The 69,474-nt window shown below is 40.8% G+C and overlaps 3 protein-coding genes across 6 annotated transcripts; 1 reads left to right on the top strand and 2 right to left on the bottom strand.

Moving 5' to 3' along the window:
- The first annotated feature begins 16,402 nt into the window (after positions 1-16,402).
- Positions 16,403-33,944, top strand: ada (adenosine deaminase). Of its 4 annotated transcripts, none has more exons than XM_054780573.1 (11): positions 16,403-16,670; positions 20,802-20,863; positions 21,636-21,758; positions 23,145-23,288; positions 23,382-23,497; positions 25,857-25,981; positions 27,979-28,050; positions 28,325-28,426; positions 28,553-28,620; positions 30,005-30,134; positions 33,080-33,944. In XM_054780573.1, exons 1-11 carry the CDS (start codon positions 16,665-16,667, stop codon positions 33,182-33,184), a joined length of 1,053 nt encoding a protein of 350 aa, XP_054636548.1. In that variant the 5' UTR covers positions 16,403-16,664; the 3' UTR covers positions 33,185-33,944. The 4 variants fall into 4 exon arrangements, with proteins under 4 accessions (XP_054636548.1, XP_054636549.1, XP_054636547.1 ...); XM_054780572.1 differs by lacking the exons at positions 16,403-16,670; positions 33,080-33,944 and adding exons at positions 19,331-19,661; positions 31,682-33,055; XM_054780571.1 differs by lacking the exon at positions 16,403-16,670 and adding an exon at positions 19,333-19,661.
- A 509-nt stretch (positions 33,945-34,453) lies between these two features.
- pkig (protein kinase (cAMP-dependent, catalytic) inhibitor gamma) lies at positions 34,454-59,373 on the bottom strand. Its single transcript, XM_054780575.1, has 3 exons — positions 58,996-59,373; positions 37,317-37,498; positions 34,454-34,912 (listed from the first exon to the last, which is right to left on the bottom strand). Exons 2-3 carry the CDS (start codon positions 37,468-37,470, stop codon positions 34,833-34,835), a joined length of 234 nt encoding a protein of 77 aa, XP_054636550.1. The 5' UTR covers positions 37,471-37,498; positions 58,996-59,373; the 3' UTR covers positions 34,454-34,832.
- A 2,838-nt stretch (positions 59,374-62,211) lies between these two features.
- Positions 62,212-68,699, bottom strand: ttpal (tocopherol (alpha) transfer protein-like). Its single transcript, XM_054797785.1, has 7 exons — positions 68,655-68,699; positions 68,391-68,519; positions 68,094-68,313; positions 66,575-66,818; positions 66,216-66,409; positions 63,851-63,961; positions 62,212-63,626 (listed from the first exon to the last, which is right to left on the bottom strand). Exons 3-7 carry the CDS (start codon positions 68,292-68,294, stop codon positions 63,348-63,350), a joined length of 1,029 nt encoding a protein of 342 aa, XP_054653760.1. The 5' UTR covers positions 68,295-68,313; positions 68,391-68,519; positions 68,655-68,699; the 3' UTR covers positions 62,212-63,347.
- Between the last annotated feature and the right edge of the window lie 775 nt (positions 68,700-69,474).

Raw genomic sequence — 69,474 nt, forward strand, 5'->3', positions numbered from 1 at the left:
TAGCTTCTTGTCGTGGCTCCCTTCGCAGAGCTGGAATCTATTTTTAACACCCAAGTGAGGAAAGTAGGCATTTTTGAAAAGAGTTAAAAATATCTGACTTTCTGTAAGACCGTGAATGCATCATGGCTGAGTCACTGGATGAGTGCAAGGAAGGAAGGGGAAGCCGGTGTTTGCCTGCTTTCATTCGTGGAGACGTGACAGAAACAACTTTCCCCCCCACGGTAAGCTAACCAATAATTTATCCCCCTAAAAGAACCATCTCAGAAGAAAATAGAGGTTTTAATTCTGTCAACGATGCTGGTTTACGTACATGCTTCATATGTGGCGAGACACAACAAAACACACTGAAGCACATTTTGGAAACAAGCACCTATTTTCTCAAAAGTACAAATTTATTTTAAAGTAGACCTACACATGTAAGTGGTCATTCCCTGCAGGACAGCCCTGCATAAGCCGGGCTCGAACCGGCGACCACATAAGTCCACTGATGTCCACAGGCTGTCAATCACCATGCTGCACATTTTTAGAGGCGTCTGGTAGTGAGGTTTAACCACAGTATTATCACAACCCACTGTACTTATGTTTGTTGTATTCTGGTGCCAAAAATTTAAACTTTTAAAAGTTTATAAGCTACCGTATTATGTTTTGCAGCTCCACACATTTTTTCTTTAGTGGACAAGGGGACAAAATGGCTGTTTTGATAGTAAATGCTGCCGACCCTTGTACGTAGAGGAATGAGGTAGCTCTGTCAGTGTGACCATGGGGTTCTTCGTTACCTCCCTAACTGCGACTTTTTTCCCCCGATCACCCTGTTTGGGGGGCCGGCCAAGTCTACGAAGAGTCCTGGGGTCTCATCTATAAAGCTGGCATATGCACAAAACAGGGGCAAAAGTTGCGTATGCTGTTTTCCACGCAAAGTATGTGATCGATAAAAACACCACCTGAGAATGTGCGCACTGGTACGGGCACCTTTGTAGTGGCGTCAGCACTTTTTGGAGACATGGCAAAAAGGCCACGCACATTTTAAGTGGTGAGGTGAAATCATATGTTATAAATAAACATGCAATGGAAGGCAATCAAGATTTATCCATCATTGAACAAAAACAGGGCCGCACTGTGGCCGAGTGGTTAGCATGTTAGCCACACAGTCAGGAGATTGGGAGACCCGGGCTCCAATCTCTGCTTGGGCATCTCTGTGTGGAGTTTGCATGTTCTCCCCGGGTTTTCTCCAGGTACTCCGGGTTTCATCCCACATTCCAAAAGGTTAGGTTAATTGGAAACTCTAAACTGTCCATAGGTATAAATGTAAGTGAGAATGGTTATTTGTCTATACTGTATGTGCCCTGCGATTGGAGGCGACCAGGGGGTACCCCGCCTCGCGCCCGAAGTCACCAGGGATAGGCTCCAGCATAATCCACGACCCTAATTAGGATAAAGGGTATAATGAATGAATGCATGAAAACATCACGCCGTTATTGACTTAAAAACATTTGTTTTTATAACATATAACATAAGACATTTTTTTTGTTGCATATGTCAAGTATGTCATCAAGAGCATCATTCATTTACTACGGCCTACATTTATTTGTGTGGATAATGTCAGGGCTGTGTGCGTAAACTTTCTTTCATTTTCCACAAATGATGGGCTTTTCTTTTGTTGTGCTTTCAAATAACACACATTAGTTCCTCATTAAGTCATTATATTATACCTAATATTTTGATGGTGTTAATGTCATCGTCACGTAAAATATATATCCGTCTGGAATTACAGCAATTCATTTTCGACATAACTTTATCCCCCTTTTGAGTCTTTGCATCCACCTTTAAATTAAACAGATTTTGCTGAGCTTGTGTTCATCTAAAATGTGGTATCAATTAGGGAAAAATGTAGAAACATGCTCACTAAAAAGGGAAATGCATTTCTTGATATCAGAGCACTTTTTCAGTCTTTTTTTTTTTATTTTTATTTTTTAGTTTTGCCTCGGTTTGCCTTGTCATTCACGTCTATAACAACGGACATGCTGTTACTCAATCTTTGTTTTATTGGTTTTGCCACTGCTGTGTTTTCCAAATATGACACTTTTCCCAGTATTTCCACCTCCTTTTCCATGAAAGTCTGCTTCTTCATCCTCGTTGTCTTCCCACCAGCCGTGATTACAATGCAATCAAGACTCAATATGGGCGCCGCATTCATAAGTCCCTTTGCAGTGACCTTCTATGGTGAAATGGAGGGATAGAAAGAGCATAACTTGAGGCGGAGTTGCGTGCGCACACTTCTATTCAAGGTGGAATCCAGAAACAACAAATTGCATGAATGTGTGCGTACGCCACTTTTTATCTGAATGTTTCTGTCCATATGTTTCCAATGTTTCATGTCCAATCATCTTTACAACAGGTGGACTCCAGCTAAGGATGATAGGATGATCAGTGGAAACATGATGCGCCTGAGTTTGATCTTCATCGTGAGAATACTACTATTATGTCAATGTTATTTGTTAAGATTTTTAGTTTTTAATATATACGCAAAACACCTATTTGTTGTTGTCATGGTGAGGTGCTGTGTGTCAAGTTTTGAGGCAAAAAATGAATTTATTTCATTTTGGAACAAGGCTGTAATATACCAAATGTGGAAACAGTGAAGTGCTGTGAATACTTTCCAGATGCACTGAATACATACATTACTGTGCAAAAGGCACCACTAATTGGATTGGTTTTATAAACTTTTTTCACAACACTTGTCTTGACACAGTAAAACAGTAAATAGAAGCAGACGCATTTAGCAGGATTACACTAAAAATAGAAAATTTAGTAGAGGGGTGAAGGGGAGGCTCTTGATAAAGGGGCTAATGCAGGAATTTTTATCACTTTTTTGGCCGCTATGGCTTCAAAAAGAACCCATCAGAATAACGAAGGCAATTGTCTTCCTCCAGAAATCAGGAAATACACTGTAAACTAACTAAAAGATGGACAAACAATAGAGTTTGTCATGTTTTTTTTTATTTTTGTGAACAAATCAAAGAGAGGTCTGAACACTACAAAGTGACATTGTAGTTCCAGTCGATCCCTGCACATTTGTGGCTCTTTGGTCAACATTTTTTTCTCCAAAACTGTATTTTTTTTGTTGCAGAAAACACCTCATTCACAGTAAGTCAGTAATAATTTATAAAGATATGATAATACTGGTAAAATGTACTGCATACATGCCCACTCTTACTGTATTTAAGGCCTAAGCTACCAGCACTTATTAGTTCGCTGACGAAGCTCTTCGGATGAGGAGCGAAACGTCCGACACCTTCTTCACAGAAGTACAGATGACGTCTCAAGAAGCCTTTTCCTCGATGGACAACTCCTGTACGACTGAGAGCCTACACAGATGTACTACTGTTAAAAAAAAAACGTTTTTTAAAAATGTTTTTATGATCAAGTTTTGCAATTTGTCATTTTCCTTGTCTTTGAACAGAGCATAGTTGTGTGCTGTAAGACGCATTAGTTTTTTTGGGCTGTGGAAGCACGAGCTTCGGCAGTCATTCCGGTCCTCAAAACCTGCAGCGACGTGAACACAAGTTCATATATCATCGTAGGTCATAATTCATAACGCGATCTGTGTGTAAAAAATAGACATTGTAGACATAATTATTTGCGGTTTGAGTTAGTCTTTGTGGGGATATGTAGTCATTAAAGTATTGCTTAAACAACATTACCTAATGGTGGCATAAGACTTTTGCACATTACTGCATATATGGTTACTATAGCGTTGCTAAAACAACAATTCCAAGGGTGGCCCAACACTTTTGCATGGTACTGCACCTTGTTCTGGTGTTAAAAATAATTAACTCCAGTATGTTTTTATACTTTTTGACATAACTGGTGAAATGAAATCTGTCTGAAATCACTCATTGCATCGAAGCAACCCATTTTTCATTAAAATGTCATACACTGTATACTGTATGGGAAAAATATTGGTGTGTCATTCTGCTGTCACTTTTGGCCGATGATGTTGATTGGATGGCTCAATAGCACCCTTTACTCAAGGAACCACAAGGCTTTTAATACTGAGCCAACACAATGGGCCAGGTCAGGCCCAATTACACTGAATACAAACCAGACTCAAGTGGTGGAAGTGACCCAAGTGTGAGCTGTCTTGTTTTGTTGGCTGGGCAGCCTTCTGAGCTGAGTGAAAACTCTCCAAGAAGTGACAGTGTTTTCTGCTGGCCTCAACATCATCTGTCCGAACAAACATGATAACTAATGCAACTGAAATTAGTTCCCATGAGACACTCTCAAATCGCTAGACTGCATTTTAATATCTCACACATCATCCATTTTTAGTGTTTTAAAGTATTAAATGTTGAAAAAGAAATATCATAACTAAAAGTTCAGACAGAATTAAGTCATAGAATTACGAGAATAAAGTCAGAACTGCGAGAAAAAAAGTTGCTATACTGTACTGCTATATTCTTGTATTACTAGAATTCACATAACAATGAGAAAAGACATCAGAGCACAAAAGTTGAGAATACACATCAGCTACAGATAATTAGGGAAATCACATTTTCATTTGACTATCGATCAAATACAAAGTCAGTCCAAAATGATATTCCATTTTTCCCAACATATTTATTTATTTAAAACTTAGAGAGAACCAGATTTGTCTGACGAAAACCAGGTCACCCCGGCGCACGCCCTTGACTGCCATCCAACACACAACACACCCGACAGTACGTTCACCCCCGCAGGTGGTGTGTCTATAAAGGGAAAACCCCATATGGCTTTTTTGGGCTGGGCCTGGCCAGGCCTTACAGGTGAAGGGCCAACCACCAGGTGCTCGCCTGTGAGCCTCTCCCTCCAAAGTTAGGCCACAGTGTCCCACATTTGCGCAAAGTATGGCCTCTCCTTTTTTTGTTTTCCCATTGGTCTTCTGAATGGCTTGCCCGTCACCAAGGACCTGTTTGCCCCCGCTAGGGGCATATAGTGAAGGAAGGCTGGAGCGTGACATCGACAGGCTAATAGGCGCTGTGTCTGCAGCAATGTGGTCACCGTACCAGACAGTCGTGGTGAAGAGAGAGCTGAGCCGGAAGGCAAAGCACTTGATTTACAGATCGATCTATGTTCCTACCCTCACCTATGGTCACAAGCTTTGGGTAGTGACCGAAAGAGCAAGATCGTGGATACAAGTGAAAGAAACAAGTTTCCTCCGTAGAGTGGCTGATCTCACACTAAGAGATAGGGTGAATAGCTTGGTCATCTGGGAGCAGCTCAGAGTAGAGCTGCTGCTCCTGCACATGTAGAGAAGTCAGCTGAGGTGACTCGGGCATGTAGTCCAGATGCCTCCTGGACGCCTAGTGAGGTGTTCTGGGCATGGTGGAACCCCCAGGGTAGACGTAGGACTATGCTGAGCTCAAGTATCTGTGGAACTTGTTCACAATTGAGAGAAGGCGCATGAGATTGACAGGCAAATCAGCGTGTTTGCAGTAATACCAGAATGTACCAGACTGTTGTGGTGAAGAAAGAGCTGAGCTAGAAGCCAAAGCTCTTGATCCCAGTTGAGCTATGTTCCTGCCCTCATCTGTGGTCAGAAGCTTTGGTTAGTGACCGAAAGAGCAACATCGAGAGGCCCAGGGCAGACTTTGTACACGCTGAAGGGATTATGTCTCGCAGCTGGCCCGGGGACACCGCAGTGTCCCCCCCGAGGAACTGGAAGAGGTGACCGGAGGACAGGAAGTGTGGTCCCTACTGAGACTGCTTCCCCTTTGACCCGGACCTGGATAAGGGGAAGGAAATGGATGGATTTCGTCCTGTACCACTGCTTGATGGATGTATTTCCAGAAACTGGCAGTAAGTTTGACAGTTTTTTGGTCCATCTTCAATACCAGAATGTCCAACTAGCTCATCCTTGACTGTACCCGCCCTGACTCTTAGTGGTATGTCCACAAACAATCTCCACACGGGCCAATTCATCTGGCCCGTCAAGAGTCACTCACATTTCACTGGTCAATAAAAACTTAGAGAAGTACGTCTTCAGGAATTTTCTTAATTCACTGCTGGATGTGTTTCAGCCGTCTTTAACTTGGTCATGTCTCTAACACCTTGACATCTGCTACTTGTGGACACTTCAGGTCGTTTTATGCTTCATGTTTAAGTCTTCTCAAGCCTTTTGTGGTCAATTTGTGGGGTTTCTTACAACCCTGTGGAATAGTTGCAATATACAAGCTGATTCACTGGTGTTCACGTCTCAATAGTTTTGTTTTTTTTTACTCTTCTGCCATGGTCATGAGCTTTGGGTACTGACCAAAAGGACAGGATCACAGGGACAAGCAGCCGAAATGAGTTTTCTCCAGAGGGTGGCTGGGCTCTCCCTTAGAGATAAGGTGAGAAGCGCTCTCATCCGGTAGAAACTCAGAGTAGAACCTCCGCTCCCCCGCATTCAGAGGAGCCAGATGAGATGGCTTGGGCATCTGCTCAGGATGCCTCCCAGACAGGGCACGTCCGACCAGTAGGAGGTTGGAGAGGCCAATTGGAGAGGCTGTGTCTCTCAACTGGCCAGGGAACGCCTTGGGATCCGCCAGAGGAGCTGGTAGGGTGAGGGAAGTCTGAGCAGCTGCCTCTGCGACCCGACCTCAGATAAGCAGAAGAAGATGGATGTATGGATACTCTTCTACTTCTACTGATCTGATGGACCCTTTTTCGAACAGGTTCTATTGCCAATTTCCAAGAGAATTTAAGATACAAACTCTTGTGAAGGCAACCATAGTATAATGGATCAGCTGTATCTTAATTCATAAAGTCTACTGGTAGTTGTTGATGTCTATAACTTCACCATAAAGAGTCATAAATCAAATACCGAAGATTAGTCCTAATAAATGTCGCCTGAATGTCTGATGTCTGTCTGTCCAATCCTCATTAATTTGGACCTTACTTGTTGTGAAGCTCAAAGACTGGTATCGGACATTTCTATTATTCATTTTAGATTTTACATTATTTTATTTTCATTTAGAATGCCGACATTTATGAATCACATAACTAGCTAACTACACTTCTAATGAATTTACAACCATGGCAGATATGGTCCGAACATTTAATGTATAACGGTAATCTTGCCAATAAACACTGCCATTTTTCCGTCTGAACCTGAGAGCTGAGCTGATCCAGGCCAGAAAATAAATACTTTTTTTTTTTTGCCTGTGTGAATGTAGTGTTTGACCCTTAGACTTTTACAAGTAGCCACCAATATTTTCAGGTTATGTTTACGCTGCACCCCTCAAAAAACCTTTCAGGCCTCAGAAAGCCAGGCAATATTCTTGTCAGGTCAGTTTGTGGTTTTGGGTGATGCCAAAAAGCTGTAATGATTTGAGAGTGACTCAGAATAAACAGGCCATGAACAGCAAGAGCCACAATTAATGGACAATATTTGACACATAACACACACAAGGAGCCGCTCCAAGAGGACTTGGTGATGGCAGAGGTTTCGGCACGTTGTTTTGCCGCAATTTTTCCAGAGTTTAGCAGGTTGGCTGCACAAGTAAGGAAGATACTAGTTAGTTGTGGCCATCAGAACTGTTGCAAATGGCCAAAAAAATATTTTCTGAAGTTTGAAGTGCAGATGTTGCATCTATTTAGGATGTTGCAGTGACTCATGATTCCAGTAAGGATTTGGAAGCAGATGGTCATCGCTACATCAACAAGTCACACCGGGAGAGGTCATGCACTGGACTATCCAAATCTTTCAAAACCCCCAAACAGCTCAGTTTTTGGTTCTGTCTGTTTCTCCTTTAACACCTACCATGTCAAATAGTTTCCACTTACAATAACAAACTCCTATTTTCTCTGATTAACATCCTGTCTGAAAGGGCAGGGCTTCATGAATGGACTTATTCAATGACGACATGAGGAAACCTCAAAAGTGCCTCATCAAACAAAAATGTACTGTTACTCTGAGTAATGTTTGTCAAAGGAACACACTCTTTTTGCTTTGTCCCATTAGTCACATGTGAAAGCCACCTGAGAACTTTGTGGTCAAATTTAAGATTAGAATTTGCGGATGGCCAGCTTAGTGTTGTGTGGTGTGTATTGTCATCCTACAGCAAGGAGACTACTGGTTCAACTCTGAATTAGGGACAAGGACACAGTGCCCCACCAGATTTATTTATTCATTCCCTGCTTCTTACCCTGTTCAGGATCATGGGTGAGCTGGAGTCTATCCCAGTCAGCCAAACCAGCCCGAGGTAGGAGAGAAAAAAAATGAGAGGAGTAATCTGATATCGCATCATTGTCACAATGATTGACAACACGCAGCAGAATAAGATAATGAAATGGCAAAATTCACACACTCACCTGTCAGTCCCTGGTGGTGTAATGGTACAGCTGCTGCCTTTTAAGGCATTTCCAGCCCTGAACAGTTTTTTTTTATTGTGTTGAATTGTTATGGTGCACTAAAAATTATTTATTGAACAACATGTATTCGTATTCCTCCAGTGAGTCTAACTAAATTGAGGTTCAAGTCAAATAGTATAAAAATAGCTTTTAATAGGTTAGTTAGCTTCTAGAGATGTCGGGGGACCAATGTGATTTTTTTTTCATGGGGCCCCTGCTATGTTCAAGCAAACAAAACAACTCTTTTTGGCACCACATGCCACACTGTTGTGACTCCATGACACCATAGCATATGGTCATATGCTACAGCCCCTGTTTGTGATACAGTCATTTTGTAATAGGAGGGGGAGGGGGACTGAGGGACTGGGTGAAGTAATATAATTGGCAAAATATTTGTTGCACAAGATATGGAAACATTTTAGAGGGAATAAAAAAAAGATTTTTGATAAACAAGACATCCACTGTATAGTCATGTGACTGCACTGGCATGAGAAACAGTACTGTTTTATGCAATAAATATGGTAATAAGACCTTTAGTTGAAAAAGACAAAGGGATAAATGCTTGAGCAGATGGAAAACAAGGTACTTTACATAACAAACACCAAAAAGCTTTCCACGTGGTCCCTTTGGAATCTTTTCATGCAGAAATGCAGCTGCTGGTGTCAGTCACAGTCGAAATTGTCAAAAGGCTGCAGCCAGTACTGACAATGAATATAACCTTGGACCTCAAGGATCATCATTCATGATTTGTCATCATTCATGACAAAGACAAACCAGTTCCTGGATGCTTGACCAAACCTAACTGGTAAAGACCTCTGATCAGATGCATTCAAAATCAGATCAATCATTTAAAAATGTGTTGTCAACTCAGCAGCCTGAGAATGTTCCTTCACTTCAACTACATGAACTATAATAAATCCAAATCAAGGAAGTGGGACAAAGAACTGAAAACATAATATCTAAAGACTAAATTTTCTTGTTTTTTTTAAACTGTCGTGTGCAGCAGTAACTTTTTAATTTAACTTTAACAGTTTAACTTTTTCCACAGTGAGACGCAGACTGAAAAATCTAAGGATGTGGGAGGGCACTTTGATATTTTTTGTATATTTTTTAAATGTTGTAAAAAGAAAAAAAAGTGCAGTCGTCCCTTGTTTATCGCGGTTAATTGGTTTCAGCCCAGACCGGGATAGGTAAACTTCTGCAGAGTAGGATTCAATATTAATAAATGGAAGTTGTTTTTTTTTCATTATTAGAGCCTTGTAAACATGAAATAACACCCCTATAGTCCCCTTCATACTTGTATTACCTAAAATAGTAGACATGATAATCAATATAACATATAATAACTCGCAGTTAGCACTGGGAAACTTCCTTGTTGTAGTATCTCAAATGTAATGTGGGTCAATCGCACATGGTATTAAAAACATAAGATCGACATCAGCCTATCATCCAGCCTATCATCAGGGAGCAATATTTGAACCACGATGTAGAGAGGGACAACTGCATATACATTTTATTTCTACAATGCAAAAAATGACTTCGGACACCCCTAGGGCAGTACACAGACACATGAAAAAATGAGGACACCCCATGTTTTCATCTGTGTACGTTTTGGACAAATACACAACCTGGTGGCGCTGTTATTAAACACCAAACTTGGACCCCATCAAACGGGCTGACTTGACAGTTCACAAAGCGCTCAATCCACTCTACACAACACCCACTGTAAGTTTGGGCTGTTTAGACGTTAAGGGGAAAGACAAGCACATGTCCGTGAAATGTGAGCCAGACTGGTTGAAAAACATGGCCGCCATCAACCAAAATATCATATTGACCATTTACTGACCATTCTGTCCATCTATTTGATGACAAATCTTTGAGCAAATCTATATTACATGTATTGTAGCATGTCTTCTTAATATGAAATGATGTTCCTAAAAAAGCCGGACCAACATACAGTACAACAGGACTCCTCCGCTACAAAAAACGTCCAACTCAGCTATAATGTTTTTCCTAATATTGCGCCTGAAGTTCCAGTCATTCCAGTTGGACGTGTGAAAATCCCACCACGTTGCCACAGGAACGCCCAAAGAAGGACATGGTCCCGGCCAAGGGTTGCCTCCTGACGTACACGTGGGTCGAGGTCAAGGCCGCACGGATGGCCCAGACGCTCGTTCACACCTTTTGCCCCATGACAGCATTACTGACACATTCATCACCCAGGTAGAAACATCATGAACATCACATGTTGTATCAAACTGTTTGGAATGTGATGAGTCCCAACTTTACAGCTTCCCAGGTGACGTAACACAAATAGAGGGCAGATTTAGGCCAAATCTCCTAAACTCTTAAAAGAAATTGTAATATGTTTCCCATTTTTGTCACTGATGTTCAACCACAAATCTCTTACAAGGCTGAGATGTGGAGTCAGGCCAACGTGAGATAACATTATATTGTTCACTTGTTTTGTGCGAGACAGCTACACAGTGGAAATAGCTCCTGTTTTCATGGACACTCCCTAACCAACAACATTTTCAGGTTTGCATCCTAAAAATAAACTAAAACACACACGCATCAGGAACACAGACTCACTTCATGTTTGCAACCACTTCCTGCAACAGGGTCAATAATATTTTTTGCAGCTCTTGTCTGCAGGTGAAGGTAAAATACTTAAAACACTGCACAAAACATGCATCGTCATTGTGGAGAACTTAATGTTGTGATGTCATCATAGCCTTGTTTGTTTGGAAAAGATCAGATTTTGACTATATACAGTGGTGTGAAAAAGTGTTTGCCCCCTTCCTGATTTCTTATTTTTTTTTGCATGTTTGTCACTTAAATGTTTCAGATCATTTTTCACACCACGGTATATTGGAACTATAGGCATCAGTTAACTGTCGGATTTAACATGATAATGCGATGGGTTTGTGTTTTTAATCATTCCAACAACACACCCCCACATGTGTGTGCCTGTGTAAACACTATTTCAAACAATGTGACGCTATTCTGGATCTTACAACTGGTGCTTATGACTGCGATTGATAGCTGTATATATGTCTGTGTATAATTGTCTATTGTTCATTAACTGTTGATCAAGTTGTGTTTTTGTTTTGAAGCTGGACTGTTCGCCATTTCCCCTGCACTGTATTTAGATAGGTAGGAGAGCCCTCTGGTGGTCATTTCTATCACTGCTGCCTGACCTCGACTGGAACGTGTACCTCCAATTATATTTTCTCTAAAATTGGTGGTCTCAAATTCCTTTTAGTGTGTAACTATAACATAGAAAAATCCTTATTCATCTCTCCAGCTTTCATAAACAAGTACTGCTTGCATGGTCTATGATATACAAACACAATTTTTCACCACACCGATACTCTATATGGAATAACAAGGATATACTTTACTTTCCATATTCTTTGGGGAGTGGTTTAACAATAATATTATTTGGGTAAAGCAGCTATTCAACGGCAATGGTGTCTTGTTTTCCTATGAAGAGTTTCTTTAATATCATGGTATACCTATAACTCCCAAACAGTATGCCATAGTATTTGGCGCCCTTCCATCTGGTGTACTCATGTTGTTCAAAAGTAGTAGTATGTTTTTGTGGTTAACAAAGTGAAAGAAGTGTCATTTAAAATTATTCACCAGTTAAATCCTTCTTTATCACATTTAAGTATGCTGATTTAGATCTGAAATGTGCTTTTTGTGACTCCCATACTGAGACTGTTGTTCATCTGTTTTGGAAATGTGAATATACCCGTAAACTGTGGCAAGATGTTTGTAGATTTATTTTAGATCGTATCTGCTGGGATTTTGAGCTCCTTCTGCAAAATGTTCTTTTTGGCTTTGTAAAGAATGATGTTCCAGCTGACAAAGAATATTTTTTAATTAATCTCATTTTAATTCTTGCAAAATTTTACATCAACAAATGTAAATTTGCCAAAGTGAAACCGCTCTGTTATGTCTTCATGAAAGAATTGAAGCTGTACCTCCAATCAATATCCTCTGTTAATAACAAGAAAGCTATCAAGACTATAAATCTGTGCTGCCACTTCAATATCCTTAATTCAATTTAGTTTTCATTGCTCATGTCCCCTGGTGTATCTTACTTTAATTACTATTATTATTATTATCTTTGTTTTTTTTTCTTTCTTCTAAATTTATTTATTTATCACTTTTCTGTTACTTTTTTATTTCCTTAATCTCTATATGACTTATTGTATGTTGTTGTTAGCCAACTATTATTTGTTAATGCCCATGGTTTGACACTGTGTTTTTGTAAATTGTAAGGCATTAATAAAGTTGAATGAAAAAACATAAATAAATAAATACAAAAAAATATATTAAAAAAATAATAAATAAATAAAAAGTTGATAAATTACTGTTGATCAATTAAATATCTTCATAGCACACATTGAAATGTTATATGTGACAATCTCACAAAAACCATTTGGCTACATAAACTTAAGATTTATCTGACGATCATCAATGTTGAGCAAAATTAATTAGTTATAGCTACTAGTTAGTGCGTTGGTACTGCCGTTATTTTTAATGCCATTACTACCAGCACTGGCTATCAGTGATCTATTTAGACAGATAAGTAGATGGCACGTGCCTTTTTCAAACAACATGTGTCATCAATTTATTTCAGTGCTCTGAGCGTAGAAGGAAAAGATGTAGGTTTGTTAAATATGATATTCCGATATGCAATTGCAGTCAAAAAGTCTTCTTTTCCTGCACATTGTGTGTGTTTGTGAAAAGACTTACTACTACTTTTTGAAGACTTACTACTACACGTGTAGTTTTACAGCTGACGTTAACATTTTTCAACTGGGGCCTCCTTCTGATAAGAGATTTATTGCGTGTGAACATTCATTTCTTGAGCTTATCTTCTTAAATGTGATGACGAAAACGCATCTGTGTCAGGGAGCTGCACCTTGTTGTGGAAGTGATTAGTCTATTGAAACAAGTGCTGACAACCACTGCTGATTTTGAAACTTGAAAAGATGATGAATCATCTCAACACGTGCTGTAATGGATAAGGACATTAAGCAACATTTAACATAGTTTACCGCTTTAATACTCACATGTTTGTGATGAAAAGGCCGCTCTCATTTGGAGTGCATTTCTCATTTCGAGAAACGGTAAAGTTTGGTAACATGGCATGGACATGCAAAGGAACACAAGAGGGCTTTTCTCATTTGATGTGACGCATGAAGCCGTTGGAGGAGGAAGTGGAAGAGCAAAGTCAAATTCTCATGACAGAGCAGGAGGGAGGGCAGTTGGGTGGAATCTTATTTAGCTGAAGCAAAGGAAATGAAAGTATTAGTTCGGTTATGATGCAACACTAGCATTTGATAGTTCATGTCGCTGTGTATAACACGTATGAAAACATACACTCCTGATCAAAATCTTAAGACCAGTTGAAAAATTGCTAAAATTTTCATTTTGCATATTTGGATCTTAATGAGGTTTTAAGTGGAGCTACAAAAGGCAAAAGCAAGAAGGGGGAGTGAGACAAAAAACATTTCGAACTTGTAAAAAAACTGAAATAGGTTGTTTATCACCTGATCAAAAGTTTTAGACCACAGGCTATAAAAGCCAAAATCTGCTCAAAGTTTTCATTTTCTGTCAGGCATTCACACTGTCATGCCCTCCTGATGGCTAAAGCTAAGAAGCTTTCTCTTTTTGAACGTGGTCGGATTGTCGAGCTGCATAAGCAAGGCCTATTGCAGCGTGCCATTGCTGCTGAGTTTGGGTGCAGTAAATCAGTCATTCTACATTTTTGGAAAGATCCTGAGCATTATGGAACAAAAAAGTCAAGTTGTAGACCCAAAAAAAATCACACCTGTGATGAGCCGGAGGATCCGATTGGCTGTCCATCAAGGCACAGGGCGGTCTTCGACCGAAATTAAGGCCCTTACTGGTGCAGACTGCAGTGCAATAACCATCAGACGGCATCTGCGGGAAAAGGTCTTAAAAAACAAAAAACAAATTCGAAGACCTCGTCTCCTTCAACGGCACAAAACTGCCCGTTTAGACTTTGCCAGGGAGCATCAAACACGGGACATTGAAAGGTGGAAAAAAGTTTTATTCTCTGATGAGAAAAAATGTAACCTTGACGGTCCAGATGGCTTCCAACGTTACTGGCATGACAAGGAGATCCCACCTGAGATGTTTTCTACCCGGCACAGTGGAGGGGGGTCCATCATGTTGTGGGGTAGTTTTTCATTCAATGGAACAATGGAGCTACAGGTGGTGCAGGGTCGTCAAACGGCGGATGCTTACGTGCAGATGTTGCCCTCGAGGGCCCTCGTCTGTGTGGTAACAGCTGGGTTTTTCAACAGGACAACGCTGCAGTTCACAATGCTCGCTTGACCAAGGACTTCTTCAGGGAGAATAACATCACTCTTTTGGACCATCCTGCATGTTCCCCTCATTTAAATCCCATAGAGAACATTTGGAGATGGATGGCAGGGGAAGTTTATAAAAATGGCCATCAGTTCCAGACAGTTGATGCCCTTCGAGAAGCCATCTTCACCACTTGGAGCAATGTTCCCACTAGCCTCCTGGAAACACTCGCATCAAGCATGCCCAAAGCAATTTTTGAAGTGATTAACAAGAATGGTGGAGCTACTCATTACTGAGTCCTACTGAGAACATTTTTTGTTCTGGTTTGGAGAGTTTTTTGTTATTTTTTGAGCGATGGTCTTAAACTTTTGATCAGCTGATAAACAGCCAGTTTCAGTTTAATTGTTGTTTTCAATAAATTTTTGCATATTGTAGCTCTACTTAAAACATCATTAAGATCCAAATGTGCAAAATAGCATATTTTGTGCAATGGAAAAGAAAGAGCAAAAATTCTAGCAATTTTTCAACTGGTCTTATGATTTTGATCAGGAGTGTATTTCAATGTGGAAGTCAACTTCGTCCAGTAACAGAAGTAGATCAAGTTTAATTTGCGTAGAATGAATCGATAAGAACTTGGGAGTAAAATAAAAAGTAGGGGCCGTGCAGAGTAGGGCTTTGGAAACTCAGGGCCATGGTTTGTTTGTCTCTGCAGACAAAAATAAACTGTAAGCTAGGTGCTGGAGGGACGAGTCTGCTTGAATTTGATATTCCTTCAGGGAAGGTGTAGTACAATTTTTTTTCCCGCTGAATCTTTATTTTCTTCACCTTCATTTGAGACAACTGTATGCTTCTAACTTTGTGGCAGCAGTTTGAGTAAAAGCCATTTTTGTTCCCACATGATCATGCTGCAGCAAAGCATCGTGGACAATAAAGCGTACTTGATTACTTATACCTTCCTAAACTGCTATAAAATAAGTGGTTTAAGGTTGTCTATAAATGTATATGCATATAAACGTAAGTAATGTCAGTAATTAAGCATATTTAATGATTTTCACAATAACGTCACTCGTGTTTTATTAGATATTCAATACTTTTCCACTCTACGTAAATTCGCCATTTTTGAATTGTTGGTCGTCGCTAGTTAGAACTAGACGGCGAACTCCGATATCTAGCTTCACTGATTAGACAACGATTAGATAGCGACCACATTAGCCTGTAAATTGTAAGTTGCATTTTAAAATCGCTCGCTAGCTAGCTCACACGGCCACTGTTTTTTTTTTTTTACCATCACTCTATATTTGTTTTTAATCACACTATAACTATACTACTATTACTACTGTATTTACAATGAATTAATAGTTGTAGTCCATCAATCATGTGATTCCTCCAAGAGATCCTGAGCCAACTGAAGTCAGTCCTCTGCCACACCACACATCTCTCTAGGGTCATTCAAAAGCTGCGATCCAGTATGGAAAAGTAAAATGCAACAAAATGTCACGGCCTGTATGTATGCTTGCGTGACAGTTTGGTTATTTTACCGTTTTGTGCATTAGTTTTGGTTTCATGCTCTTATTTTGTATTTACTTCCTGTTCTGTTTAGTTCATTTTCCCTTCGCCTTTACGTTCTTGTTGCAACGCATCTGCTCCTCATTTCTGTGTGATTATTTAGTTCAGCCTTTGGCGTCAGTCCTGCGTTGGTGCATTGAGCATTTTATGTGCATTTTCTGTGCCTTTATGCCAGTCAGTTGCTGGATCCTTGTTGTTACTTTACGTAGCATAATTAGAAAATACGTTTTTCCTGCACTTGGTCATCATCTGTGCATCCCGGGGGTGTCGCCGGCATTACCACCGTGCCTCGCCGTGACACAGAATGCCATTCTGGACTTTCTTACAAAGCAATCTGAGAGAGACCATCGACAACAGGAGGAGAGCGAGGCCAAAACATGGAGGTTTTTAAACCTTAAAATAATGCTTGATAAGGTTTATACATTCGTTAGTCATAAAATGTATTATTTCATACTTATATTTGATACATTTTCTATTTTTATAAATGTTACAATGCTGGTTGTAAGCTGTTATTTATCAGAGATGTTTGTTGTTTGGCAATAAATGCCACAGTTTATAAAAATGTGTTCCTTTTTAAATACAAAAAAAGGTGTTCTGAGGTAGGCTATATAAGAATGAAATAATGTAGAAATGTGTGCACCTTACTTTATGGTAGGAAACATTTACTATGAACAATCTGCCTCAGTCACAGCCACAAAATGTTTACAACGGAGTACATACTGTTACCTGCCAAAAGATAGACACAGCACAAAGTCTGTTCAGCTCCTTTAAAATAACAGCTGAGTGCAATGAGGTGGGCGAAATGTATGAGCCACAGCTTTGGCCAGAAGGCGCTTTTGTGTGCGGTTTCTATGAGGCGCATAAGCCCGAGGCTACTCGAGGGCCAGTGGATGTAAAACCACTTGCTGCTGCAAGGAATGTGCGTGTGCCTGAGATGGTGGCATCTGCTGCAATGTAGATATGACTGTGACTCATGGCTATTACAGTTGTGTCATACTGTATAACCCACGTGGCTCGTGCCTCGGACAGAGTGCTGGGGACAAAGCTGGATGCATTGTGATTGACAAGCTCCTCGAGATTGCTGACATCCTGTGTATGTTTCAAGACAATAAGTTTGTTCTCTCTATCAAGGTATTGCTGCCAGTAGATAGCTATACATACAAGTACTCTATACTAGTGAAGCATGGCATACAACATCTTGGCTGGATGACTGTTTATGTACATCCGATGCCCATGATCGTCTGGAGAAAGTTGAGATTTTGTATAATCTGGTTACAACAGACCACACACCTTTCTCCATGACTTTAAATGCTGACAGTTTACCTGATCTGACAAGTTGTGATAATCATGAGCAAAGTGGGAAATTAGATTGGTCAAGGCTTACAGAAGCTAATTTCTGCCATTACAATTGGCTGACTGGTAAGAGCCTAAGCAATACTGATATACCTCTCGAGCCTATTTTGTGTGGCGACATTAACTGTAAGAACCAAAAGCGGAATGTTTTATCATGTATGATAAAATTTAAAATTGCTTAAATAAGGGCAGTAAATCATTCTGCCAAAAAACTTTATGTCGAGGCCAAAGAAGCTTTTAAAAACTGGGTTCTCTCCGGAAAGGTTGGGCATGGTCTGGAGTGGGAACAGATAAAGCATGCAAATGCTAGATTTGAATATGCTGCACGGTTTATTAAGACATGAGCAAGCCATGAGGGTGAACTCTATGGCCAAAAAGCTTCAGAAAAATAATGTCTATGAATTCTGGAAAGAAGTTAAGGTTATTATTAACCGTAAGATGTGCCTGCCATCTAATATTGATGGGGTAATGGGGGTTGAACACATTGCTGAACTTTGGAGAAAACATTATCAGGATATTTTTAACTGTGTTAAGAGTGATGAAGTAAATGTTGGTGATGTCTCTTACAATAATGCTGTGGCTATCAGACCTGATTGTGTATCAAGCCACTAAGCAATTGGCAGTAAAAGCATGTGGCCTTGACCAAATAACAGAACATGTGAAATAAGCAAGCAATAGAATCTCAGTCTTGCTTTATGTGTTTTTCTGGATTGTTAATGCATGGCATACTGCCTGATTCTATGTTGTCCATTTTATTAGTGCCGGTAGTCAAAGACAAAACTGGCAAAATATCCAGCATTGAAAATTACAGGCCAGTTGCTCTGGCTATTGTACTATCCAAAGTATCGGAACGAATACTTTTGGATAGGCTTCAAGAATAAATAAGAACCACTGACAATCAATTTGGTTTTAAAAATAAACACAGCACAGACTTGTGTGTATATGCACTGAAGGAAATAGTCAAGTATAGAAGACAGAACACTATGATGTTGATGTGTTTTCTGGATGCATCCAAAGCATTTGATCGAGTAAATCATGGCAAATTGTTTGTCAAACTACAAGAGCGAGGGGTTCCTCCATATTTGATAAGGATTGTACACTTTTGGTATACACATCAAACCATTCAAACTAGACGAGGCAAGAGTATATCTTCATCCTTCCGAGTGACTAATGGGGTCCGACAAGGTGGAATACTGTCACCTGCTCTTTTCACTTTGTATATGGACGATCTCTCCAAAAAATTGAAAGCGTGTAAGACTGGATGCATGGTGGCGAAGAGCTTCATGAATCATTTGTTGTGTGCTTATGACTTAGTCATTGTGTCTCCTCACAGTGCTGGCTTACAGCCCCTTCCCTGCTTTTGCATATTGTACTGTAGCTCTACTTTTGACCAGCTGATAAACAGCCTATTTCAGTTTAATTGTTGTTTTCAATAAATCGCTTTTTCAAAGTGCTTTTTGTCTGACTCCCCCTTCTTGCTTTTGCGTGTTGTAGCTCTACTTAAAATCTCATTAAGATCCAAATGTGCAAAGTTTTGGGAACGTTCTGGTAACCAAAAATGGCTAGCTGAGTGGGCCAATTAAAACAAAATGCAGTTTTCTAATTTCACAGTTAATTCACACTCACAAGGTGAGAGGAAAAAAGTAACATAAAAAAAAAAATAGTGCACACTCGTCTGCCAGATCTGGTGGCACACTGCCCTCACGTGCCCCCCACCTATCTAGCCCGGTAATTGGCCTCATCGTATGACGTCACAAAGCCGCTACAGTTAATCCTTCCTTCCACAGACCAGAGGGGCAGGGGTTGCACATTTCCGTTCGTATTTGTGTACCAGTGCGTTGCAGCAGCAGTACGTGTGCCGTACCGTATTGTATAGAGGCGTGTCTGGCCTCATCTGAATGCTTATATTAGCGAGTCGCGCTGCATTGCGCCTCGGCGCTCCACTCCTCCATTGCTCCGCGTCACAGCCCGCTAGCATGTCACAGCTCTGTGCCCGGCAGGACGTGTTCAACAAGCCCAAGGTACGTCAACTTCGCCCATGATGACGTCTGAGCGCGGAGCTCTTCCAGACAAGCGCGCTTTTTCTCCCTGCCTTTAATGCCAAACGATTGAAATGGTTCAGAAGATGAAATAACATGCTCTGTGTGTTTTTCATTGTTATTACAACGAAGCACCCGCAAATACGGGTGTTTCGTTGTAATAACATTTAAGATATGTCTATGTTTAAAGAAAAGTACAACATTTAAGACATTTGTCTGAAATGTACTTTTCTTTTAACAAACGCACTTCATTGTTCAGCTTCTTTAGGGGCAATGGTCTTGCTTGAAACGTGTTTTTCATAGAATGTATTCACTTAAAGTTGTATTATTCATAGGGGTTATATTTGATCATGACACAAAAATTGTGATATCTTCTATTTCCTACGAGTAGCGAGGCTTTCATTGTGCATGTGCCCTTTGGAGTGCGTCAACTGCGCATGCTCAGCTGCCTGACTATGAGAGTGGACAAGTGTAAAATGACAAACCTGCTGGAGGCACCATTGCAGAGTTAAACTCATTAAATATAAATTAGCTGGTGTGGGACTAATACTGTCCTTGGGTCATCATCCATCCTTCATGTTGTCATCCTGTTACAATATGGGCTCATAGCTTTCACTGACAAGGATGCAAGGATGAAGAGCTTTTTTAAATTTCAATTTGGCTACACCATGGGGCAAAATAATAGAAACAGCTCACGGCATTATGCAGCGCAGTTGCACGTCACCGCAAACTTCCGCAACAATGATAACGTTAAATGAATACCTGTCTGAGAATTATTATAAATGTAAAGGGATATATTTTTGATACATCTCTTGTATTGGATCTCAGTAGATTGTGCAGGTGTACCCAATAAAGTGGCCAGAGTGTGTGTGTGAGCGTGAACTTAGATGGCTGTCCATGTCACCTGTTGTGATAAATCACAGCTGTCAGCACAAAGGAAGGACACCTGTCCTCCCCGACTCCTAGCTTACTCTCCCGACCTTTTCACTGCTTGTTCCTTACACCTCTACTGTGTGTCAGCCATCAAAATACTGCTCTAAGGGACAATAGAATATACAGTAAGATTACAATTTATTATTAATATCTGCTTATTTCTATTTATTATCTCTTTCTTGTCCACAGGTTGAGCTCCATGTCCACCTTGATGGAGCCATCCGGGTAGAAACAATTCTTGATGTTGCTAGGTAAATGGGTTTTTACTGAAACACTTCAGTTCCTTTACTCTCCATATAACAATTCCCAGTCAAAAAGTGTTTATCTTGAATAATGCGCTGTAACATCTCAAAAAAATTGGTCCAAAAGCAAGTGCGGAAAAGTGCTGCATGTACAGCAACAGAAAGGAAAAGGTTTGAGTTGTAGATAAGAAACATCCCCACCTGAACTTTGGCTTCCTCTGCCTGTTTTGTCACATGCAATATTGTGCCATAACATCCAAAAGGGGAAAAAGTAGAAATAAACACCGAATAATAACTTAAAAGACAATCCCTGAAATAATGTGGTGAGAATGAAATTGTTCTGCAGTATTACACTTCCTGTCTTCATATGATTAATAATATATTGCTGCCGCGTATAATTTAGCATCCATTGCTGGTTTAACTGGACTTGTAAGACCACACTTGTTGCAACATGTTAAAAATAAAAGTAGCACTTTGCTGTTGCTGTCTGTTGGTTTGTGATGGGTAAGTATTGAACAGTGAGCATTCAAAAACATACCAGGTGGAAATGAGGCTCCAAATGTATGATAGTTATTGCACTTTCTTTCAACTCCTGATTGGTGGAGACTTGAGCTTTTTTTTTTACTTTTTGAACTTTCTGATTTCATGCTGGAGAATATTCTAAAAGTTTTGTATTGTAATAACGTGGCTACATGGATGCCATCATCTGGCTGCAAAACAAAATGACCTGTGGACGTGAATAAAGCCGATAAAAACCGATACCGTCTGCTTGTCCTTGCAGGAGACGTGGCATCACTCTGCCAGTCAGCACGGTGGAGGAGCTGAGGCAGATTATTATAATCCAAAAGCCGGCAACGCTTACGGAGTTCCTGGGAAAGTTTGCAGAGTACATGCACGTCATTGCGTAAGTGGTTACGTGGTGCCTCTGTTGATTTCATGACGAGACTGCACATTTTTGAGTGGCCTTTTATTGTGGCCAGCCTAAGGCACACCTGTGCAATCATCATGCTGTGTAAACAGCATCTTGATAGGCCACAGGTGGATGGATTATCTGGGCAAAGTGCCCACTAGCGCAGATTTAGACATATTTGTGAATAATATTTGAGAGAAATAGTCCATTTGTGTGCATGGAAAAAGTTTTCGATCTTTAAGTTTAGCTCATGAAAGATGGGAGCAAAAACAAAAGTGTATTCCATGATGAAGCGTGATGCGTTTCCTCAGCATTCCTTGAGTGAGACTGGTGTGTTCAAGAGTCAGGCTCCACCTCCTTAGTGTTCGTAGGGTGGGTCAAAGTTCATTCATGAAGATTGTTGTCGTGTATGTGCCTGCATAATGCCTTTATCAACAGGGATGTTGTGGATACAGCAGGATTATGGGATGTGGGAAGGGAGCTGACTTCAAATTACATACAGCACAAGCCTTGGCCTGCAGCAACTAATTAATTCAATCACCATGGCAACCAAAGACGTTTCCCTGTGGGATCACTCCGTCTCAGGGCTGAAATGTTCAGACCAAGCGGTGAAAGCTCACAACAATGGGATGTTGCCATGTTGAATGGACTCTTGTGTGTTGAGGCTCCTGAGCCTCAGTGTGGATGTAGGGAACATGCTAGCTGGGTATCGCTCATGTGGAAATGCTGTGTGAGCTTGTGGATGTTGTGCATTTGGAGCCGCATTGAGAGAATGCAGTGGAAATGCTGGAAGCTCGTTTGCTCCCCATCATGTGATGCGACACAAATGAGATTGTAAACATACATCGTGTAAACGCTGTGTGTCCCCTCATAAATAAACATACGTCTGTCAAGTAAGCTGACATGGCTAAGGCTTGTTCTTTATAATCTTTGGCCTTGCCTTCCCACTTGCATCACTAATGATACCACTAATAGATTGGCATGCTATCCGCACTAACAGCACTAAAATGAAACATTCTTAATGTGCCCCCAACAGGAATAAAAAGGCAATAGTACAAAAAACATATTATGTGTGCGAGGAACATGTTGACATTTTGTATTTGAATTGCATGTAATGTAATGTAGTTGATATGTAAATGTAAACAACTGTTGCCACGAGGGCGTCACCGTCTACATGTACATGGCAGCTATCACCATCACGACCAAATGATAAATGCTGAGGAGGAGTTCAAACAAACATCAGTGTTATCACATGGTGAACACCTTCAATGGCTCATTACATTTCGAAAGCAGTAGCAGATGTTTTTTTTGAGTCAGTGAGATAAAGTTTATCAGCACCGAAGGGCAAAGTCGTTTTATTGTGTTGTTCTTTTTTGTCAGTGGAGACCGAGATGCCATAAAGAGGATAGCCTATGAGTTTGTGGAGGACAAAGCGAAGGAAGGGGTGATTTACGTGGAGGTCAGATATAGTCCACATCTTCTAGCCAACACTAAAGTGAAGCCCATCCAATGGAACCAGGCAGAGTATGTCCTAACTTCAAAACCTCATTATTGCAAAGTTGATATCAAAGCTAAGTTTTTTTTTTGTTTTTTTTTTAATATTGCTCTTTATTTCAGGGGCAACGTGAGTCCAGATGAGGTGGTACGACTCGTCAACGAGGGCCTCAGCGAGGGGGAGAGGGCCTTCCATGTCAAAGCCAGGTCCATTCTATGCTGCATGCGCCACATGCCAAGTAATGAACTGCTCATGCTTCTATCTGCCCAAAACGCATTGACAGATCTCCTGCACTGGACAGTGCTGATTAGATTAGCACCGCACAGCTCAAAAGTTACTTACACTATTGCTCAGCTCAGGAGGACACCACCATGTAGTGACAAAATACACGACTGTATGTATGTTTTTGTGTAAGCCAACTCATCTACGTCTGAACTGCTGCACACAAAAGGGTGAAAATGTAGCAAAATGTGCGCGTTTACCGTGCTGCCTACGCTATTTTTTTCTGACAAATAGGTTGACACTATTGTTAAACCCCCAATTTTGACCGCATAAGTCGGATTGACCTGAAATTTCTCATATAGCTCAATGCGCTTTTCAACACACCCACACTGTGACTTTAGTGTGTTAAGCGGATTCACCATCATATTGGGACCACACCGTTATAGGGCTGACAATCGCATCTGTAAAATTTGAGCAAGACTGGTTGAAAAACATCGAGCAAAATGTCTTTGCAGCAGCACACGTGGGACTTAGCAACTAATTGCAGATCCATTTGTCTGATGATTATAAAACTGTGAGGGCTCCTGCAATGGCCTCCTCAAACGGTTCCCACAAAATTGGATGCATAGAATTAATTAGTTATTCATCTGACCAAGACATGTTGAAAATATTATGCTTCCAACTCTGTGGGAACAGTTTTAGATGTAAAAGGCGCAAGAAAATCAACAGAAGTTTATTGTTGTGCAAAAATGAACATAAAACTGGAAACATGAGCAATAGTTCATACCGTATACGATAAGTACATGTGAACTCTACTTGGTTCATGCAGCTGCTTCCTGTCCAACAGCAGAGCCAAATCTGCCTTTTTAGTGTCTTCCGCCTCAGTGTCTGGTTTAGTCATTATACGAAGCAGCGGTGTCATTCCATGATGACCTGTGGTCTTGTACTTTGTATATGGTATGCTGTGCAGTATGGTGTCATCCCTTTTTTACTTCGTTTTGCAGATTTGAGCAATATTTGTATAATAAATGCAGTATTTTAAATTGTGTTTATTATATATTCCTTCATTGCTTTGTTGTAGAAAATTGTATACAACAACTGTTGGCTCTTGTATCTCGATACCACCAGCCAGTGGTTAGCAATGATAAGATAGGCAAGACTTGGGCATAACGTGTGGGCAACACAATTCAACAACCACTACACCAGAGGTGTCCAATGTGTGGCCCGGGGACCCTTTGCCACACGCGATTTGTTTTTTATTGGTCTGCAGCAATGACGAAATAAATTGAAACAACAAAAATGTGAAAAATAGAGCAAAAAGGCACAATGTGAAGACAGAAAGCTGGAATGTTGATACTAGTAGCTAATAATAACACAAAGCTTTGCCTTGAAGTAAAGCATTTTTCTTAGCCTTTTTACAAAATTTAAAAAAATGTATAAAAATGTGCGTCTTTTGATTTTTCAGGATGCAACCCTTCGTGGATAAAGTTTGACACCCCTGTGTTACCATGAGTTATAGTAAATATAGGGTATGCAGTGTTTTTAGCATTTTCCTCAGCTGCATTTGTACATCATCTAAAGGTTAGACAACTTGCTTATACGCTCAAAAAAACAAAAACAGAACCGCAACACTTTTGTTTTTGCTCCCATCTTTCATGAGTTGAACTCAAACCTTTCAAACCTTTGTTATGTACACAAAAGGCCTATTACTTGCAAATATTGTTGACAAATCTGTTTAATCTGTCAAGATGCTCAGTAGACAGCATGATTGTTGTACAGGTGTGCCTTTGGCTGGCCACAATAAAAGGCCATTCCAAAATGTGCACATTTATGACACAGCACAATAGCACAGATGCTGCAAGTGCTGAGGGAGGGTGCAATAGGCATGCTGATTGCATAAAGTAAAAGTGCACATTTTGGAGTAGCTTTTCTGTGGCCAGCTGAAGGCACACCGGTGCAATAATCATGCTGTCTAATCAGCATCTTCACCTGTGAGGCGGATGGATTCTCTTGGCAAATGAGAAGTGTAATGCAGATTTAGACAGAATTGTCAACAATATTTGAGAGAAAGAGGTCTTTTGTGTACTGTTTATAGAAGAGTTTTCGATCTTTGAGTTTTTGATAATACAAAAATGTTGGGTTCCTATTTTTGTTGGGTGGAGTTTGCAGCAATTAGTAGCAATAAAACCCCACCAAGATCAATGGAATGGTGTCATCCTTCTATATCATTCTACAGCCACCAGCCGTAAGGTAACATTTGAGACGTCTAACCCACAACAGTAGAATGTCTCAAAGTTAACGCATGCTTTTTCTGTCCATATTAAGAGATAATGCATCCTGATCTACCTGATGTGAAATGTGTTTCATGCTTGCAGGCTGGTCTGCAGAGGTCGTGGAGCTGTGTAAGAAGTTTCGCCATGAGGGCGTGGTTGCCATCGACCTGGCGGGTGATGAATCACTCAACTGTGAATCCTATGCAGGACACCGCAAGGCCTATGAGGTGAGCATCTGCCTCAAGAAATATGGACGTAATATACGGCGCCGTCAACATATTTAAATATGCAGGCTATTGGTTGCCATGCAGGATACGTTTTCATGGCTGGCCTCATGTCAGTAATCTCTGGTAAAGTTCACCTCATTGTAGGCAATACAACCATGCCAGCAGTACATTTACATGTTGCACAGCTGTCGGCTTGAGCTTTAGCATGTTTGCACTTCAACTTGGTCCATCCTCTGATCAATGCAGGCTTGTGTTGACCTTGTTGCCCTATGACACATTTTCAGTTACCACGCAGACCTGCCTGTCAAATACGCTGAGGGGAACCTCTGATTCATCGAGGAGGTGCAAAGGTGGAGGCTTATTCTATGTGTAACGTTATCTCACTGTGATAATGAAATCGCAGTAAAACTAATCACAAGCCAGAATAGGCAAATAACCCGTCTGTCATTAATAAACATCAGAGCCCTGCCCACTGTGGCGTCCTAGTGAGATTTTATATGGCGCTCCCCTCCGTCAGTGATTTACATAAGCTTAAAAGAAATGCAATGACATTGTTTTCTTTCATTTTTAGGATAACCTGCCATCCAAATTACATGTTAACAAATTACAAATGAATACCAAATCATTTGAACTGCAATATAAATACATGAAAAATAAAAATCCTGCAAAAAAGTGACAAAAATGATAATAGTAATAAATTATAAATACAACAATCGACATGAAACAATTTAAATAGCCACACAGTTACACACAATAACTCTCGAGGAAAAGGCTTCTTGAGACGTCATCTGTACTTCTGTGCCCACTCTTACTGTATTTAAGGCCTAAGCTACCAGCACTTATTAGTTTGCTGACGAAGCTCTTCGGATGAGGAGCGAAACGTCCGACACCTTCTACACAGAAGTACAGATGACGTCTCAAGAAGCCTTTTCCTCGATGGACAACTCCTGTACGACTGAGAGCCTACACAGACACACAATAACTCTGTAAATTATATGTAACTATATATTACATATAAGCTACATTTACACTATGCAATAATTTTATACAAAAACAAATAACCATCTACAAAAGCTATGTAAAATACCTACAGTATATACAACTGTATGCAAAACTATGTACAAAATGTATTTTTCATCTGTAGTAATATTAATTGGCATGGCTTTACATTTCAGTCAATGTGAGCTTTTTCATTTAAGAGTTTATAGTGGTAACTGTAATAAAAAAAAATGGTAATTTTTTTTTATTGAAGGTGATTTTTATTCCCGATTTTATGGTGCCCCCTGAAACGGGGGTGGGGTGGGGGGGTCGGGGGGGGGGGTGCTACATTGCCTAATTGACCAGCCTGTGCATTATTGTGCAAATGTACTTTTAGGCATTAAGTATTTAAACACATCATCTACAAGGAAGACTAACAGAACAGAGACCACTCAATATAGTTCTTTAGGTTTGGTCAAAAGGTAATGTGTTTAAAATGTTTTATTACAGTTTTTAAAATGAGCTATGTTTCCTCAAGAACATGTTTAAGGTGGTAAATATTCTGTGATGTGATTGATGTAATGATGGCCAACATTAAATAAGTGCTAATGATATTTTGTCAGTGTATATTACACCGTGTATACACAGTAGGAGTATAGCCTGTGTGCTGCTTGCTGTGGTTGCGATGGATGGTTATGCTTAAAATATTTGAATTGTGTTGACAGACGTGTTCTTGACTGGCTCAAAATTGGTTTCTCAACTCCTATAACAGGTTGTCAGATATCGGAGCACAAAGAAATAGTTGAACCAGCATTGGATCTCCTTGACAAAAGGAGGTGATTATGATGATTATTAAGTCAGCACAATATTACAACTGTTGTCAGTGTGCAGACATTCACAGCGAGCAGCTGACCTCAGGATATACGTTTAGTTTTAGCTCCTCTTGCCAACAATGCACAGGACCTGTGCTTGCAGAAGTGTGACGTATTCTCTCATGGATTTGACTTTTTTGTTAACAGGAAGCAGTACGTTGTGGGATCCACCGTACAGTTCATGCAGGGGAGGTGGGCCCGGCCTCTGTGGTGAAGGAGGTAAGACGATAATGTGAGACATTCCTGACAGAGGTGGAAGACACATTAATGAAGACACGCTATAGTGACAAAAGTATTTGGCCATGTTTTCAACAATGCAGCAGTGTACAAAGTAGAGACGTTTACATGGATGTAATATGTATGTATAGTGATGAACGTGCACAGTTCTACCAGGGAACAGAGAAATACACACTCCACATTGCCACATTCTGCTGACATGTATCTGATGGAGAAGATTCTGTGACTTCTCATAGGCCCTGTCTGATATTTTTAGGCTGTAGATGTGCTGAAGGCTGAACGAGTAGGCCATGGTTACAGGACCCTGGAGGACCAAGAGCTGTACAAACAACTATTAGCTCAAAATATGCACTTTGAGGTGAGGAGTTGTCATGTATTTCCCAAGCCAAGAGCACACACTCATGCATGACACAACCATGTAGCCATACGCTGCCCTCCAGTGGAGACTAAGAGGACTGTCCTACCTTTGCTTCTCTGGTTTCAGTTGTGTCCACTCTCTAGTAAGATAACAGGTGCCTGCACTGCAGATTTCACCCAGCATCCTGTCATCACGTAAGCTTTTCTTTCATTTGGTTTGACAGTAAGGGAGCATGAAAGTCAGTGTTGGGAGTAACACAATTACGGTACATTGTTTTTTGCCATGGAAGTCAGTACTAATGACATCCTCCTAATACTGTTAGAGGTGTGACGAGATCTTGCGAGATTAAAATGTGACAAGATTTCTATTTTGGAGAAAACATGTCTCGCAAAAACAGGGCAGCCAGAAGCCAATTTGACTGAACTACTACTATGAATGATAATACCTGTAATATAATGTAGAAGTGGCAGTGTGCAAGGCATATTGGAACTGCACATGAAGTGCTTTACGCACATCTTGCAATCCAACCTACCTCGGTGTTTCCAGCGTCAGCGAGTGATGTGTGACAGTTTTTTCCATCGGAGTTGAACAGCTGTGGCGCTGTGTTCATGTCCAACCGGAAGCTGTAGTAATTATACATTTGATCAAAGTTACTTAAGATTTGTCGGATCAAAACAATGTAATCACAGAGCGGTTCTATTTATGCTCGTTACATTTGGCTGAGCGCCAACTTTACAAGCACCAGGGATCATTGGACACGGTGGCTATATTTAGCGAGTATGGGTTTCACATTAAACGTGAAAGACAGGAAGTGTTTCTTGTGTTGTGCATTTATTTGGTAGTTAAATACAAGCGGTCAACAAAGATGAAGTATCCGCTCTGATGGCAAGCGGGAGTGGAACGCCACCTCCGATTGATTGTGTAGAAGTATCACCGTGCAATGCAATCCCTCGTTTATCACAGTTAATTGGTTGTGTGAATTTCCGCAAAGTAGGATGCCTTACTTATGAATGGAATATTTTCACAAAACCATGATTAATCTGATTAAAAATGTTAATCATTTGACAGCCCTAATAACAGAAAATAAGACATATCAGGCATAAATAAGACATAACTAAAAGGGATAGTTCGGATTTGTTGACATGAAGCTTGTTGACATCAGCAGTGTGCTACACCAACAGTGACTTACCTCTCCAATTGGTCCCGTGAGTCCAGTTCTGGTCTCAGATCCGTGACGAGGAACATAGTTCCGCTTAGTTGCTGGGGCCATTTAAGTAGAGAGTTTGGCTTCCCAAAACAATATGCATTCAAAATTTACATCATAAAAATGCCTTCTCAAAAAATTATACCTATAAATTAGACATATTTGTCTCCCGTTGCACTGTTGCCTGTCCATTCGAGTGTATGTGATGAAGACGCTCGTGGCAATGCCGCTCTTCTTCTGCGACCGAACGTCGCGGCCATCTTGTTTACGTATGTGTTACACAGCGGAAGAAGATGCCAAATATTTTACAATTTTGAAATAACGTGAAGAAACCATATGCAGTATATGCGCTCATTTGTTGTTGTGACATGCAGTTTCAGGAAGGACAAAGCCAACTACTCCCTAAATACTGACGATCCGTTGATCTTCAACTCCACCCTGAACCTGGACTACAGTATCGCAGAGGAGCACATGGGCTTTACTGAGGAGGAATTTAGGAGACTGGTGAGGTCAAATGCAAAGCTGTTTTCATTCACGGCACAATTTGCCACCTTCTCAGTGCAACGTTTGCCTGAGGCAGTATGGATGTAAACAATGGACTACAATTTAAGTGTGAGCAGTTCAACACCTCATTATTTCCAAGGACAAAAATGTACGTTTCAGTACAAACACGTTGAATTTAAAATGTAACCTTTAAACTTGAATAAGTTCAAACTAACATTTGGCAAAATCTAAGCATCAGAAATTTAAACGGTCACTGACATGATTTTGCAACTTTGCTTAAATATGTTATATATTGTTACTAATTATATTGTACATTGTACATTTTTGGAAAGTGAATGGTAAATTTGCAAAAATTACATTTGTAGTTCATGGTTCCACCTATGACGAACTTGTCGCAACCGTTGTCATTGACACAGTCATGTACGGAAGTGACGTCAGCCGAGTAACACCTCTCAGCAACACAAACAGCGCTCTGTCTCACAAACACGGGACAGAGCGTGTTTACAGTGATTATAGCGAAGATTTGAGCCAGGTGTCAATAGTTTTCGAGAAGAAAAGAAGGGAGAAACATTTGGAAATAAAGACAACTTACAGAACGTGGACTTAAGCCTTTAGACATGAAGATGAAGATTGGTCGCCTTCAGAACACAGAATAGTAAGTGTGAATGACTCTGGAGATGGACTTCTTAATGAGCGTAAAGGGTTTATTTAGCTTTTTTTATTGTGTATTTGTGACGCTTTGCTGCAACAGCGAGTTCGTTATGGCTGGCGCCATGAACTATAAATGTCATTTTTGTGAATTTACCATTCGCTTTCAAAAAACGAACAATGTAGAACACAATTGCAAACAATAAATAACATAATTAAGGAAAGTTGATAAATCATGTCAGTGACCTTTTTAAGATTCCTGCCAAAAAAACAGGTCCAATTTTTCACACCACTGTACATACACGTATACAAGGTGGGTCATAAGTGTATATACTGTACATAGGAAAAATAATCATTCATGTCGGACAACCGTTTTTATTGATATAATGTGCTGTATATGATCAGCATTGTTTTGGAAACACATTATTAATACTTGTTTTCCACTGCTGAACTTGCGTTAGCACAGTTGAAGTTATGATTGTAATGGCGTTGGTGTTATGTTCCTTGATGATTTATGTCTAGGGATCCTCCTATCGATCAGCCACCGATCAGTATCAGCCGATTTCCGTGAAAAATCATGTGATCGGCATATGCGGCCATGGTCATTGACACAAGCCCCCGAATAGCTGTTCTCAGCTATGCCTGCCATTAACTAGCAGCTCGTACCCAAATTTTAGCTCGCAGTTCAAAGCAAAAAATCAGCCGAGAGACGGCTTGCATCTAAAAAAAACAAGAAAAACACTCTTTAGTTGGGACACATGCCGAGATACCACCGTACAGTGTGTCCCATAAAAACTTTAAATAGTTGTAAACTAGTTTATTATAATTTGTTCAATTTTCAAAATGTAACAGAATTTACAAAAATAATTTTATTCTTTTGTCCCTGCCTTTTCTCAAAGTGACGTCCCTTCTGCTCCAGACACTGCTGGCAACGCGAAGCAATGGAATCGCGTGCAGATTGTTGCAGATCTCATAGCGTAGACATTATCTTTTAGGTATCCCATCATTTTTAATTTTTTTTTTAAAGAGTCTGGTGGTGTGAGGTCTGTTGAGTGTGGAGGGTAGTCAGGTAGGACAAGATTCCTACTGTACATTAGGAGTGTGAACTGGGAAAATCTGTTTCAAGCCACATTGGATAGGAAAAAAAGGACACTGTTAAATATACACTGTAGAGAAGTGTATACAAATGTCACTTTTGTACAGTGTTTAATAGCGTATGTTATATTTATTACACTCACCCATTGGTTTGTGTGTATTGTTTGATGCTGCTGCTCCATATTACCTGTAAACAGCCTTGCTCTAGTGAGACGGAAAAAAACATCTGATAAACTGGTCCAACTAAGTGCCAATTGAGTTAAACAAACTCAGTACTGCGAATCACCAGCGGTCATTATCATTTACAGCTGAACAAGGTTACACTTGGCATGACAGACTGTTGCAGCAAGTGTATACATTTTTTGGGACACCCTGTATACATGACAATCAAAAAAAAAAATACCGGCAGTGCTTAAGTATCTTCTCGCTTCTCTGGCATCCGTGATAACTCAAATCACTGCGCCAGTAAACACAAATAACTTTGGTCTTGCTGCGAGAGCCATCTGCCGGGGCTTCGAAGCTCAATTTTCCAATCAAAATACCCTTTTCTTTGTCCATTTCTGCATCATATTGGTTCCCGCTTGTGGCTCCGCAGTCACCGCTACTTCCTCAAACTACAGTGTTGGCCGAGGGTCAAACAGGATGTGCACATGTAAGTTGCGCGTCAAAAAAAAAAAAATTGTGGCGTTGAAGGAAACTTCCGTTAACACGTTATCAACGCTTTGACAGCCTTAATATATATATATATATATATATATATATATATATATATACATATATACATATATATATATACCCCGCCTGTTGCCCGAAGTCAGCTGGGATAGGCTCCAGCATGCCCCCGCGACCCTAATGAGGATGAAGCGGTATAGAAAATGGATGGATAGATATATATATATATATATATATATATATATATATACTGTATATATATATGTATGTACTGTATGTATGTGTGTGTATTTACAGAGTATATGTTTTCCTGTCCCGTTTTATAGTAAGAAGTAGATCATTTTAGGACCTTAGGAGTATCAGTGCCGCTTAGTGTTAACTAGGTGGACAAAAAAGGTTTGCAACTCACGCATGTAAACTGAGATTTCACAGAGAGTCAAGGCCTACATGTAAACTGAGTGATTGATCAGTGAAGATATTTTTACTAACTAAAATTGCCTAAATGTGTCCCGTGTGGGCTTGTTTTGTAGAACATCTGTTCCGCTGAGTCTTGCTTCTTGCCAGAGCCAGAAAAGAAGGAGCTGCTGGCCAAACTGTACGAGGCCTATGGGATGATACAGAGCACCGCCTTTTGAAGCCTGACACGATGCTGCTCTGTAACCTTTACCTCCACAGCTGACACAAAAGAATGTCTCGATACTCTTTTGCCTGCTTCTGGGATATATCAAAAATGCCTTTTATATCACTGCTATCACCTCTCATGTCATTTACAAGTAATGTTCATACCTCCATTTGTGGACTTGGATGTGGACTTCCATCTGCTGCTTGGAAAGGTGCGGATTTTTCTACAGTGTTATGCAGTACTTCAAAACTATGCATGCATTCTTGTTTTTATATCGATGAACATGTCAGGCATGCATTTGATGTACAATTACTCAGATCTTGAAGTTGTACAGGAACACTCTGCCAGTCCAAAAGGACAATGTTCTGTATTCAACAAAGGTGGAAATCACATGGTGAAGCGGTATTGAAAGCAGCAAAGAACTTAATAAAAAGGAGATATCATTCACTGTGAAGAGGAGTGAAAGGGATCGAATGTCAGACTTGCCTGTATGTGCTTTTTTTTTTTTACCATCCTGCAGGATTTATCAGGTACAACTATTCAAAACCAAAAGTCTTACATTTGAATTTTAGGTAGCGTACTTCTGTCATAGAGCCACCCGAACAATTGATGTGGGTTTACTTTTCACAATTAACTCTCAATCTCTTGTGGTTTATATATTTATTTAAAAACATTTGCTCAGTAATTTCAATAATAAAAAGCACTTCCATTTATTATACTGCCACATTTAAAACAACACACCTTTGACCAGAATAAAGCTGTGATGAAACCTATTTTCTTGATGCTTCATTTGTCTTCATTGTGAAATATTAAGTCATTGCAGCACAGCCAGACAGTCCATTGCAAGAAGAATTGAGCCAAAAAAGGAGAACCCTCCACAGTTTTGCAGATAAACAGCTGTCATCTTCTGTTTGTGTGTGGTGGAACCAAGGGAACACAGGGGACCATGCTGGGTCGAAATGTAAACGCTGGTTTCAGGTCGCCGCCCAATGTACACAAAAGCTGCATTCAATAATATTTATGTCAGTGGGGCATCTCACCAAGGAGGTGCTGAAGCCTGCTTGCTCTATTCCGTGTGCTGTGTTCAGCACAAACTTGCTAATTGACTCCTGTGGAACCATAAAAACACCAATGTTACCATAGATTCATAAGTATTTTATTACACAAAGAAAATTGCTATCACAAAGTTATCACTGAACATTTAGCAATAAATACCAAGTCCATACATGATGGTATAATGGTGACTAGGTTTCATACTGAAAACAGGCGACACTTGATAATGAAACAGGTCGAGAGGGTCACAGACATACAGAGAAAGAAAACGACAGATGGTTATGAGGTCACCCTCCATGATACAGCTCCACATTAGCCTGGAAAAATGTTTTGACCATTCAAAATGTTTTCAGCTCAGTCTCCACATAAATCCAAAGTCTCCTTGCATCCTTGACCCATCAGGAATATAAGGGATTAATAGAGTCCAAAGCAGAAGAGAAGCATCTCAAATGGCAGTTCTACTTTCTACTGGTTGCCATCACAACATCTGATCCAACTGGTGCCAGCAGGCTCCAAACAAGCCATCAGTGAGAGGTGCTGTCTCCATCTCCCTCCAGTCTCTACTGCTGTCTCTTTGCCTCTGGCCGGCCTTCAGTGTGTGGCACAGTTTAGGACGGGCCTCCGCCTCCCTGGGCATCTTGACTGGTGGAGCCTTCAGCCTCCGGGGCTGGAGAGGCCCCAGGCTCCCCTTATGGAGGGAAACACGGACAAATAATTGGATAGAATTCAGTATCACAGTTTTTACACAACCGTAGAGTGATCTGCCATTCAGTGCTGCAGGAAATAAATATGCTCTCAGGGTTAAGAGGAAACAATAATGAGAAACTGTGAAAGGAAATACTTCCTCTGGTGACAATGACATTTGGAGAACAAAATGTAAGACTTTGCTATGAATATTGTGGTCAAACTGCTTACTATGTCAAGGGAAGTTATATATCAAAATATATTCGTCAAGAAAACAGCAATGTGACAAACAATGGAGAGACGATGTTCCTCCTGACTGATATGAAGGTAGAATAGGGTGGGACAATGGGAACAATGTCGTAATATACAGTATGGCACTGTCATACACCAGCATGAGACATCAGTACTGATGACTGACAATGAAATTGTAATTCTGCTGAACAGTGTCTGAATGATACATGTGGCTCAAAATCAAGCGATCAAATGTATGATTCGATGATATGTTACATTTATTTCATGGAAAGCAGGGGTGCCCATTATGTCGATCGCGAGCTACCGGTAGATCGCCAAGGTAGTTTGGGTCGATCGCGTAAATGTCACTTTGCAGATGTCATATGACATCAGTCAGCTGACATTAAGCTCCCCTCCTGATTCGCTCTTTACCCCCCGCGGCTTTTCTAGCAACACACGGAGATGCAACTTTCATCTTTTTGCTTTGCGTCATGAACTACGCTACAGAAATCAGTGTTTCCTACACGTCCGCTTCATAAACTGTTGTTTCATGATGAAATGGAAAATGTCCCCACTGATGAAACCTTTGTAATATGTTGCCTTGACTTCGGCTGCATTGTCTTTTGCATAATCATTTTCAATTCTTGCATATCGGTAATGTTTGATAGCAGATGCTAACTGGATGTAATACATGAACTGTGTCTCCCAATGAATGTTTCGTAGCAATTTTGACTGACATATTACCAGTGCTCAGCTTATGTACACAACGATTGAGGAATTGTGTGTAATTATCTTTATTTGCCATACTGAATACAATTATGATGTCAGCTACTCTGATTACCTGTAAACACTGAAAATGTGATTTTGAAACACTAATCATCAATATTTCCAATCACGTCATTTGACTTTGCTAAAAGAAACAAATGTACAACTTACCTGCTTGTTTGAAGTCTGCTTTCATATCTGCTTTTCATTGTGCGGCACAATGAGCCTCCCTTTTGCAGTGTTTTCTACACGCCCCTAAGTCAGTTTATTCTCTGACTATAGGAATTAAAAATAGTACAAAATCAAATCTTTCAATATAACTGAAATTAGCTTCATATTAGGAATGCACAATATTTTTTTTCAAGCAAATACTGATAACTTCCTGCTTCTCAAGGCCGATACTGATAAACAATAACTTTTTAAACCTATTATTTTCTGAATTTAGATTTAACACTAACTTCGTTTGTGCACATCTGGAGAGCCTTACCAAATATCAATCATCACTTCTATTAACAAAACATAAAAAAGCGGCAGCTCAGAAGTACAAAGTGTGGCTCCAAGGGGTTTACTAACCATCAAAGCCAGTATCTACAATAATGCTAAAGCGCTGGTCATCTAGTGGCATCATTTCCATGATGAAATCACAAATTGCTTTAGCCCTTGGGTCGTCTGTGGCAAACTTTTTTGCACCTTTCAAACGCCGCAGAGATAGGAACTAGCCCCAGGTCCCCGGCGTCATGGCGATGCTGGCGTTTCATGTTGAAGCATTATGTTTTTTTTTCCCCCCTCATTGTACAATGTTTGCAGAGCATTTGGAGCATTCGGTGAAATTTCTTCCTCTGGAACAGTGAGAAGTTCCACACAATTGACGCCATGTTTGTTTGTTTACACGTGGGGTCAGGGCAAGTTACGACAGGCCGTTTGTGGTACGTCCCAGAAAAGGAGTGCTTGATTTGCTCACGCTAACCCACCTACTGCAGAGTACGGGTGATCTCGTGCACCCTTTAGCATGTTTGAAAAATATGGTTTTCTTTATTTTGCTCAAGCTGTTTTGCCTCCTGTAAAAACCCTTGGTGCCTTGTCATACAGATTTCAGCAGTAAATATAATAGTGGTCATGTGTTGTGTTTTCCTCAAAAGGCGTCAACTCTTATTTCTCATTTGGTAGAAAAAAAAAAAGAACACAAGTATTTGAACTGCAACTTATATTATGGAAATTTTGACCAAAGTCAATTTTTTTTGCAATGAACAAGAAGACGTCCAGTTTTTTTTTTTATAAGGTTTCCCTTCTTTAGTGACATAGTTATTTTTCCACAATACAGCATAATCACTGTATCGTGAAGTTAATGTTATTATCGTGATTCTAACCCTTTTTTTTTTTTTTTAAAAAAAAGGTCCTGAGAGGTGGCTGACCTGCATCCTTCAACTCCATCCCTGCCAAGTCTTTGGTGACTTCACTGGTGCTAGCCGCTACTTTCCCCTCGCCTGCGATGTCAGGCACTGCATTCCTGCGGCCGGTGCGATCACAGTTGATGAAATCTGAGTACGACGTCTCCACGTCCATCATCTGTCCATGACCAGCGTTCTCATTACACCTGCAACAAGTCGGGAGGGGGAAGGTGAGGTCAGATGGATTCAAGAAGCAATCAGTCACCTCGACAACAAAGTCTGCTGTGAAGGGTGATAACAGCTTTACTATGAAGGAAAAAAAGTCTATCCATATCAGTTTGGTCACATGTTGGCAGCACACTCTGTCAGAGACAAATGTTTCTTGTCTCTCGGTGGACACAAACTTTTGTGCTCTTCATGGTTAGCAGCAAAGCGCAGTCCTGATTGCACTGACACTTTGGTGATGCACTTTGGATGAAAAAGACCAGGAACTGTAAAGATCTACAGTTAATAATGGTCTCTGATGGCACTTTTTGGCAAATTAACAATGATCTTAAAGGGTATTGCTATTTCTGCACGGCAATCACTGCATTATGGACATGCGTGCTAATTAAATGTCCTAATTACAAGAAAACATAAAAATCTGCTCCAAATCTCCAAAGGCGCCTGCGTGCACAACCATACCGCAAAGAATGAGTTAATTTGTCTGTGTTAAAGGTCCTTGAAAGAAAAAGGCAGAACTAGAAGCCCTGATCATTATGGACAGTCCAAGTAAAAGAGCTTGAAACCACTCAGAGGACAAGCGGAGGCGGGGCTACAACAACCCCCCCCACTCCCAGCCATTCATTCCCATTCAGTTTCCTGTTCTCAGTCTATATTAAAGTAGGTCAGGAACCTGCCAACCACCAACACACTAAGCAGCTGTTAACTCTGGAGGAAGAACAAAAAAGACCAGTTGAGAAAGATGACAGAAACTGTGTTCAAAAACCTGCCACAGCCGATCCTCCTTCATAAAGCTTTCTTTCCCTGTCGCTTTGCATGATTAGCTCACATTTGGAGATCTAAGAGGGCAGTGATGAGACCAACTACCCAGAGATAAGTGGCAAAGCGGCTCGAGACCGTCGCCCTGTGGCTTTGGTCTCTGAAGATGTCCTCATCGGGCAGGAGAGAGGCGTGACCTCTGACAGCTTCACAGCTGGCCAATGGAATAAAACATGCAACAAGCCATGACTCAACAGCTGAGCAGTGATGAAGCGGTGACAAACATTAGTGTGTCTCGAAGGGAAGGAACTGGGAAGAATAAAAATGAGCTGGCAAACGCAGTTACAAGACACTGACCTGGGGTCAGTCTGTTCCCAGACGCTTTAACTCGCATTCCTTTTGTAACATTAAACCATCCACGCAGTTTCGCTTCTCCAGCGTCCAGTATGTGTGCACTGTGCCAAAAAGGAAGCTGCCAGGGTCACTCTCACTAAAGGTCACATAGATGAAGGCCGCATTGTTTGGGAAACCGAAATGTTTTTACACTGGAGCTACCTAAGAGTTTGGAACACTGATGTAAGTGTGGTCATCTGTTCGTCACCCAAAGAGACACTGTAGTGGCGAGATGACTCACGGTCTCTCGGGTTTCTTTTTTTTTCCACGCAAGCATCCACCCAAACAACTGCGGCTTCACTAAAATACAAACTACTAGGGGTGTCACAAGACACCAAACTCACGAGACGACACCATGACATTTTAACATTCATTTTAAGATAAGGACATTGAAACAATATGACTGGACAAACCAACTTTTTTATTGAACTGCGTCACAAATATAAATTAACTTGCATTGCACAGCGTTACACAAAGCGGAGATCCACTCCAGCTCGCCTGCGCGGCAGATACTTCACCTTAGTTGACCGCTTGTATTTAATTACCAAATAAATGCATGACGCAAGAAACACTTCCTGTCTTTTACTTTTAATGCGCAGTTGGCGCTCAGCCACATACAACAAACGTAAATAGAACTTCCTACAGCTTCTGCTTGGACATCAAGACGCCGGCAGCTGTTCATCTCAGATGGAAAAAAAAACTGCCACGTCACTTGCTGACACTGACGCTCGGAACGCCGAGGAAGGTGCCTCGCGCATTGCCACTTTCATATTACTGTATTATCATTCATAGTAGCGATGCTATAGTTCACAACCTGATTGGCTTCTGGCTGCCCTGTTCTCACGAGACAGCTTCTCTGCAAACAAGATATCTTGTCTCATTTTAATCTGTAAGTTTTAAACACCCCTGCAAACTACGGGGGTGATCAAGATCTTTTGACTTAACTTTAGGACCTTTGGTGAGCCCTCATCGTATCATTGTATCTTCATTCAGTCTTGGTTGCATCACATCATATGTGCAGTTGTGTGGTACTCACTCAGTAAGATGCCATCTGTTTTTAGAAGAAAAAAAAACAAAAAGTTGTCTCTTCTAATAGACTTACATGCAATGTTTCATTTAAAGCACCAGCATAAACCAATGCAACACAAACAAGCAGCCTCTCCTGTCCCTCCGGTGTTTATCTTTTCTACTTCACTGGCCCAGTTGGTACATTGCTTGTGGGAGTTCCCGTCTAATTGCGCTCTGTGTGTACAATTAGTTACCTTGTCTGCTCATGTGGATCAAATCCTACCATGAAATCATTAACGGGTTTCCATCGAAAGGTAAGGAATATGATAAAGATGTTCTGCCACTTAAAGTAAGTACTGTATGTTTTTACACCACTTTCCACCTGGCTGTCAGAAAACCCGCCTTGATACTGATATTGTTGTACAAACAGCCAAAAAGTGCTTCTTTAAAATATCTCAACAAAAGGTAAGTAGATGAAAACACAAATGCACAACAGCTGAAGTAATGTGACCACACTGGGGCTGGTGGAATACTGTATAAATCAGCATAACCACTGGAGCCATCAGAGAGAGAGGGCTGACTACGATCCCAAAGGAGCATTTTATGCCTGATTTAAGTGAAGTAAAGATCTGCTTATCAGGAATAATCAACACAGAGTGGCTTCGTCCTTCTAGGGGCATCACTTGAGGGCCTACTAATTGGCCAACTGATGTAATCAATGAAGAAAAATGCCTTCACAATAATGACCCCAAAACCACTCATGTACAACAATTTAGGATTCTTGATTCTTTACAACACTGAATACCAAACGGGACAATTTGTATGAGGCTTTTAAGCAAACAGGCAGTATTCTATATTGTTTCGTAATACCACTTTAATCCTAAAACAACAGTGAGTCACTATAGTGTGCGAACGATGCCTGTGCCCAAGGACTATTACTGGTCTCATGTCGACACATACAGATATTTTCTCTGCGTTTGGGCCTTTTGGGCCATGTAGTCTTATTCAAGGTATTGATAGGGCCCTATGAAATATATTTATATATTAGAAATATATATATAAATATGTTTTTCCCGTTTAAATTTTTTAGAAATCAAGTTTTTTGCTTTGCTTTGCTTTACCAGTGAAAAAAGTGAAAAAAGTGAAAAAAATGCCCATTATTTAAATGCAAAGATCCTTACATTTATTGCTGCAATACATCATTGGCCAATTTTGCCTGGCATTTCAGAAACTGATGGGGTTTGGCTAACTTTTCTATGCCGACATACTTAAGAATAAATTATCAATGAGTACAAAAAAAATTGTTAAAAATGGAATACAAAATGAGGATGAACAGAGGGTGGTATAGTTTGCCATGATTGATTATTACTGCAATTATTTAGTGCAATCCAAACCTGCACTTTGCACCCAAAAGGTGAGGGACATTATGCTAATTCCTCAGCAAATGAATGTGGTATGGCATCAATTAGGGTGTTGAAACTTTCTCACCTGTACAGGCCAATTGAAGCAGGGGCTTTTTTGTGCTGATAATCCTCCTGATCAGAGCAGCCGTCTTGGTGACGCGCTTAACAGGGGCACTGAACAGGATACTGTGATGTGGTGAGTTTCTGATAATAAGTTTTGATAATGAGAAGACCAACCCGGGAGAGCAAACAGATACTTTGCATGTGAAGTGATGGCAGAAGGCGTGCAGCAGTGTAAGGAAATGTGGTAATCCAAAAGAAGAATACATGACAAACGAGAGTGTAAAAGTGTGACAAAAGAAATAAAAGGTCAACAAAAATTATGGCTTTCCGGCCTTTCGTCTCTCCTCCTTCCACCCCAGCATAAGAACATGCGCGTCAGTTATTGCTTCCACGTACGTAAGTGTATGTTTTGACCTGGACACGCTGCGCTGGATGATGACGTCTGTAAAATACGGTCTATAGTCGTAAAAAAATGTCCTTAGTTTGCATATTGTCCCCATAAATGTCACTTAAAAGGAGTTTCAAATGAGGACGGATGAGTTAAATTTGAATACTTAATGAAGTGAATCAACTGACCTGACCAAAAGAAGAAAAAGTGTGATTCGCTTTTTCTTCTGTATTTCACAGGTCCACTACAACTACCATGACCACCACATACCCGGAAGACAATGACGTCACTGACAGGCAAACTGTAGCGTTTGAGGTCTTCATCATTAAAAGTGCTTTAAAAAAGCACATCCATATAAATCCTGCCGTGCTTAAATCCAATTCTTCACTTCCTAGCATCGATTCAATCAATTGATTACATTTGAAACGATGATAGATCGATATATATATGTCGTCCTTAATGGAAACTTACCCAGATCGATGTAGTTGAATCGTAGGAATATAAAATCGATGCATCGCTGTAGTGAATGAATCGTTACATCCCAGGTTACTAGTATATTTATGTACTGCCCTGCCACATACACACAAGCTCAGTTGGTGTTCATTTCTGACTATCAAGTTTGTTTCTTGCTCAAGGGCAAATCAACAGTCATTCTCATCTGAGTTACTGCTCCCCCAATTTGGACAAGTGTAGTCATGCTATTACTTTTTCTCTCACCATTCAAAGGTTATCAATAGAGGTGCGACACTTAATACAAGGCATACTTAAGCAGTCATTTTTTTCACGATCAGTGCAATTGACATAAAAAGTTCAATATACCAGTCAACAGTTAAGCACAAAAACAAATGGATCAATAAAAAATGAAAAACCATCTTGCCATGGTAAGAGGTGTACCATCAACTCACATTGACCGCGCCATTACAGTTGTGCATGACAGCTCTTTGTCCTGCAGAAAGTTGTGTCTCAAGCCACCATCAAATGTAGTCAGGGCATGGGCTATGATGTCTGCTGCTTGGATAATAATGAGTCCACGTCAAACTCAAGGGAGACGTATTTCCTTGTTGCTTGCGATTCTTCCTCTGATAAATAATTTAAAGTCATTCCCATTTAGCTGCAGTGTGGTGCATATTTGCCTCCAATCCTCTTTGTTATTATGGGATCATGACTGGGTATGAAAAGTGTGATATCCACTGGTAAGGAGAAACGTGACTCAGAGCTAAGAGCCAAGTTAGCTAGCACAAAGTGCCCACTTACACAGAGAACCACTGGACTGACAGCAAACACAATAATGTGGCAATGCATGGCAGTTTTTTGTTTTTTTAAACCAAGCTTGCACCTCCAATGAAGTCTGCTTGTTGTCTGTCAGACATTGATAACACTGGATACTGAGTGCTCTTTTTTTTACCTCCTTGAGCTGAGAAAGTGAGATTCTGTAATTGCTACCAGTCTGGCTCTACTGCCATTCTAAATAAGCAGACTGAGCTCCCCTGCATAAAGGCATAATGAACAGCTGAAGACCAGAAGGTAAGACTGCTGACCAAAGCTATTAGCATCAGCTCCTGTGGAAATGACTTCAGCGTGCTAATGCATTACAGAAAAGGCTGCTTCTTCAGAAGGCTACAGCAAAATCAAATATGAAGATAGCTTGGACAGATTACCATTAAATAGTTTTAAATATTCAGCGATAACTATAAATAGAATTCCAGCAAGAGAGCAATCCAAGTTATTGATTCTCTCAGAAGTTACAGTTGTTAATTTTTTAGCAAAATAGTCACTGCCAAAACAAATTAGGTAAGGTCAATTGCAGTTTGTTTGGGTTTTTAGCTCTTTGAGAGACAACATAATGTAAAAAAAAATGATAAATTCAATAATTCAATATGATCTCGTGAAGAGACATCCGGGGCACCACCAATTCTGCTACGCCATGTGCTTTGACATAATGCAGACAAACTAACAGCTTGTATTACAAGAGGTGCAGAATGTGCAAGTGTGTGTGTGTGTGCGCGCCTGTCATTTTCAACTTCTGTGCCACTTTAAGTCTGTCGTCAAAAGCCACACAATATTCACACTAAATTAGATGGAAGTTAACCGACTTCTACTGCTTTACAATTTAAATTGTTTTTGTCATCAAAAAACATTGCAAGATAACTAGACCACTAAAAGGAAATAGCCCCTTCACATCAGCTCTCATTTAAGATTCTCTCCAGGAATTAATGTTGGAGGATTAGGGCAGTGAAAATGAATAGTGGATGTTGTTAAGCATTAAGCTTTTCTATTTTATTCTAGGTGGAGTGATAGTTCCATTATTAGTCCTGTGGCCCGTTGCACAAAACTACAATCAGGGATTAAGCTGAGATATTTTGGTTATCCTGGCTCAATTTATCAGTGATCCAGCTGCACAAAAGTGGCATTAGTGGTAAGTGGGATATGTTATGACATAAGTTACCATGGAGATTTATTCTGTGAAGTTTGCCTGCTAAGGTTCAGGATCTATTTAATCTCAACCCTTATCTCGGTCAGCAATCACCATAAACTAAAAAATAAAATAATTATTCCACTGCCCACACACATCTACAAGATAAGAGTTATACTGTGTGATGGAGTTACTGTAGATTTACACAATTTCACTCACATCTGCGGTCAATTTCACCTACAATTTAAACAGATTCATAATCTGAGTATGACTACGTTTTCGGAGATGTTAACTGTCTTGGTAAATGTCGATGTGTACTACGTTACCCAGAAGGCTTAGCGCTCGAGGGGAAACCAGAAGTATACCAGCTGTTGAAGCTACAAGCCAGTAATGGTAATGTGCTAATAAAGACTTCATAAATATTGCTGTACACCTGTGTTTATGGTTTGTTAAACAAGCAACAAACATAACATTGATTACTTGGATTGTACTTGTGATGGTTTCATCAGAGCATTGAGCGTGTATTTGTGCACTACTCAAACACAAAGTATTGCAAACTGATTCTGCAATACTTTGCCACACTTTCTCTCCGTTTCTTGACTGTGGGCGGTGCCTTTCTTTTTTTTATACCTCCTTGTAAGCCTCCATTAAGATTTCCGCTTCCGACGGGGAAGTATGCCGCTCTTGTTGCCATGGTGAATCGGTGACTGTGATCGATAGCGGGGACTATTTAAGAAAGCCGCGTGTGTGTACTGATTCGGAATTGGTGTCACCTATACTGATTAATCTTTGTCTGCTCATCCTGGTTTGGGCTTTGTGCAACCATTTAAGCCTACACGCTGTTTCGGATTGGTTGAACACAGTTTAGCCATTTATCCTGGATGTCTGAATCCTACTTTTGTGCAACAGGCCACTGGTGCATTATAAATGCAGTGTTTTCTTTTAAATATGTGGATACCATTTTAGTGTTTACATTTATGACATTCATTGGATATCACTAGGCCTGTCACAATAATCAATAAGTCAATTAATCGCACAATAAATAAAAACAAACTAGATAATTTTGCCGGGTTCGCTCAAAAACTGTACAAAAAAAATGACACTGGTGGTGGTGAGTTTTGTTTTATTTACACCCAAAAAGTCCCACACAGGGCAAATCAGTGCAAAAATACCAAAAAGGCCCAATAGGACTCCTTCAGCTTGATGGCATCCCTCACCACTGGTGTCCACCAAGGGGTTCTGGGATTACTGCCACCAGAGGCACCGACCACCTTACAGCCACACCTCCAACCAGCCGCCTTGACAATGGAGGCACTGAACATGGCCCATTCGGACTCGATGTCCGTCGCCTCCCTTAGAACACGGTTGAAGCTTTCCTGGAGGTGGGAGACCGGCATCCTCCCCCCACCATCGGAGCCGACTCACCACCAGGGGGTGATCGAATGACAGTTCCGCCCCTCTCTTCACCAGAGTGTCCAAAACATATGGCTGCAAGTCCGATGACATGACCACAAAGTAAATCATCAAACTGCGGCCCAGCGTGTCCTGGGGCCAAGTGCACTTGTGGACATCCTTATGCTTGAACATTTTGTTAGTTATGGACTAACTGTGACGGGCACAGAAGTGAAATAACAAAGCACCGCTCGGGTTCAGATCGGGGGGATGTTACTCCCAAACACGCCTCTCCAGGTTTCACAGTCACTGCCAATGTGAGCATTGAAGTCCCCCAGCAGAACAAGGGAATCCCCAAAGGGAGCACTCTCCAGTACCCCCTCCAGGGACTCTAAAAAGGGCGGGTATTCTGAACTGCTGTTTGGCGCAAAAGCTCAAACAACAGTCAGGACCCGTCCCCCCCACCCAAAGGCGGAGGGAAACAACCCTCTCGTTCTCCGGGTTAAACTCCAACGTACTACAACTACAACGTACAGGATGAGACTCTGCACCTCCAAATCAAAGGCCATGGTTCTCAGTCAGAAAATGGTTGATTGCACCCTCCAGGTTGGGAAGTTTGAGGTCTTGCCCCAGGTGGAGGAGTTCAAGTATCTCCGTGTCTTGGTCACGAGTGAGGGAAGGTTGGAGCATGAGATTGACAGGTACACTGGTCGATCTATGTTCCCAACCTCACCTATGGTCATGGGCTTTGGGTTGTGACCAAAAGAACCATATTGCAGATACAAGCAGCCAAAATGAGTTTCTTCCATAGAGTGGCTGGACTCACCCTCAGAAATAGGGTGAGGAGTTCGATCACCCTCCTGTGTGAGGAACCAGTTGACGTGGCTCGGGCATCTAAGTCCGGATGAGATGTTCCGGGCATGACCAGGCGCGAGAAGGCCCGGGGCAGACCTTGGACACGCTGGAGGGATTACAGTACAGTATGTCTCACAGCCGGCCTGGGAGCGTCTGGTGGAACTGGAAGAGGTGGCCGGAGACTGGGAAGTCTGGGCTAATGTTGACGATAATAATGTTTATCTGCAAAAATTATCATCCAGGAAAATTTGTTATGGTGACAGGCCTAGATATCACCCAGCCACTGGAGATTCCCAGTGGGAAATGGGAGAGTTGCATCTGGCATAAAAACTGAGCTGCACCAAAATGAGGTGCAAACATGACACACTTTGGAGTCCCATAATTGGAGGAGCTGAAAAACAATAGGAATATAGTGTTCATTATATCGCATAATTACCAAATGGATGTCTATATATAGCTTACTAGTTTTAGGAAGCCGGAGGCCCAGTCAAAATTTTCGTCTGTTTATTCCAATCTTGCAAGGCTTCAGGCTTGTGAGAATCTCCTGGTTTGCATTAGTGTGTATATATCAGATCTGTCAACCTTGAAGAAATGTTATGAGTACTGATGTATTTGTCAGTCACAAGAAGACACAATGAGAGTGTAATTACAAAGCTCCAAAAAACATTTTGTTTCCAGCAAGATTCTTTAACAATGAATTGTCTTAATTCCAGTTACTTTTCACAGACAGAAGTATAGCAATTCCAAATGAGTCATCAGAAACAGATTCTTTTGATGACTGAATACCCACACTTTTTGAATAGCAGAGTTGGTCCTCGAAGAAATGAATATATTCAGTGTTGTTATAACATAACATTCACTTCCTTGATATGAATATAAAAATCAGAAACAATGCACATTATGTCAGTATGTTGAACTACGGTATTTCTGGTTGAGGTTTAGATGTTTAAAACATCAGTTTCTTTGTGTGTACTATTATATATACACATATTATTATATACAAAATATAAGCCGTATGAATGTAGATATGTGCTACATAGATATATCTATCTATATATATATATATATATATATATATATATATATCCTATGATTTACACACGTGACCACAATTAGTTTGAAAATAATTTAAAAACTGTTTCACAAAAAATTTCCATTTTTCTTTTTTTTTTTTTTTTTTTTTTAAATTGCAGACGCAGCAGCGCCCTCCCATGCAGCCCACCACCACAGCTTCAAAAAATGTTAGGGGAAACCCTCTAATGTTCACCACTCTTTCTAAAATCAGTGTTAGTGAGCACTTTTCCTTTGCCGAGATAATCCATCCACCTCACAGGTGTGGCATATCAAGATTAGACAGCATGATTTTTGCACAGGTGTGCCTCAGGCAGGCCACAATAAAAGGCCACTGCAAGATGTTCAGTTTTACTGTATTGGATTAAATTCTTCCTTTGCTTTCCACAATGAATGCGAGTAACACAGGAAGTACTAAAAAGGTAAAAGGTTAAAAAAGGTAAATATATACACGGTAAGAAACACAAAAAATACAATTAACAGTGCAGAAATATAACTGTGTACATCTGTGTGCAAACCACATGTGCAGCGGTAGATGTGTCAATGACCAATATGCAAATATAATATGTGCAAATGGCAGGAGCAGATGTAATAAATATAGCAATAGAGCTGAGGTGGTAATAGTCGGTGTGCAGGTTTATCTGTTTAAAAGTGTGATGGCTGAGGGGAAGCAGTAGTTCCTCAGTCAAGAAGACCTGCATTTCACACTTCTGTACCTTCATCCTGATGGTATGATGCTGTAACATTAGCTAATGGTTGTGGATGAATGGCACAACAATGGGCCTCAGAATCTCATTACAGTGTCTTTGTAACGCCTGCACATAGAATCACCCAAGTGCCACCATGGGCCACTCGACCCACAACGTTGACATCAGCAAACCACTTACCCACACAACACCATACACGCTGTCTGCCATCTGCTTTGTACAGTGCATTCATCCGTGGAGAGAACACCTCTACAAAGTGCCAGACACCAATGAATGTGAGTATTTACCCATGCAAGTCGGTTGCGACCATGAACTGGAGTCAGGTCGAGACCCCAATGACGACAACAAGCACGCAGATGAGCTTCTCTGAGATGGTTTCTGACATTTTTTGCAGAAATTCTTTGGTTATGCAAATTGATTGTTGAAGCAGCTGTCTGGGTGGCTGGCCTCAGATAATCTTGGAGGTAAAGATGCTGAATGTGGAGGTCTTGAGGTGGTGTGGTTACACATGGTCTGCGGTTGGATGTACTGCCAAATTCTCGAAAACATCTTTGGAGACAACTTATGAAAGAAAAATGATCATTCAGCTCACGGGCAACAGCTCTGGTGGTCATTCTTGCAGTCAGCACGCCTACTGCACGCTTGCTCAACAATTGCATCATCTGTGGCATTGTGCTATGTGATAAAACTGTACATTTTGGAGTGGCCTTTTAATGTTGCCAGCCACACCTGTGCAATAATCATGCTGTCTAGTCAGCATCTTGACATGCCACCCCTGTAAGGTTGACTGATTATCTTGCCAAAGAATACGTGCTCACTAATACAGAGTTAGACAGATTTTTCAACAATATTTGAGAGAAATAGCCCTTTTTTGTATATAGAAAAAGTTTTCGATCTTGGAGTTCAGCTCATGAAAGATGGGAGTAGGCCTGTCACGATGACAAATTTTGCTGGATGATAACTGTTTCACTTTCGATATTCGGCTCCGTAGCAACAGCGATAGTTCCCCGTCACTATGCCCTGACTGCTGTGACATTTTGCGGAAGTCGGGCTCTAAAAGCTGGTTGTTTATAATAGGGACCATCAATAAATTAGTATTAGTATGTGTTGAAGAGCATTTGTTAAAAAAAAAATCATATTCTAAATCACACCGCAAATTGATCTATAACCTTGTCAAATGATTATTCCTACCCTAAAAGTATTTTGCACGCCCACTTTTCCAATTTTATATTTTATTGATCTTTTACTGGATTAGGGAACTGACTCACAGAGGTTTGTTACAAAAGCCAAACAATATTGTTGGTCATGCTGTGTAAAAAGTTAATTCAGCAATACTTATTTTTATTTTTAATGCTTTCAAGAGCTATTTTTATAACCATATTTAATTCCGCAAATTCATGTTTGTAACAAAAGCTGATTATTAAAAAAAACTTTGCCAGACTGATAGATCTCAATTACTTTTTTTCCTGGGGCAGGGCAACAGGGGAGGACAATCACTTTTTCACACAGGGTCATGTAGGTTTAGATTTTTTTCCCCTGCCTGTTCCTTAAAAAATTTCATTTAAATACAGCATTTTGTGTTCAGTTGCGTTGTCATTGATTAATATTTAAAATTTGTTTGATGATCTGAAACATTTGTGTGACAAACAAATGCAAATAAATACGAAATCAGGAAGGGGGCAAACATTTTTTCACACCACTGAATATACCTACGTATAATGATAAAGTAGCATTCCATGTAAACAAAGTGTTGAAAACACAAATTGACCTTGCATTTCTAAATTTCAATTATATAAATGTTTAAGTGTGGTACTATAATGGGCTTTATTCAACACAAAACTTTATATCTCAGCATTTTGGCTTGTTGATTGATGAACTGGGTTTGGAAAATGTGACTGGAGTTGATGCGCACAAGTATTTCAATCAACGAGTAATCTGTAGATTATTCCATCAATTAATTGATTGGCTCATAAAGGAGTACAAATGCTCTCCGGATTTAGGACTGACAATAACGAGAGTGACACTGATTTCAAAATCAGAAATATGGTGTAATGTCCATGATATGAGCTATGATTCAGTTTTCTACTGATCAAGTTTTTCTGTTCAATACACTTTGGGGAACTATTGTTTAACATCATGTTTCCGTGGAAGGTGAAGTGTGTTACTCTTGTCCTAACTAAAAATGCTTTGAAAATCACAGTGTCGAGGTTCGCACGGAGTTTCAAGCATGGTCCAGCCACTATCTCTGTGTTACTTGCAAGGAATGCCATCGTTAAAGGAAGAGTTTGGAATTTTTGACAGGAAGTGCATCAACCTCGACTTACCCCCCACTTGGTCCTGTGAGCCCAGTTCCGGTTGGATTCCAGTGAGGAGGAACGTAGTTCCGGTTAGTTCCATCTTTGAATCGGAATGGTGGTTTGAGGTTTAATTTGGACCCTGTGTTCAGCAGGTTACTGAGACCAAAACCCACAGCTCTTAGTCATGCAAATGAGGTGGAGCCAGGGCCGAGCCAGAACAATAGATTCCCTTTGATCGGAGGTGCTAATGTAAGGAGAGGATTAGACCACAACTCCTCCCAGTCTTAGTGGAAGGAACTAATAGGAGGAGGGCGTTGGCACACCAATTCCGCCCACTCTTACTGTATTTAAGGCCTAGGTTACCAGCACTTGTTAGTTCGCTGACGAAGCTCTTCGGATGAGGAGCGAAACGTCCGACACCTTCTTCACAGAAGTACAGATGGCGTCTCAAGAAGCCTTTCCCTCGTAGTTCTGGTTAGTTGCTGGGGACACTTAAGTAAAGAGTTTGGCTTCTCATAACAAAATGCCTCCTCGAAAAAAACCTCACAAATCGCTCTGCGTTACTTTCTCTCAGTTTGTATCAATGAGCGCCATCTCCTGTCCATTGTTGTGTATGTGATGAAGATGGCTGCGACGCTGGCATCTTCATCCATTGTAAAACGCATACGTAAACAAGATGGCTGCGACGCAAGCGTCTTCATGAAGCATCTGATGAAAATATTAGGATATTAATTCAAAACCAATATAGCCACTTGGCTGTCCCTTGGGTATGAAAGTTAAAAAATCCAAATGGCTGGGCTGTGGGACTTCTAATGATAAACTGAAAATTGGTTGGAAAATAAATGTAATTTTAGCTTGCCATGTCACGCTTTTGGTACCCCTTTCAGGAGAATGACCCTTACAAAATAGAAATGCACGATATTCTAGGATTAATACATCCATACAATAGAGTATCATAGTGAATACTTACTTCTAAAAACACAAACGGATGTTCTGGTGTGAGATTTTGTTCTACCTGGTCATCCTTTCAATTTTAATTTCACAGCAAGGTTGCCCAGTTCTATTTCTGTCCACACATTTACAAGAGACCTTAGCAGGAAGCAGGTGGCTTTTTTGACTGTGTTGTTTATGCCCAATCCTTCTCCTAGGCTCTTCACACAGACACCCCCCCCCCCCCCCCCCCCCCCCCCCACACATGCGCGCGCGCACACACACACACACACACAAGATGGGCTCCTTGGCCTGATTAGGGGGGAGAAAAGGAGGAGGAGAGGGCGATGAGTGTGAAGATGACAAGTAACAGAAAAATGAAAGCAGCTAACCAGGTTTCCCCTCAGTATATTTGCCATTTGGCAGAAAACACATTAAGCCAGAAACTTGATTTGCCTAGCCTCCAACGTTTGTTATGCTGCATCAAGTAATTTAACTCAGCTGGATGATCACACTTTGCATGTCGTAGAAGAAAGAGCGTCATGTGATTTGATTTGTCGTGTTAAAAAGGAGAAAACGTGGGATCTCTCCCCATCAAGAAACTCAATAAGCACTTTCCTCGGGCCAAGATAATATATTCTTCATCGATAATGTGAAACAAAATAAACAGTTAACATGTTGTACACTGTACATGCCACAATGTTAAATAAAAATCTTTGTCAGCAATGTTTTCGGAACGACTGCCAGGAAAAAAATACCAATTTAACACTGCAGTTTCTAAACAGCATAAAGAGACATAAATAGTGTGTTATGTATGTGTGTGTGTATGTATACAGTACTGCATGTTTTAAGTAAATATTATACACAAGACAAAATGTCAACAGTTTTACTCTCTAGTTTCTGCGAGCAGTCCTATATTACTCATTGTCACTTCTCCTCTAAGATTTAAAATAAAAACCTTTTCAATAAAACAACTACACAATTTAAAGCACACCCAGCCTGAAAATTCCCAAGGTGGATGAATGCAAAGCACAAAGCAGATCACAAGCCAATTGCTCCCTGTCACACGGTGAACTGCTCCTCATACCCTTCAGCATTTTCAATCTCATCACTTTTGAATGCTCTGTCATTTCACTTCACTTTATTCACATCACAATGGTTTTTAAACAGATAAATCACACCACAGTAACTCATGCGCATTTATTTTTTTCTTTTAGAACAGTCACATCTAATTTAAGGCAAAAAAGGGAAACATCTACTTTACTTCCAAATCAATTTAAGTGGAGGAAAATCATTAGCATAATATGCTTTGACTAAAACCCTTTCAGGAAATACAGGTGCTCCTCTTCTTCGTCGCTTCTCGACTGTGATGCAAGTTGAGTTTTGGTGTACTTCAGCTCTTAGACCTAAATTACAGCTAAAGTAATACCTCAGTCACTCACACTGCACACAGAACACATGGAATACAGTAATAAAACAAGAGAAGAATTAAATGAAGCAGTAAAAAAATAAAAAACAGACACTAGCAACGTTTCCATGTCAATATTAAGACTACTACACTAGTTATGAATGTCGCTTTCAGAGGATCAGCGACCTGGCATTTATGTATAGTGTCCTGACTGTGTGTGGCTGCGTGCGGAGAGGATAGTTGAGTTTGCCGGCAGTAGCCTGTTTTGTTTTTGCAATAAAGAGATTGTTGATCGACCACCTCCTTGTAATGCTTGCAACGTACGAGCAGACGTTAAAATCTGATCTCCAATTATGATCATGACAGTCCAGTATTGAGAGTAGTATGGCTCGCGTGAGCCACACGTTGCATATTCTTCCAAGGCACACTATAGTGTAACTAGTTTTCAAGCGAGTCTCATGTTTAACGACCACAATTTTTTACCAAAAGTAATTAACTAATTTATGGGAGAGCGCACGTAACCACGAAATACAGCAACTTGGAAAGCCGTAACCTGAGGACCACCTGTAGATATTAAGCTGTGTTTATTCACCTCCTGTAAAATTTATGCCAATGTGTCCTGCAGAAAGAACGCATCGCCATAACTAACTCAGTATGCCACATGTTCTTTGCTGGCATCATGCTAAAAAAAGAGATGCACAACCTTACCAATCCTGGTAAGTCACTGCACTGCAGTACCGACAAATCAACAAATGGTAATGAAATACCTGTCTATTTGCTTCATTTACAGTGGGATGAGCTGTGGTCATTTCCAGCTTGTTCACAAACTTGATCAATTCACAGAATCAATACACTGTTACCAAGCACTGTGTTTAGATTCGTTGGAATGATAGGAAGCATTCACTGGTGGCGGCTGTTATAAATTAGTTAAGTTTGATCTAAAGCACAAAACAAAGGCTGTGGTCAGATTAATTCCACTTTCAATTACAGGGTTTCACAACGGAAAATAATTCAGTGCACATCCAGTCTATCATTATGCAATTTTATATTTGAAAGAAATGCAGCTTTAAACCGCTTTATAGCCAAAGTGTTTCTATGTTCACACAGCTGCGTCAATCTGTGGCAACAGTAAAATGTGAAGATGATGGACAGGAGAGGTAAACTGAGTGTAAATATACAGTATCGCACTCTGTTGCAAGCACACACACACACACACACACACACAAACACTGAACAAGAGCTCTGTGCTGGAATAACAATTGTGATCAATCTGGGGTTGAGTGTCTTGCCCAAGGACGGGACGAGCAGGCGAGTGGATCAACCTGTAAACAATGTCAGCCAAAAAACCTACTTTATCAGCTAAGCTGCCACCTCCTGTTTCAATTGTAGTTTACACAGGAATTTAACCCATTTAGTTCTAGCTTCTACATATTCACAGTAGTTGAAGCACAAGGAGTTACAGTCGTCCCTTGCAATATCGTGATTCGATTGCCACTCCCTCGCAATATTGCAGTTTTTCTGAAATCAATTAATGATCGCTGTTTCATGGTAGATTATGGTCTATTATTAGTCAAAACATATTGAAATACAAGTGATATGCAGTATTGTGGTCACTAGGCGGCAGTCATGACACAAAACATTGATGTGACATTACATTATCTTAAAACTACATGAAGTCAGCCATGGCATGTCCGACATGATAGAGTGATGACAGTTCTCCTCCCATTCCATGTGGAAGTGGTAGGTTTTTGGCTTCTTAGGTTTAGAAGAAATAAATTCAAGGCTAACTGGTAAGCTCGCTAGCTTGTTAGCTTGCTAGCTAGCGGCTGTTTCGAGCCCCTGTAGCATAAGGTTGTTGTTGCGCAATGTGATGTAAAGAATGAATAATAGGAGTGTAAAAGTGACTATCGGTGTGTTTCTTGATATCTACAGGGATAAACAGTTTTTCTATGCTCTATAAAAATATTCCATTAATTAACATTGAATCCTATATCGCATTTATCGCCATCGGGTCTGGAACCAATTTACCGCTATAAACGGGGGACGACTGTATAGTTATTTCTCATGTTTCAGTGCTCGTTGTGTCTGACGTCCAAGCATTTAGCATATGACCAATGAAAACATGTTTTATTTTACTTTATGCTCGACATTTAATGTTGTGTTTTTAAAATTAGGCTTCTAGTCGATACACCACACCCTTTTTAAAAAAAAATAAATAATGAAAAGCATTCGCTCACAACAACATAAATAATGGCGATGACTATCATTGTTTTGATAAACTGCTGACAACCTTGGAACATTATGTGTTAAACAGATGATTGAGAATAAAAACATACTTTCACTCTGCAGTCTGACGGATGCATGAAAGTCAAAAGTGGGGCTACTAAATTAGCGATTACACTATGAATTCTGCTGAATTTGTTGTAAAACATGAAGGCAATGCTTTTCCTAACATTATGTGCTTCTTGTAAACATCCTATCATTAAAAGCTAAGAGAAACCTTAAGGGAGACCCGCATGTTACACCATGCATCTTTTCATCAGATGTAAAAGGTCATACATGATGATGGTTTTACAAATCCTCAACTTTGAGAATGCATTGAGACAACATTGCCAAATCATAGGTCACAGCATCTGTTGATCCACGATCCGCTTACCAACAACTTTATTAAATGTACTTGTACAATGTGATGTGATTCAAACGACAGCTACGCTATTGATTTCTCCATAAAAGTGAGATTGTGTCCAGAAGAAATGTTGTTCTGAAGAAAACGCACAAACCTCTTTAATAATAGAAATAATTCTAACAGCTCCTACCCCAGTTTGTCAGTGACTTATGTATCAGACAGATCAAGGCATGGTAGTCATTTTCTCTTCAAGGGGAAGTCCAAAGAGCTAAAAACAGAAGCGCTTAAGTCCTCAGAGCACAGGGCAAAGAATGTGGTTGGAGGTCAATGCCGTTGAAACGACAAATCCCTCATCCGCAAAATATGTACCCATTAAGGCCATGATTACACAGAGGGAGGCATTCAAAAACAGACCTTCTGCAGTGCGTTCAAGTCAAATTAAGACCCTTAGTCACCATTGAACACAACTAAACCCACTGTTATCTGTACTATGGGAACATCTCTGGGCAGGAATTACAGAGTGGACATGCTATTACCTCAAAAGAAGTCTACAGACAATGAACCACTTCAAATAATAGGATGCTATTTTAATACTGATAGATAGGGAAGTCCCGATCCGCATTTTTTGGCTTCCGATCAGATTTTTTCCCAGTCTTGCCGATCTGATCCCTTTTTTTTTTTTGATAATTGTAACTTTTTGTTGGAGTTGGAGTTGAATATGGTTATGAAAATGGCTCTTCAAAGCATTAAAAATAATGCAACCAAAGTATTGCTGAATTTACTTTTTTATTACACAGCATGACCAACAATATTGTTTGGCTTTTGTTATAAACTCTGCGAGTCAGGTCCCTTATCCAATAAAAGATCCAATAAAAGATAAAATTGGAAAAAAAAATGGGCGTGCAAAACACTTTCAGGGTAGAACTAATCATTTGACATGGTTATATATCATGAATTTGTGGTGTGAATTAGAAGATATTATTATTTTTTTTTAACTCTCTTAGGACTCTATGAAATCTGTTTTATTTTTTTCCCCAAATTCTGTTTTTTCCGCGCACACATACACACAGCTGCATTGCTAAACTAAGCTAACCCCGGTAGCTTCCCTTCACGCTCCGCAACAGAGGAGCTACAAAGGCAAATATCCAACATCCAAAGTGAAACTAACTTCACCACGGTACGCCACAGACATGTCTGCACTGTGGTGTTGCATTTTCTTCTTCTTGCGGGTCGAGTGGCAACCAGCTTTGAGGCGCATTACAGCACCTGCCATGTTGGAGTATGGCAGTTACGAACGTTACACGCCAACCAGATCGCCCCGATCTTGTGGCGGAAGCCGATATTATCCGATCTTCAAAATACAGCAGATCGGCAGCCGATCCCGATCCTGAAGATTGGATCGTGACATCCTTACCAAACACTAGCGCTCAACACAGAAATAATAACGTCATCAAACTCACCTTTAAGCGTTCACACACACACGCAAACACACCATCAGCATTTGGAAACATCAATGAATGGGAAAAATATACAGTGGTGTGAAAAAGTGTTTGCCCCCTTCCCGATTCCTTATTTTATGCATGGTTGTCACACTTAAATGTTTCAGATCATCAACCAATTTTAAATATTAGTCAATGACAACACAACTGAAAACAAAATGCAGTTTTTAAATTAAACTTTTTATTTTTGAGGGAGGAAAAACATCCAAACCTGCGTGCCCGTGTGAAAAAGTGATTGCCCCCCTGTTAAAACATAACTTAACTGTGCTCTATCACACCTGAGTTCAAGTGGAAAAGGTTATAAAACCATTTCTAAAGCTTTGGGACTCCAGCGAACCACAGTGAGAGCAATTACCCACAAATGGTGAAAACATGGAACAGTGGTGAACCTTCCCAGGAGTGGCTGGCCAACCAAAATTACTATTAATTCCAAGAGTGCAGCGACGACTCATCCAAGACGTCACAAAAGACTCCACAACAACATCCAAAGAACTGCAGGCCTCACTTGCCTCAGTGTTCATGACTCCACCATAAAAATGTCACTGGACATAAAACAGCCTGCATGGCAGAGTTCCAAGACAAACACCAGTACCGAACAAAAAGAAGATTAAGGCCCATCTCAATTTTGCCAGAAAACATCTTGACGATCCCCAAGACCTTTGGGAAAATACGATATAGGATTACTGTTGCCAAAATTCCTCCACAGTGCTGTAAGTCATTCATTACAAAGTTATCACAAACTCTTGATTGCAGTTGTTGCTGCTTAGAATGGCCCAACCAGTTATTAGGTTTAGGGGGCAACCACTTTTTCCACACAGGACAATGAAGGTTTGGATTTTTTTTCTCCCTTAATAATAAAAAAAATTAAATAAAAAACGCTTGTTGTGTTCAGTTGTGTTGTTATTGACTAATGTTGTAATTTGTTTGATGATCTGAAACATTTAAGTATGACAAAAAAAAAAAAATCAGGAAGGGGGCAAACACCTTTTCACACCACTGTATATATGTCTCGGTATATATAACCAAAAGTCTGGAAGGCAGGCTGTGCAAGGTGCTGTTCAAGGTCAACAAGCCATAAATGTCTTAAGTGACAGCAATTTTCAAGCATCAATGTTCTCGTTTAACTTTCCTTCAGGCCATTTGAAGAACAAGGTAGTTTGGCTCATTGGTTTAAAAAGAAAAGAATACAGCGTCCAGGGCAATTTTTCACAAAATCCATGCTGGACACCAAAGCTTACACTGCATTTCAAATCTAGGTTCCTTGATGCAAAAAATGCATGTCACAATTGACTATTTGATGTCCATATTTGGTTACGAGCATTTAGGCAGACTCTAAATGCCATACCTTTAGTGTAGCTGCATTGTCAGTAGTACAAAACATATATGTTTTAAAAAGCTACAGCGGGTTAACTTGCCTCCCTTGCTGTTTTCAATTGTGAAATAAAATCTTTACTGATGTGCAACAGTTTCCCCAGGCCAAGACATGCCAAAACCTCAAAGCAACAACATATATTTCAAACAGTTTTTATTTGAAACAAGTCACCAGGAGGCATACTGGTATTGATCAGCTTTCTTCTTTTAATATACATGTCACGACCACATTACTGTTTGGGTTACAACTACGGTGGACAAAAGGGTCTGAGGCTGGCAAGAACCAAGTGTTTGTGCTCATGACCAGTGATGCTGGCACCCAGCAACACTCCAGCAAAGTGGGGGACCCTGGTGGCTCCCCACCAGCCTGCTGCCCAAAATCTCCCTTCAACGCTGTAATTGTACCGGGGTGGCCTGTGCAACAATGGAGCAACGAGCTCATTTTTATGCAACCACAGTAATGTGTGCAAGTCTGCTGTATGGACTGTTCAGTAAAAGGACAACAAAAAGTGTTTACGTAGAGTCCAGGCGGTGTGTTCATGAGCTAACTATAATCGCAGGCTAACGTCTGGGAAGGACGCACAGGCAGCTAGCACGATGACTACAAGCCGAATACGCAATGTGAATAAATGTAATTTATTGTCGCGATTAAAAATGAACACCCAGGCGTAGGTGTAACGTATTCCAAATGAGAACGAAGGTAAGGAAGATGCATTGTCTAGTCGCGGCGTTGGCTGGAAAAATCGCCACACCACAACCATAGCCGCGCTGGAAAGCCACAGCTTCGTGACTACACAGATTAACCTAGAATTAAACATTTAAAACATTCAGATAGACAATACATATCCTTTGCCGCCTGAGACACAACAACAAACCGGTTAAAGTGACCGTCACTAACCTTGATCCGCTCGCCTCCTCTCATCCACTTGTTACAATGGAGATTTAACACCATGGATCCCTGGTTAAGTTTCCTGGCGCTGGAACAAAAAACCAAGCTCACTGAAGCGGGGCGAAACCAAAGCGAGGTGGCGATGCAATTGCTCTTCAAAAAAAGACGACGTCTGCCCTTCTGTACCGTCGGCAAACAACAGTGATAGCTTGCGTCTTCCAACAGCTGTTGTTCCAAAATGGAGTTTGTCGAGTGAGAGCCAACCAAAGTGGAGGCTCCCACTCCTCTGTGGGCTGAAGCCAACCCCACTCTGCACTCAACACCACACGCTTACAGAAAAATCATCCTGTTGGAGGGGAAGGAATGGCTCACTGTGTGTGTATTTCACCGCTTTATTTAGTGTTCCACATCTTTATTTAGTGGCGCATCAAACCAGAACACACCCACCTGATGAGGTTTCCTCCAGAGAGCCTGCAGCTTTTCTCATGTTGGTTCTGCTAACCGTTTACACTGAACAGGATGCATCGCACGGCCAAAAGGGGTCCATTTCTTTCACATAATGTGTTTCACATTCCTAATATAAATATAGAAAATGAGCAATTTAGGAGTAGAGGGATGTGAATGGATGCTGAGTGCATGCTTTGGGGGGGATTCCGTGGTATTATTGCAACGTCATTACTTATCTCACATGTGATCTGTCAAAACATTACTTTAAGATGATAGTTGTTTCGGCTGCAGCAATGCCATGTTGTGCACATCTACAGTACCACAGGGGTCTGCACTTAGTAAAGAAGTGCAGAGTAAAGCATCAGAATAAAGAACACTCAGTCGATGATGATGATGATGTTGTTGGTAACTAGGTCAGAGATTCAGTGTTGAAAATGCATACACTAGGGGCCAGATCACAATTTTGAACAAGCTACAGACCTTGTGTATGTATGTTACCATGGCTGCCCACGCAATGACAAGATCATCTCTGATATGGCTGTCTTGTGTGCTTATGCCACAGCAAAGTCAATCATTGGAATGCAGCATGGAGCCATTCTGCGAAAAGCAAGAGCTTCATTTTTCACTCAACTGTCAGCATTTGACAGCATCAAATTTAGCCATATATAGCAAAGACAGGTTCAATTTGATTGATTTGGGCTTTACAGTATATACAGTAGTGAAAATTGAGATGCATGCTGGCTTTGGCCTTGACTTCAATTTTCAAAAATGAGAATTTTACCGATGTTTGCTGAAAGGAAGTGTGAAAAAGGGCACACATACTGTATCTCTGCCCTTTTTAATAAAACAAATTCAGTCTGGAGAAATCTATTTAACCATCTGGCAACATATTAATGCATATACAGTATGCAGGATACAGTATAAATTAAAGTTGCTGTTACGGTGGCGTGAATGGTACATGCCAGATTAACCTTTAGGGTCTTTCTGCAGATCTCAACAAAGGCCATTATTTTCTGCAATCTCAGTGCTTGAGAAACACAAGCTGGAGATAAGATTTCCCCCCTCGTGCTCTCCACTTTATAAATTCCTTTGTCTCACATGCACCAAAACACAAGGTTTTCTGTTAAATGTCAAGAAAAGACCCACCTAAGAGATTACATCACGTGACCCCTCTGAAGAAGACTGCAAGTGAGCAGTTGAAACTGTCAGGAATGAAAAACTACCCAACTCTGGTCTGTAAAAAAAGAATTGTTTAGAATGTAAAAAAAATAACATAATCAGAGTTTTTTTCATTCTAAATAAAACGCTCCAGAGGAATCCACACATCTATATTCATCAGCTGGACAAAAATTTAAATTGGCCTTTTCTGGCATGTAATATTATAACGTCCTAAACTGAGTGGAAGACTTTTGTTCACGAAAAGAAACATCAGGCCGGTAGTATCCAGTAGTGTAACTTGCAGAGATAAAATCTCGTAAAATCCCATGACAAAGAAAAAAGAAGCATGAAAGAGCTGTGTTCTGTGTTCATGTTTCTGTGGCAACAGACCAAAAGGAGACTAGCGGGCTCACATGGTAAGGCTATTTTAATCTAAACACATGCACGCAGCTCTGCATTGCTGAAAAACATACATCTTCTAGTGGAAATATATTTCAACATCTGGATTTATCATGGAGTTGCTTGACCAAAGGCTGGCCACTACCTGATGTTGAGGCTCACAAAGTAAAGGGATGTGTCTGCAAATATCCAACATGTTTGCTCATAGAGCTCCATTTCTTCTTTAAAAGTGTACATTGTAGTTTGATAGGCAAAATCAATTTTAAAAAAGTTGGGAAATTTGTGCCAAATTTGGGGTGAAAAAACAAAATATTGCATCTAATCCTTCTGAAGTCTTCACACTGCATGATTCAATAGGCACAAATTAAATCTTGCCTCCAATTAATACGAAATGATCTCTGTTTACATTTAGAAGACTGCTGCACATCTGTAGGATGTCTCGGTCAGTGTGCAATTACTAAATAAACATCACCAGTGCACCAATAATAACGGATTAGATTTTGTAGATCAAGGCACCCAAAGCGCTTCACAATGAGGTGAACCCATTATTCATTCACTCCTCAGTCGCACACTTGTGGTGGTAATCTACATCTGGAGACGAAGCTGCCCTGGGGGAGTCTGACGGAAACACGGCTGCCAAATCGCACCTATGGACATTCATACACCAGTGTGGGTAGCACTGGAGGCAAGGTGGGTAACACGATCGCAACTGGGTGGAGGGAGAGAGGATCATACTGCCAACCTTCCGGTTTCTAGATGACCTGCTCTACCTACTGAGCCACTGTCGCCCAATAGTGTCAATATCATCCAGTGCCACTGCATTGCAGATAAATTGGTGCTTCAAAGTATTTTTTCTAGACCTGCTACAAAGAATAAAAAAAAAATTTGAGGTATCACAATTATGTACAGTATTAATCTATCATCAAAATGGTTGGCTAAAGTCATGTGGTAACAATTATCATTAATGTCAATACTGTATACTCATAACTAGGTACAATCTTAAGATATTTTATTAAAGCTGGCAGTATAATGGAGCATTTTTGTACTTTTGACTGCATTGCTCCTATCGTCCCACAGTGGTGAATCGTGAGACCAGTTTAAGAGAATCAGATCCTGTCCACAGCGTTAGATTTGTAAAAACACCAACAGGCTATGTGACTCAGCAGAGAGCCATCCCTCTCCAACAACATCTGCCTTATAATTATCACAAACCCATTTCATTTGGATTTTACTTTACTGTTATATTCTGCTACACAATACACTTACAGCAACAGACATGCATAAAATATGACGCACCTGCTCAAGTAAGCAATAAGCAAGCACAAGAGAGCAGATGTGGCATTATGGCACAGTTCTGTACACAGGACATAGTGGTAAACTTGGCAAAATAAGAACTGAATGTTCATTCGCTGCATATCCCTATTCGACAAGTGTAGGCCATATGTTGAGAATGAGTGATGACAGAAGGATATACAGGTCATAAAAGGTTAAAATAAAAAATAAAAAACACATGGCAGATTATCAGAATTTAGAAAAATAATCCTGTTAAAAGGATGTGAGGTAACAGAAAACTAAAGCTTAATCAAGCAAAGGCGCTGCAATACCATGCAAGTGAAGTGCAAAATCTTTTAGATGCATCTATAACCTGGTACATAATGAAAATACACATGGACATAGCTTTGGTTAGTACTGTATAATACATCCCTTTAAGGCAATGTAATAGCTGTTTAGATATGAAATCTGACATTTAAACTAAGTGATGGTTCTAGTGGTATCTTGTAATGGTACCTTGTAACTACTATCCCTTTAGTGCATAGCTAAGAAATATTTTCATCGTTCATTCATTTTCTAGCACTTATCCTCTTCAGGATCAAGGGTGAGCTGGAGCGTATCCCAGGGACTTCGAGTGAGAGGTGAGATATTTTGGTCATGTTTAAATTTAAATCAGGCAGGTGATGCTCGAGTTAATCCATCACACTTGTCCTTTAATCTTAACAGTGGCATTGTGGGAGTACGAGACTATGCAGATCGTGCACCCTGAATACAAATACAAAAGGGACTGTTATATTATGTAAAGCCCGAAGTGAAAAACATCAATAATTCGAAATAAATCCAGAGATGTGACAGTTTATAGTTAAAACACGCATCACTAATGAGGTTTTTGCCATGCTCGTGTCACATGCTGCCTGCAGCTGGTGACAGAATGAGCTGAGAGCAAACTACACAACACTGGCTATCCAAATCTAATAGTGCTTCTATGTTAGTACAAAAAAAATAGAATATTAGCAACTTGCTCTACCAATCATAATTCAAATGTATCAAGACAATGTCCTGGCAGAGTGTATTTACAGTCTTTATCAGTAACATGAGTAAAGTTGAGAGCGCAGACCCCTGAAAGCGTCTTCATCCTGCCCTCTGGCTTCCTCGCCATCAAACAGCATGGACTCTGGCAGCACTACACCCTCTAGTGGATCTGGCTGGCAGAACTCCACTATGAATTCCTCCTCAGAGTCCAGCAGCAGTCTCGACCATACACGCATGTCAAGCTGGCCTGCAATGCCTCCATACTCCTCTGGCAGGACTGAGCGGGGAATGTTTCGGTGCAGAGAGCGCAGGTCTGAGCTGTGAAGCACATACTGTACAAAATAATGAGAGAACATCAGTTACGCCATTCATCAAATCATTATGTTAATGAGCACACAGTCACTGCTCTCAAGAGATTTTAGAAAACACCGCTTAGTCTTTCATTTTATCTGATGAAATTTACGTATTTCATAACACAAGCTTGAAGATAAAAAAGCTAAAAATAATACAAAATACTTCTTTGTTTGGAACTAAAAGAGACTGAGAAGATAGTTACCCTCTCTGCCATTTTCTCCTTCAGAAAAGGTTTGATCACAGCAAAGATGCCTTTGAAAATCCGAGGCTCATTAATTATGTTAACAGCCTTGATTCTGATTGGAAAGCCATCCTGTAAATTGGACAAGAAGCTGCTTTCAGAGCAGGCAAAGCTGGGATGTGTCAGCCACGTGATATGATTTGAGTACCAAAGTGGCATGACGACAACTCAACAATAACATTTAGGCCATGTCCACACGCAGATGTAGCATTTGTCTTTAAAAGTGGAGCTTTTGGAAAACTCTGACCACAGACCTGGTCTTCGGCGGCCAAATCTGGTTCTTGGGACATGGAATGTCACTTCTCTGGTGGGGAAGAAGCCCGAACTTGTGCGAGAAGTTGAGACATTCCGACTAGATGTAGTCGGACTCACCTCGACCCACAGTTTGAGTTCTGGAACCAAACTCCTCGAGAGGGGCTGGACCTTGTTCTACTCTGGAGTTGCTGCAAGGGAGAGGCTGCACCTTTGGGTTGGTGAAAGGTTTCTGACTGTCGTTTGTGTGTACACGGAAAATAGCAGTTCAGAGTAACCAGCCTCCTTGAAGTTCATGAGAGGGGTGCTGGAAAGTACCCCAGCTGGTGACTCTGGAGTTCTACTGGGAGACTTCAATGCCCATGTAGGCACGTTGGCACCAGGACACCCGAGGCCGCAGGTCTATGATCGATTGTAGTTGTATCATCAGACCTGCGTCCGCATGTTCTGGACATGTGGGTGAAGCGAGGGGATGAGCTGTCAACTGATCACCACCTGGTGATGAGTTGGATTAGATGGCGGGGGAGGATGCCGGACAGTCCTGGGAGACCCAAACGTGTAGTGAGGGTGTGCTGGGAAAGTCTGGCAGAGTCTCCCGTTCGTTGAGTCTTGAACTCTCACCCCCAGCAGAGCTTCGCCTGCATTCCGGGCGAGAACGAGGACATAGCTGCGCCCGAAATGTGGTCGGTGCCAGTGGTGGCAAGCCCCGAACCCGATGGTGGACACCAGAGGTCAGGGCTGCCGTCAAGCTGAAGAAGGAGTCCTACCGAGCATGGATGGCTTGTGAGACTCTTGAAGCAGGTGTCAGGTCCCGGCAGTCCAAGCGGCATGTGGCTTTGGCGGTGGTCGAGGCAAAAACTCGGGTGTGGGAGGTGTTCGGTGAGGCCATGGAGCACGATTTTCGGTCGGCCTCTAAGAAGTTCTGGAAAACCGTCCAACACCTCAGAAAGGGGAAGCGGTGCCCGGTCCACACGGTTTACAATAGGGATGGAAGCCTGCTGACCTCGACTGAGGATATAGTCGGACAGTGGAAGGAATACTTTGAGGCCCTTCTCAATCCCACTGATATACGTACCTTTCATAGATGAAGCAGAGTCCAAAGACACGAACATGGACAGTTCCATCACCGTGGCTGAGGTATCTGGGGTAGTCAAAACGCTCCCCAGTGGCGAGTTTCACCCTTAATTCCTCAAGGATCTGGATGTTGAGAGACAGTCTTGGCTGACACACTTCAACATTGTGTGGAAGTCGGGTACCTCTGGATTGGCAGACTGGGGTGGTGGTACCCCTTTTCAAGAAGGGTGACTGGAGGGTGTGTTCCAACTATAGGGGGATCACACTCCTCAGCCTCCTTGGGAAAGTCTATTCCAGGGTGCTGAAGAGAAAGGTACAACCTAGGCTACAGGAAGTGCAATGTGGTTTTCGTCCCGATCGCAGAACACTGGACCAGCTCTACACCCTTGCAAGGGTACTGGAGGGTACATGGGAGTTGGCCCAACCAGTCTACATGTGCTTTGTAGACTTTGTAGAAAAGGCATACGACCGTGTCCCTTGTGGTGTCCGGTGATAAGTGCTCCGGGAGTACGGGAATAGTGGCGCGCTACTACATGCCATTCGGTCCTTGTACAACCACAGCAGGAGCCTAGCACACGCTGGAAGGATTATGTCTCGCAGCTGGCCTGGAACGCCTTGGTGTCCTTCCAGTGGAACTGGTAGAGGTGGCCGGGGACCAGGAAGTCTGGACTTCTCTACTAAGACTGCTGCCCCTGTGACCCGAACCCGTATAAGGGGAGTAAAATAGATGGATGGATTTCATGTCTACAGGGGCTCTAATAATGGCAAAAATCGTATTTTGTCATAAACAGGTATTCTATGCTCTAACTACGAAAATATTCAATTTAATAATATTGAATCCTACTTTGCGGTTATAAACTTACCGCGGTCGGGTCTGGAACCAGTTAACCGTGATAAACAAGGGAAGACTGTATGCATTTCTTAAAATATCTGTGTTCGTGTGGACATGGCTTTAGTTAAAAAAAAAAAAAAAAAAAAAGGTGAGATTGAGATTTCTTACCTGAAGGATGCTCACAACCTTTTTGGCAAGGAATGGGCCTGGATTGGAAGCCTGTGACATTCCAACTCCAGTGTAGTCGGCCAGGATAACAATACCGTTAACTTGTGTTTCTTCCGGCTGGATCAGCTTCTCCAGTGTCAGATAAAGGGCTCTCACATTGTCAACAAACGGATAGTCGTTTGGTTTCCATTTTCCTGTATAAGGAAATACAAGTGGAGTTTAACTTTAATCGAAGGCACTGTCAAACAATATGTACTATTTTTAGTATTTGTACATTTTACATAATTGTACAAATAACTGAAAATTCCAAGAAAATTTTCAATGTGGACTTGATATGAATTCACAATGCAAACACCCACCTGGCCGGAGGCAGAGGATATACCTTCCGCTGGGGTCAGGTTGAGGCAGGACTGTGAGAAAGCCCAAATCCAGTACATGCTTCACCATAGATGGCTTCAGGTCCTGAAACACCTCTGGCCAAGCCTTACGTCCTGCGTGGTAATTCAGCAACAGTTGCAGGGCTCGGTCATAGTCAAACTTTCTGGCCCGCAGGAAGCGCAGAAGGAAGGCATCATCTAGCCGTGTTCTGAGATTGGGCTGCTCCTGCACATTAAAGTGAGAGAAAACCTGACAACTGATTTCAACGAACAAGATAACGCAAAACTAAAAAGAAGTGTGGCTGGTATATTTATTTGATGACGATGTTTTTCATCTATTTTAAAAAGGACTGCATGCAACGAGTTCCTCCAGTTACCTAGAAGGTGCCAACATTTGAAAGTACAGTCATCCCTCGCCACACTGAGATTCAAATTTTGCGGCTTCACTCACTCTCTCTCACTCACACGGTTTTTCAAAAAACATATATTAATTAATAACATATGCTCTTTCGTGGTTGAATACAGTTTAGTAAAAGATTAGTAAAAGAAAATGCATATTTAAGCAAAGTGTACGTATTATTTTGCCTTAAATATGCATTTTCAAGCATAAAAATGTCTGTGCAAAATAAAATTGAGAATGTAGTATTCTATATTGGTCACTGGGTGTCAGTAATTGTTCAGTGAGACAAGCACCAAACTCAATCACTGAAACAACAGGCTTTTATTGCAGGTTTAAAATATCTCTCTAATAATAACGTAGCAATAATAATGATTCTAATAATAACTTAGTCCAGCGAAATCCAGCTAAAACTCAATTCTGAGCCCCCGACCTCACCTTCTGTCTACACATCCGGGACACATTTACTGCGACACACACAAGCACAAGTTTTACTTATGTCTTAAATGGTTTATTTTATGTGCTTATACAGTATCTACTATATTGGGTAATATGAATGTAAAGGTGACTATATGGGTGTTATTTCATGTCTCGAGGGCTGTAATACATTTTAAAAATCGTATTTAGAAGATCATAAACAGGTTTTCTATTTCATAAATATACAAATATTAAATTTAAATAGAAGGATCCCTACTTCACGGAAATTCACTTATCACGATCGGGTCTGAAACCAAATAACCATGATAAACGAGGGATTACTGTACTGCTAGCATTATAGCCCACCTCTCGCTGCTTTGAGTACGCCAACGTAATTTTTGTTTTCAGCTAAAGATAGCGTTATAAAGAGCAAACATTTGCATCACAAACATGCCTCCTCAAAAAAACGTCAGTCTTCGTCCGCGTATGTAAACACTGCGGAACACATACACAACAATGGACAGGCGACAGCGCGCAGAGACAGGCAACGACGTTAGACAAAGTAACGCCGAGCAATTGTGGGGTAAGTCACCTTTGATGCACTACGCTGCTGATGGAGATGTCATACAACTTCATGTAAAAAAATCCAAACTATCCCTTTAAAGCAGGAAAGTGAATATGAACAACCTTTTGTATCATGTCTCGTAGTGCTTGAACATCCCGTAGACGCCATTCTGGTTTCTCCTGGAGTTCCTCTCGTGCCTTGGAAACCAGCTCAGGGCTCAGGGTGCAGGTGTAAACAGGTGGTGGGGGTCCAGGGAACCAAACAGGCTCTGCAACTGTTGTAGGATTGACTGTGCCAGACCTAAGACCGATAGGCTCAGCCATGAACTGACTGGATATGGAGCTGTTTGGAAAAAGCAACATAACAGGTATGCCACACCCGTTTAAAACACCTAGAGAAACAGCGGATACTTAACTTACCCGCTGACAGGGGACTTTACTTCAAAACCTTCTCAAAGGCGATAGGGTCACGGTTGGATCAAACCATCACTCGACATGGACTCCATAGCTCATTTTAACATGACCCGTGAAAGAGACGATGCGACAAAGCTGAAATCAGAATAAGGGCTGATCTTGAAAGGCATTTAACTCAACTTACATATATGGTACTCATGAAAAAACATAAAGGTAATTAAGTGCGTCAATATCCACCACTACGATCGAGTGACAAAAACCACAACAGACCTGTCAACTACCAGGATCATCTCTTCCGGGTAAAAAGATCGCCACCTCTCATTGGCTAATGGCTGTCACATGCGCAACTACGGAAGTCTCTTGTTGTGACGCATTTTGACGCAGTCCTGACGAGTCCTGCATTGTAATTGTAAACAAACTTTAACGCAGTTGCCATTGAAATGCAGACCATATTTTTGTGGAAAGTGCAGTTTAGTACTTTTTAAGCATATTTGAGATCATTACTTTCTTTTTCTGCGTTCAAAAACAGTGCTTTCGTTGCTCTTTAAGGTCAGAACCCACTGGTGCTTGTTCATGCTGTAGATGGCAGAATTTGCCTCATTCTAGACCGGACTTGTCACATAAATCATGTTGACACTGTCAAGTATGCCTTAAATATTTACATAATTCAAAGTAAAAAAAAATGTATGTTAATTTAACACTTCTTCTTCTTTTTTTTTTTTTTTACTTTGCAGCTTCATTCCACAAATCCAAAAATTTTAGCAGCAGCATGTTACTGTAGTAGGTCAGGAAAATGTTATGTTAGCAACATTACAATCACAAAGTTCCACGCATTTGCTGTGTGTGTATGCTAGTGCTTCTGCCTCCCCCCACAGAGACAAAGCGACTGTACGACAGACATTCTATGAAGCGTCTAGGTGCTGAGCGAACTCTCTTACTGCCTGTTTGGAGGCGAGAGATGAGTTCATTTTCATTTATCCTGTGATTAATTTATTTCTTTATTATCGTGAGACAGTTTTTTTCTGAATACGAAATCTTGTCACGTTTAATCTCGCGAGGTCTCGTGACATGAGATCTTGTGACACCCTTA

The sequence above is a fragment of the Dunckerocampus dactyliophorus genome, chromosome 1, assembly GCF_027744805.1.
Source record: "Dunckerocampus dactyliophorus isolate RoL2022-P2 chromosome 1, RoL_Ddac_1.1, whole genome shotgun sequence".
Taxonomy (NCBI): domain Eukaryota; kingdom Metazoa; phylum Chordata; class Actinopteri; order Syngnathiformes; family Syngnathidae; genus Dunckerocampus; species Dunckerocampus dactyliophorus.

Coding starts and splice junctions, on each gene's coding strand:
- pkig (XM_054780575.1), bottom strand. CDS start 37,470: ATGATGGACGTGGAGACGTCGTACTCAGATTTCATCAACTGTGATCGC. Junction 34,913..37,316: donor GATGGAGTTGAAGGATGCAG/GTCAGCCACCTC, acceptor TCCCTCCATAAG/GGGAGCCTGGGGCCTCTCCA.
- ada (XM_054780571.1), top strand. CDS start 19,539: ATGCTTATATTAGCGAGTCGCGCTGCATTGCGCCTCGGCGCTCCACTC. Junction 19,662..20,801: donor ACGTGTTCAACAAGCCCAAG/GTACGTCAACTT, acceptor TCTTGTCCACAG/GTTGAGCTCCATGTCCACCT. Junction 28,051..28,324: donor CGGCCTCTGTGGTGAAGGAG/GTAAGACGATAA, acceptor TGATATTTTTAG/GCTGTAGATGTGCTGAAGGC.
- ttpal (XM_054797785.1), bottom strand. CDS start 68,294: ATGGCTGAGCCTATCGGTCTTAGGTCTGGCACAGTCAATCCTACAACA. Junction 63,962..66,215: donor AGGTTGTGAGCATCCTTCAG/GTAAGAAATCTC, acceptor TCCAATTTACAG/GATGGCTTTCCAATCAGAAT. Junction 63,627..63,850: donor AGGAGAAAATGGCAGAGAGG/GTAACTATCTTC, acceptor TATTTTGTACAG/TATGTGCTTCACAGCTCAGA.